The 70,502-nt window shown below is 48.4% G+C and overlaps 2 protein-coding genes across 3 annotated transcripts in view; one reads left to right on the top strand and one right to left on the bottom strand.

Annotated features, from left to right (window-relative positions):
* The first annotated feature begins 19,234 nt into the window (after positions 1-19,234).
* On the top strand, positions 19,235-47,713 carry DHCR24 (24-dehydrocholesterol reductase). Of its 2 annotated transcripts, XR_002322467.2 has the most exons (10): positions 19,235-19,590; positions 28,320-28,475; positions 29,222-29,327; positions 32,577-32,695; positions 33,376-33,639; positions 41,176-41,319; positions 42,451-42,648; positions 44,274-44,452; positions 45,036-46,003; positions 46,202-47,713. XR_002322467.2 is itself a non-coding variant. In XM_020976900.2 (9 exons), exons 1-9 carry the CDS (start codon positions 19,360-19,362, stop codon positions 45,187-45,189), a joined length of 1,551 nt encoding a protein of 516 aa, XP_020832559.1. In that variant the 5' UTR covers positions 19,235-19,359; the 3' UTR covers positions 45,190-47,713. The 2 variants fall into 2 exon arrangements, 1 of the variants encoding a protein (XP_020832559.1); XM_020976900.2 differs by having other exon boundaries at positions 45,036-47,713.
* A 9,541-nt stretch (positions 47,714-57,254) lies between these two features.
* Positions 57,255-70,502, bottom strand: part of CIMAP2 (ciliary microtubule associated protein 2) — a 32,969-nt gene continuing 19,721 nt past the window's right edge. Inside the window, exons 7-10 of the mRNA XM_020976915.1 lie at positions 65,319-65,480; positions 60,882-61,010; positions 59,723-59,856; positions 57,255-57,714 (exon numbers count right to left, since the gene is read on the bottom strand). Of these exons, the coding sequence (XP_020832574.1) occupies positions 57,606-57,714; positions 59,723-59,856; positions 60,882-61,010; positions 65,319-65,480 (534 nt within the window). The 3' untranslated portion in view covers positions 57,255-57,605. The remainder of the gene's footprint in view (positions 57,715-59,722; positions 59,857-60,881; positions 61,011-65,318; positions 65,481-70,502) is intronic.

Below are 70,502 nucleotides of genomic sequence, written 5' to 3'. Positions count from 1 at the left end.
TCAGATAGAAAAGTCCCATGGTGCTTAGGGTGCAGTAGCCAAGCAGATGCTCATGCCTCCTCCTTAACGTCATTTCCACTGATAAAAATCCCATCAGTTTCTGATGTTGAACCTTTTTGGCAGGGCCAAGGACTTTCTGTTCTCGGTCATCAGTTGCTGTGTCTGCAGCCAGGCTGTTGCCTCTCAGGATAATAGCTACAGGTGTTATGTAACAAGGCTAAAGGTTCTTGGGTCTGATCAGGATCCCGGGTTGTCTCCACCAAGATCTAAGGGAAGGTCATGCTCAAGAAGGTGGAGTGTGGTTTGAAATGCCCGTCACACACTCCCTCTTGCCTCTCTCTCAGGGTGCCTTGATGCTTTAGGGAATCTGACTCACCTGCCCTATGCATGACAGTTGGCTGGCAGTTGATAGGGTTGGCTGGCCCCTTCTCCACAGGAGTTACTTCCCCAAATAATGGCTGCGAGGGATGGGCTGGAAGCAGCACCAGTGGTCTGGGGTGGTGCTGCCACATTCACAGCTCACAAGGAGGGTGGATCCCAGTGACCTCTTGGCTATAGGGACTGGGCTGGAAGCCCATTTGGTAGTTTGGAGGCTAGTGCTATTCTCCATGCTCTTGGATTCAGGGTCCCTGCTTGTCTTCCTCAGGGTCTAAGGGAAAATGATAGCCAAGGTGGTAGTGGTGGAGCTTTGATTGGTTTCAGGAGGCCAGCCACAGACTTGGGGAAAGCTGAGTCTAGGCTAGGTTTGGACGCTACCCAGCTCAGACAGGGATCACTGGGACTGCTCCAGTGAGAGTCTAGGTGACATTATACAACATAAAATTGGGAGTAATAGTCTGGGAAAGAGCTGTGAGTGGCGAGATTAGAAGCCCAGTGAGTACAAAGAATGAGTTTAAGAGAACAGATGGAATGATAAAAGATTCTGATCAGATAAAGGCATTTTGGAGTCCAAGAATATTGAAGTGGTAACAGTTAATAGCAAGATGGAGAGGGCTGGCTAACTCTATGTGTAGGTGGGATGGGGGAGCAGATCCTTTGGGAATTGAGTAGATTGAGGAACTAGCAGATTAAAGTATGTGAGGGGGCATCAATATGTATGTTGGAGAAGGCCCAGAGTTGGCAAAACCATGAGCTTGGCATTAGAGTCAGGAAGGAAAGCGACATGATGGTCCACAGATAACATTTTAAGTGGATGATCGCAAATGAATGGGGAACAAGGAATGATCCAACTCACCACCTCAAAGGTTGAGTGGAAGAAGCAGGAGTGAGTGAGAAGACAAACCTGTGCTGGAAAGGGTGGCCGGGCAGGCTGAGCCCTCAGGAGGCAGCCAGGTCTCAGTGAACGCCAGAAGATGGAAGGAGGGGGAAAGGAAGTTTAATAGGAAACCAAGTTTCTTACCTTGGGGCAGGCATTCCCAAAGGGCATGATTGAAGGGGCAGGGAGATCTGGAGTGGTACCTTTAGGAGGGACATGGATGACACCCAGGGGTTTAGAATCATTGGAATGGGGAGAGTAGGGGGAGTGAGTGCATGCTAAGCATCAAGGAATGAGTCAGGCAGAATAGCATTGGCTGGAGAGAGGTCCATTGAAGGAGGGAGCTAATTAGACTGGTCAGGGCCATTCCTTGAGATTCAGCCTCACAGTGGGTGGTAATGTTGAGTCCTAAAAGGCCCAGGAAGCTGGCCACTACAGGCAGGAGCAGGCAAAAGTATAGCCTCAGGGAGTCTGGACAGAAGGCAAGATCAGGGGCAATCAGGATGTCCCTGGAGAAGGCCCTGGGGCAAAGACCCAGGTGACCCGAGTCTGGGGCTGAAATGAGGCACCCTGGGAAGCTTGTGGAGCAAAAGGGCCACATGCAGGAGGCTCATGGCTATCTTGGGCGGTACCAAGAGACATGGTTTCTAGGATGAAGGCAGTGATAATGCCTCTGTCCTCTGCCCTGTCAGATGCCAGTATTGCAAGACACATTTGAGGAAGCACCTTAATAAACTGGAGGGCAGCGAGAGGAGGGCAGTTTGAATGGTGAAGGGAATATATCATACTGGAAGAGGATCAGCTGAAGAAACTGGTAGCCTTTACCCTCGAGAGGAGACTCTGGGGGCCCATTGTCAGGGATGTTCTTGAAGGGGGTCTTGGGCAGGTATCGACTGGGCTGGATGCCTCAGAAGTCCTTGCGCTGAGATTCGGTGACCCAGAGAGTGTGCACTCTGCCCTATAAGCAGGAGGCTGTCACTGATGACTCTGGGGTAATCCAATGATGGTGAAAGTCATCTTTTAAGGTTAATTGAGAGCAAGTGTCCCAAAACTTTTGGCAATCAGCCTGGTGAAGCCCATGGACCCCTTGTCAGAATATTAATTTGCTGCCTACATTCACGATTGAAGGAAATGCTACATTTTACCTAGTGATTAATGAAAATAAAGATTTTTTTTCCCCATACAAATTCGTGGACTCCTTAAAAGCCATCCATGGAAGCAGTTTCACACATAGCCTAGAGAGGAGCTGGAGGTGGGAGAGGAGCAGTGGAGAGCCAACAATAGCTTTAGGGATGTGGTAATCCCTCTCTCCCTCCTTCCCTCTAAGCCTTCATCTGTCTCTGTCTCTGCCTTTCTCTCTCCCTGGTTTTTGAGTGAAAAAGAAAAAGAATTCCTTTCTCTCACCTGGGCTGCCATGTGGCCATGATCACATGTCACTGCTGTTCTTTCTCTGTTGTTTTTATGCTTCCCCAGTCTTAGGTGAATGAGGATCAGAGGCTAAATGGACCAGATTATGATCCTGTGTGCTGTGAAACATCAAAGAGCCCGCAGAAGTCCAGCACCTGGAGCCTAAAGCCACCATGCCTCAGGTACTGCCTGGCTGTACTGCAGTGAGCCCCTCATCCCATTGGTGGGTTCTTCCTTGAACCTTTAATTTGGGAAAGAGCCCAGGTCAGCCATCCCTATTCTCTGAACTCTACTGTTCTGCACCCACATTTTTCATCTTCCCTTTTATGTGTTGTCTTTCCCCATTAGACTATAAGCTTCTTGAGGACAAGGAAGCTTTCTTTTTTCTGTTTTTTGGCTAGGCAATGGGGTTAAGTGACTTGCCCAGGGTCACACAGCTAGTGAGTGTTTCTTCTGTTGGAGGCCATATTTGAACTCAGGTCCTCCGAGTCCAGGGCCAGTACTCTATCCACTGTACCACCTAGCTGCCCCTGGAAGCTTTCTTTTCACTTATGTTTGCATCCCCACTGCTTTCTAATTCATTCATTCAGTCTTCCAGCAGCTATATCAGTGGAGTTCAAGGAAGTCAGCCCTGAAGATCTATGTAATCTATTCTAACAATGAATTAATCTGGCAGCTAAGACATCATATGTAGCCACCAAATAAGCAGCTCATTTTTATCTATGCCATGCCTAGAAGTGAACTTGCTGGGAAGAATTTGGGGGAGTCACCATTTGACCCCATTCTCCCAAGGGCCAAGTGGGTATATAGAGAGAACAGAGTTCTGGAGGATGTTTTTTGTACTTCTGGTTTTGCTATCCTCTCTGAGTAAATATGCTTTTGTAAAAGGAAATTGATATTAACTGGTTAATTGATATTGAGGAGATAGCAAGTGGTCAGATTGTTATTGGGGAGATATTAACTGGTGATTGACATTGGGTAATTGCTAACTGGGTGCATAGTATTAGAGGAACACATCACATAGGGGCTCAAGAACTATGGTACTAGAGAAAGTTCCCAAGCTTTCAAGGTTACTCCTAGAACGCTGGAAAGAGATGTAGCCAATGAGGTCATGGGGACCCAATGTACAAGTTCAGGTAGCCTATTTGCTATAGTTCCCAAAAACAACTGGTCTGGAAAATGGGTAATGGAGAAATGATCTAACAATTATCAGATTACCTGAAAACTTGGACCATAAAAAAACCCCTAGGTACCATATTCCAAAAAATCATGATTGAAACTGTTCAGACCTAATAGAATCAGAGGGCGAAGTCAAAATAGAAAGAATCCGCCAGTCACCTCCTGAAAGAAACCACAAAGTGAAAACTCCCATGAATGTTCCAGCATACAGGTCAAAGAAAAAAATCATTCAAGTAGTTAGAGAAAAAGTTCAAATATCAAGACTCAGGGCAGGCTTAACAAGCCATGGCACTCACTATTACTGAAAAAGCCAGCTAGCACAGTCCCTGGCACTCAATAACTGCTTAATAAATATCTGTTGGCTGACTGACCCATGGCACAGAGACACCAAGAGCCTCTGGTATTACATAGATCTGGTATCAATCCTGTGGATGAACCCCAGAGGGTCAGTTTCTTTCTTTGGTTCAGAAATCTCTAAAAGAAAAAATCTTAAGTCTAGATTTTCCCCCAAATTGGGTAACAGACTCTCCATTCCCACATGGGCACTCAATGCATGGTATAGTTATTGCATATATAAGACAAACGTTATTGCAACCACCTTAGAAAAGGCATGAGACACAAATGACTCATAGGCTCCCATGAATAGATGCAGAAACACAAAACACTCAGGCCATTGGAGTCTTTCGACATTCCCCACTCTGCCAAACCAAAGATCCTCTGGGCAGGGAGTGGGGACCGCTGAACAAATAGTCCCCTTCACCTCAGACGTGAACTGCTGCAGTCTCATGGAGCATTGTCAAGATCCAGACCAAAAGCAGATCATCCAAAAACCCTTTGAGGATGAAATGGAAAAGAGGACAGCAAAGAGACCAAAAATAGAAAAGAATCTGAGAAGATTTCAGTAACAACCTATGTTCTCTGTCATTACAGTACTTACATAATATTTATTTAAAAGTGTAGCAAGAACAAAGACATAAACGTTCTCCCCCAACACCTGCAGTGCATAAATCTTCCCCCAGTCCTCCCTACACACACACACACAGACACACACAGACACACACAGACACACAGACACACACACAGACACACACAGACACAGACACACACAGACACACACACAGACACAGACACACACACAGACACACACAGACACACACAGACACACAGACACACACACAGACATACACACACACACACACACACACACACACAGCTGACAGCTCCGGCTGGCTTGGAATCCTGCCTCCGAAGTTGCCTGGCTCAAACTCCCTGGTCGGGGACCCCACTATCTTACAAACGAGAGATCCAAACCCCAAAGCCTGAAAAGCAAACCTGACTTTTAGGTGCTGAAATGGACCTGGGGTTCTACGGCCCCTAAAGCCAGGACAACATGATAAACAAGGACTTGAGCCAATGGCAGAGAGGAGATTCTGGTACCACAGAACCCTGAGGGAGGGGGAAAGGTAGGGGCGGGGCCCGGGTAGTCACCTACATTTGTATGTTTGGTTGTATGCATTGATGAGTCTAAATTTTCTTAGTGTGCCATCAGCCTTCAACATCAGACTGCAAGGCTCTTTCTATTTACAGGGCTTCTTAATCTTTCTGTCCTTTTATTAAGGGGGTTTGTTCTATGAAGTTTGGATTCAAAGGGCCCCACTTGAGGACTTAGAGGGCCACATGTGGCCTGGAGGCCTCAGGTTCCCCACCCCTGATCTAAATCCATAATGGAGTCCACGCAGCAGAGGGGCTGGAGGGTATGACTAGCAAGCTATGGCCATAAAAGGACGTGTTAGGTTGAGACTTTGCCTCAGCCAAGGTGCCATTTGCCCATACCTTCGGCTGTTACCTGACTCTGAACTGATCGTCTTCCTTCTCCCCTGAGATTGTCTCCTCCTTACCCCAACTTGGAAGTGCTCTAGCCACTAGGACTTGTTGACACTAGCGACTGTGAAAGCATTTCTTTTTCTTTTTTGCCTTTTTTAAAAATTAATTCATTTATTTTTAGTTTTCAGCATTAACATTAACATTAACACAAGCTTTTGAGCTTTAAATTTTCTCCCCCTCCTTCCCTCTCCCCTCCCCAAGACAGTGTGCAATCTATATAGGCTCTACATATAAATTCATATTAAACATATTTTCACATTATTGTTGTAAAGAAGAATTAGAACTAATAGGGGGAGCCATGGGAAAGAAGAAAGAAAAACAACAGCAAAAAAGAGAGCCAATAGCATGCTTCCATCTGCATTCAGACTCTGGAGTTCTTTCTCTGCATGTGGATGGCATTTTCCATCCTGAGTCTTTTGGAGTTGTCTTAGATTGTTGCATTGTTGAGAAGAGCCAAGTCTATGAAAGTTAGTCATTGAGGGCAGTGAGGTGGTGCAGTGGATAGAGCTGCAGCCTTGGAGTCAGGAGGACCTGAGTTCAAATCTGGCCTCAGACATTTGACACTTACTACCTGTGTGACCTTGGGCAGGTCATTTAACTGCGATTGCCACAGACACACACACAAAAAAGAAAGTTAGTCATTGAACCAGGTGTCTGTGTACAATGTTCTCCTGGTTCTGCTCACTTCATTCAGCATCAGTCCATACAAGTCTTTCCAGGTTTTTCTGAAGTCTGCCTGCTCATCATTTCTTATAGCACAATAGTATTCCATTACATTCATATACCACAACTTGTTCAGCCATTCTCCAGTTGATGGGCATCCCCCTCAATTTCCAATTCTTGGCCACCACGAAAAAAGCTACTACAAATATTTGTGGGTCATTTTCCTATTTTTATGATCTCTTTGGGATGCAGACCAAGAAGTGGTGTTGCTGGGTCAAATTTTTTTTGCCCTTTGGGCGTAGTTCCAAATTACTCTCCAGAATGGTTGGATCAGTTCACAACTCCACCAACAATGCATTAATGTTCCAATTTTCCCACATCTTCTCCAACATGTATCATGTTCCTGTTTTGTCATGTTGGCCAATCTGATAGGTGTGATGTGGTACCTCAGAGTTGTTTTGATTTGCATTTCTCTAATCAATAGTGATTTAGAGTATTTTTTTTTCATATGGCTATAGATGGCTTTATTTCTTCATTTGAAAACTGCCTGTTCATATCCTTTGACCATTTATCATTTGGGGAGTGACAAAAGCATTTCTTAAAAATCTTCCTTTTCAGTTTCTCTGTGAGTATCAAGCAATAATATTTTTCTAAAGTGCTTTCCAGACTCTTGGGGAAAGCTTCTTGGAAGGTTGAATGATGTGTTGAGTACAAAAAGGCTTTTCATTAATTACCTTTCTTTATTCCCTGAAGGATTGGACTGGGATTCACCCTTTGGGAGGTGCCCTCTTCCACTCAGAGGAAACACTCTCATCACCTCCTGTTTAACTTAAATGCTTTGATATAGATCTCTGGGGAAAATTCTATTCATTCCTCAGGGGGAGTGGTCCACGAGGAATGGTGTATAGAGAGAGACTTGGTTACTTGATTCTGGAATGTTAACACAGGTCTTGTTTGAGGATATCTATTCGGGGCTGCTAAGGAGCACACTGGCTAGAGCACCGGCCCTGGAATCAGAAGGACTCAAGTTCAAATCCAGCCTCAGACACTTACTAGCTAGCTGTGTGACACTGGGCAGGTCACTTAGCCCCCATTGGCTCCAAAATTTAAAGAAAAAATCTATTCCTTTTTCAAAGTTTCCATAAATGTTACCTGACATTTTCATGAGGCAGAAAATCATGTTGGAAGGCATGGGAGACCACACCAGTTTGGATAGCTCTCTCTTTCCAAAATAGAATGACTTGTTGAACTAATGGTAAATAAATACACCATTATCTGGCAGACTGGTGCCTGAATGTGGAGCAGCCGTGGTTCAGTCATCTCAGTCATGTCCGACTCTTGTGACCTCATTTGGGATTTTCTTGGCAAAGATACTGGAGTGGTTTGCCATTTCCTTCTCCATAAATGCAAAGCGCGGGATGAGTATTAATTTTCTTTCTTTGATATGACCTTGACCACAGCATGTCATTCTGGCTACCCTTGCTGATCATGTCTCCCAGCCTGCCTTGACCTACCTTCAGGCATATTCTCTCTCCCTGGGACAATTAATTGCCTTTATTGCCATCAGGTCTCAAGCTGGCCCCATCTGTGTATTGGAGAAAAAGGAGGAGGGGAGCCCCACCCATTTCATGGAGGGATGCTCAGGTCTATTTGCACCTTGGGTTCCTGTGTCCAGACTCCTCCAGGGCTGTGATACTGCCTCGCTCCCGGAAGCATTTCTTTAGGATGAATGAGGGACAGCCAATGACAGACGTTCTTATAATGTTGTCGTTCAGTCATTTCAGCCGTGTCTGACTCTCCGTGACCCCATCTGGGGTTTTCTTGGTAGAGATACTGCAGTGATTTACCATTTCCTTCTCCAGCTCATTTTTATAGATAAGGAAACCGAGGCAAATAGGGTTAAGAGACTTGCCCAGGGTCACACAGCCAGGAAGTGTCTGAGGCAGGATTTGGACCAAGTGTAATACAAGTGCATGTGTAAAATGTGCTCATTAGGGCTGTTGGCACACTCATAAGCAGTCGATCTAGCTTTAATGACTACTACCCAGTATAAATGTAGCAGTGACTACCCAGGCCCCCCTGCCTGAAGGCAGGTCTGTTACATTTCCTCCTTTCCTCAGAGCTCTCCCATATCCTGAAGGGAGTTGGGGCATCTAGTCTCTGCCATTGGCTCAAGTCTTTGCTGATGGCATTGCCCCAATTTTAGGGGTTCCAGAGCCCCGTTTCCATTTAAGCACTTAAAACTCAGATTTGCTTTTACAAAGGAATATTTATTTCAAAAGTATAGCAAGAAGTACACGCAATACCTGGAGAGCATAAATTGTCTCCCTCCTTCCTCCTGGCCCTCAGGCTTCCCAGAGCTTCCATGCTGGGCTGGCGGCTAAGTCTGGCTTGGAATCCTGGCTCCAGCTCTGCCGGCTTGAACTCCCGGGTCAGGGGACCCTGCTGCCTACAACTAGTACTGAAAAGGACAGACAAATCAAACCGAAACGCCAAGCCTGCTGTTTGGAGCTACAGCTCTTATAAAGGCAGGGGAGGGAGGTAGCCCTTCCCCCATTCGGCTTAGTACATGGTGCCCATGCTGTGGATGAACATGACCTTCACCCCTGGATGAAAAGCAGCCACAAAGAAAGAGTGACACTGTCCCAGTCTGGCAGTTATAAAGATGAGGGCTCTGCTGCTATACAGCCAATGGAAAGAGACTGCTCCCACCTCTGTGCTAGCGAGCTCAGAATGTCTTTTCCCAGAAGCACGTCTTTGCTGTCTCCCACATGGGTGCCTCCTTCCTGGGTGATCCTGGGTGATCTGCAAAGCGCTGTTACATGAACACCAACCCCTCCAGGGTCCCTTCTTGGAACAAGATGCTGACCTGACTCCTCTAAGTCCTGAGCTGGCTCAGACTGGTGCTCGTGACCAAGACCCTCTCTGCCCAGCAGGAGTTTGGCATGTCCCCCAGCTTGGCAAGTCGAGACATATCTGTGTAAGTATGTGTGGACAACACACTTTAAGTTTAATCTGAATTATTAACATTTTCTCTATCACTTTCTTGAGTCTGGACAGCCCTCACTCGATCCTTCTTCCATCCCTGACAACTACTGCCCTTTATTTCTTCTACTCTTTGTGGCTAAACTCCTCAAAATACTGTCTACAATAGGTCCTTCCACTTTCTTTCCTCTCTCTTCTTAAACCCTTACAATCTGGCTTCTGACTTCCTCATTCCACTAGGGCTGCTCTCTCCAAAGTTACTGATGACCTCTTAGCTGCCAAACCTCAGGCCTTTTCTCAGTCCTCATTGCCCTTCATCTCTCTGCAGCCTTTGACTGCTCATCACCCTCTTCTTGATTCTCCCTTCTCTCCAGGCTTAAGGACAGCTCTCTGTCTCTCTTTCTGTCTCTCTCTGTCTCTGTTTCTCTCTGTGTGTGGCCCGTGCTCTCTTGGTTCTCCTCTTACCTCTCTGACCACTCCTTCTCTGTCTCTTTTGTCAGATCATCCCCCCAGGTCATACCTCTGACTGTAGGTGCCCTCAGAGTCCTGTCCTATGTCCTGTTTTTTCTCCCTCTCTACTGCTTCACTTGGTGATGTCATTAGCTCCCATAGATTTAATGACCATTGCAGATGCTGATAATTATCAAGTCTACCTATCTTCCCCAAACTTTCTGCTGACCTCTAGTCTCATATCTCCAGTTGCCTTTGAGATATCTCAAAATGGATGTCCAGTAGACATCAACATGTCCAAAACCAAACTCATTATCTTTCCCCACTATGCTGTCCCCACCCCACCCCCTCTACCTTCCCCATTACCATCCTCCCAGTTCCTGAGGTTCATAACCTAGGGGTCATCCTCACCTCCTCACTATCTCTAACCCCCCCATCTGTTGCCAAGGGCTGTCAATTTCAGCTCTGCAGCATCTCTCCTCTGATGCTGCCATCCCCCTCCTCAACTCTTGACTGCACTGTTACCATATCTCCCTACTCCAATCCATCCTCCATTCATCCGTGTCCCCTCCCACTCCACAAACTCCAGTGGCACCCTATCACATTCAGGACCAAACAGAATATCCTCTGTCTGGTATTCAAAGCCCTTTATAACCTACCTCTCCAGTCTTCTTACACTTTACTCCCAGACATGTCCTCTTGGATCCAGTGATACTGGTCTCCTCCTGGCTATTGCTTGAACAAGACAATCCATTTCATAGCTTCAGGCATTCTCCCTGGCCATCCTCCAGGCTGGGAAGGCTCTGTCTTCTACCTGAAAGCCTCCTGACTTCCTTCAAGTCTCAACTAAAATCCCAAAGGAAGACTTTCCCAACCTTTCTTAATTCTAACGGCTCCCCTTATTTGCATCTTGTCTCCTGAACTGAGATCCTTCAGGGCAGGAACTGTTCTTTTTCCTCCTCTCACATCCCCAGTGCTTAACACATTGTAAGGCATAAAGTAGACATTTAATAAATGCTTATTGACTGACTATTGACATACAAGACTTTTCCCAAGAAATTAAGAAGTGAAGGGGAGGAAGAAGATGGCCCAGTATTTGGATGGAGCCCCCAAATTAGTGGAAGCTTTCTTTGTACTGGGGAGACCTGGCAGGCCTGTAAAGAGGAAGCCTGTAAATGACAACTCTCAGTACCATCCATCTGCACCCCGTGGTAGACCACCAAGGTGCACAGACTCTGAACACTGTGTCACCTGCCCCGCACTCAGAAACTCTTCTCTGATAATCCGTGATGAGGACAAATCGAGTCTATGCTTGAAGACCTCCAAGAATGGAGAAAAAGTGAGTGGCCCTAAAATTTGTCTCTGATGGTGACCTGTGGGCCTCCAGGATTAGAAGTGCCCAGAGCAGTGGGAGGCTCTGCCTTCTTTCCCAGGGAACTATGGCTTTACAATTTAAGACCGGGCTGAGTCTTCTTAAGTGCCAGTCCAGTGAGTAAGATTATCAAATGTTAAAATACAGAACATCAGAGCTAGAAGAGACCTTGGAACATAAAATGCTAGAACAGGGAAGGTCAGAGCTGGGAGGGGCCTTAGAACAGGGTATATCAGAGCTGGAAGGGGCCTTAGAACAGGGAAGGTCAGAGCTGGGAGGGGCCTTAGAACAGGGAATGTCAGGGCTGGGAGGAGCCTTGAACAGGGGATGTCAGAGCTGGGAGGGGCCTGAGAACAGGGAAGGTCAGAGCTGGGAGGGGCCTTAGAACAGGGAATGTCAGGGCTGGGAGGGGCCTGAGAACAGGGAAGGTCAGAGCTGGGAGGGGCCTCAGAACAGGGAATGTCAGGGCGGGGAGGAGGCTTGAACAGGGAATGTCAGGGCTGGGAGGAGCCTTGAACAGGGGATGTCAGAGCTGGGAGGGGCCTTAGAACCGGGAAGGTCAGAGCTGGGAGGGGCCTGAGAACAGGGAAGGTCAGAGCTGGGAGGGGCCTGAGAACAGGGAAGGTCAGAGCTGGGAGGGGCCTGAGAACATGTTCTTTGAGAACACAAAATGTCAAAGTTGAAAGACTGACTGCCTCCTTAGATTGTCTTTTACTAGAAGACAATTGTCCTTCAGTGGAAAGAATGCTCTACTTACATTCAGAAGTCCTGGGTTCAAATCCTAGTCCAGCCTTTTATGACCTGTGTGACCTTGGGTAGGGCACTTCACCCCCTGGGCCTCAGTTTCTTCCTCTGAAAAATTATGGAAGTGGACTAAATGACTGAGTGGACAGGGTACTGGAATCAGGAAGACTTGGGTTCAAATCCCACCTCAGGCTGGTGCTATGACTCCAGCCAAAGTATCTCACTTCCCTGTGCCTCGGTTTCCTCATCTGTAAAAGGGATGAGTTGGACTTGACAAGCTCTTAAGTCCCTTTTAGTTCTAAAGCCATGATCCTTGGAGCCTATCGCACCTCTGGGATTTGGGTTCCTCCCAAACTCTCCCTCTTAAACCTCTCCTTTGAGATAAGGAAACAGGGCTCTCAAGAGCTTTGCTCCCTACCACTTCCACCTGACAAGGCATCCCTTCACATCTTGATAGAACTGGAGGACAGGGCATTTCCCAGGGAGGCCGGCCTCCCTGCCACCTGGCTTCTGTTTTCAAAACTTTCTTTTATTATCTTTGAATGGACAATGCTATTTAAGTTATTTAAGGCCCAAACTATTGGCCAATATCAGCATGCATTTATTAAGCACCTACTATGTGCCAGGTACTGTGCAAAGTCCTGGAGATACCAAGAAAGGCAAAAGACATTTCCCCTTTTTGCCAGGACTTCGCAATCTAATTGGGGGGGAGGGGAGTGTAGAACATGTCAATGACTATCTCTCTATCTATAAGAGCATGTGCACACACAGCCACATACATTTGCAGAATAGATAGAGGGAAGACCTTAGCCCCTTGAGGGCTGGGGAGGGCCTTCTGGAGTGAGCCCTATCTGAGCCGAGTCTCAAGGAAGCTAGGGAAGCAGGAGCAGAGGTGAGGGGGAAGGCTATTTCAGGAATTTGGGACAGTTGGAGGACACAGATGAAAGACGGAATGTTCTGGCCAAGGGAAGCATGGGAAATTAGGGAGTAGCCAGGTTATGAAGAAATCTCCATTTGATCCTGGAGGTTTTTAGAGTTCATCAAGCAGAGCTATGATAGGGTCAGGCCTGTACTTTCAGAAGATCATTTTGGCATCTAGTGGAGGATTGACTGGATTGGGGAAAGACGTGAGACAGAGGGACTGATTAGGAGATTTTGTTGTTCAGGCAAGCGGTGTTGAAGGCCTGAACTAGGGTTTCAGTTGCATTAGTGGAAAGAAGGGGACATACATGAGACTTAATGCAAAGAGAAAAATGACATCTGGCAGTGGAATGAAGACATGGGATGAGTGTGACTGAGGAGGTAGGGATGGCACTGAGATTTGTGAGCCTACCTGACCAGGAGGCTGGTGGTACTCCCAGCAGTGATGGAGAAGTTTAGGAAGTGGCGAGGGTTGGGGGGGATAATGAGTTCCATTTTGGACACAATGAGTTTAAGATGTTTATAGGACATCCAGTTTGAAGTATCCAAATGGCAATTTGGTGATATGGGACTGGAGCTCAGGAGAGAGACTAGGTCTGGGTATGTAGCTCTGGCAATCATGTACTGAGACTGAACCCGTGGGAAATGATGAGATCATCAAGTGAGACAGTACAGAGGAAAAAGACAAGAGGGCCCAAGGCAGACCCTTGGGGGATTCCCAGGGTTAGGAGGTGTGGCACAGATAAAGAACCAGCAAAGGGGACAGAGAAGATGTAGTCAGACAGGTAGGAGGAAAAACCTGTAGAAAACCATGAGTGAGGGGAGAGTAGGAGAATGACAGAAGGAGAATGGGATCAACACTGTCAGATAACACAGGGAAGTCAAGAAGGATGGGGAGTGAGAAAAGGCCAACAGATGTGGCAAGATCACGAGGGAACTTCTAGCCAAGGAGGTTGCTTGGACAGTGGCAAGCTGCCTAGTTCATTCACACACACTTCAGCAAAAACCTGAAGTCCCACCAAGCCAAAAAATGCTCAAGAAATCCAGTGAGAAATTGCAGTGATTTCTTTCATTCCAAAACTACACCAAGAGTCACCCAGGAAGCTACAGGAAAAGGAGCCCCCAGTACCAGGTGGGGGGGGGGCACAATTGTACAACCAGAGAAGGGCTGATATAGACTGTAGGGCTGTATATCTGCAGGCAGGAGGAGAGCGCTCCCTGAGAAAGCCCAGGATGGTTGTTATAAGATCTGGAATTCCCCCAACTTGGGAATCCTGCATCACCGCCATAATGGCGTGTTCTTCACCAAAGGAAGAGGCCAAAGAGCACCAGGTTGAACGTAGGGTGTAATTTAATCATTTGTGTACTTACATTTGGGGCAGTATGATGGCTCCCTGACAAGATATTAATCATCCTCTGGGGCAGCAGCCAGACCTAACAGTAAATCCCTGAAAAGAACCCCAGAAATCCCTGTGGTAATTAACAGAAAATACACAAAAGCAGGAGAAGCTAGAGATTGCATCACTACTGATCGGTGGATATTTTTGGTGTTTTGCTTAGTAATGAGCTTTGGAGTTAAGCCTATGTTGTGCCCAAACATAAGTTTGTATATTTATCATGTTGCAGTCACGTGTACATCACAATATTCTTGTTTTGGCTTTCATAGGTCGAAATATCTTTCATAGGTCAAGTATCTTAAGTTATGACTCAGTGTCTAAGTTTTAACCATTAACAGGTCACCATATTTGGGCTTCCACCTTTCACAGAGTTTAAGTTTTTATGGCTTTTCATTTATTACCAGATTTTTTGGCTTTTCCCCAATAGGAGCCGTACAGTTGTAAACCCATGAAGAGGCTCTGGGGAACAGCAGTGACCCATGTATTCATGACAGGGATCATCTGGTATATCCTAACCACAAAGTTCCTCAAACTACTCATTTTCTATGACCTGCTCCTCCACTCCACATTAGCCACACACAAAGATGGCTATGATAAAATAAGTCTGATACTATATCACAAGATTTCATAAATGAAAATAGCATAGATCTGTTAGAACTAAGAGTAAAGTGATAAAAGAAAGATGTCACTGATCACCTCCTGAAACTCCAAAGGAAACATCCCAGGAATGTCACAGCCAAAAATCCAGAGCTCCTGTATACTACAAACTTCTGGAAAGCAGCATGCTGTTCAAAGACCAAAGAATTAGTCAAGACCACACAAAATCTGAAAGCTTCTACTAAAAACGAGAAAAGATCTTGGAATATAGTCTTCCAAAAAGCAAATGATACAGGCTTATTCTGGGTGGAAAAATTTTCATGGAGAAGGGTGGGTAGGACTTTTTTTAAGTCTGAGAAGAAAGGAAGGGAATTCTAGGAGAATGATGTGACCAAAGATAGGGAGTGAGAAAAGCACAAAGTAGGAGGACCATGTTCTTACGGCCAGGTCACCTTAGGCTTCCCACTTCCTTGCAGCCCCCCAGAGTCCCAGACAGCCTCAAGGACATAGGCAATACTTCTTGTGGTCATCAATATTTCTTTATTTTTTTTTAAGTTTTAAAAAATGTATTTTAAACTTAAATACAAAATAAGAAAAGGAAAACAAAATTGCCCTGCACACAGCAGAACATGACAGGATTCAATTTAAAGCCATAAATTTCCATTTCAAGAAAACCTATATAATAAATACTACACATTATTTTCAAACCTGCCCAGCTTTTCTTTGCTTCCTCGTTGGTTTTCTTTTGTTCTCTGCTGTGCACTTTTTACTTTATTTTTTCCCCTCCTTCCTTCCCTCCCCCCCCGAAGAATACAATTAAGTGTATACATACATACATATATAGATATCTATACACATACACATATACACTCATAAACATATATGTGAGACCATACTACATTTATTTCCACTTGTCATTCGTTTCTCTGAAGGTAGATAACATCTTCCTTTATATGTCCAAGTCTTTCCATGTTTTTCTAAATCAACAAACTCATCATTTCCTATACCACAACACTATTCCAACCCAGTTACATTCTATCTGAGAGATTGTCCATGAAAGTTTCCCCCCCTAATTTTCTGCATTCCTTCTATTCTTGGCTTCATAGGTTTTATTTATACAAGAAATTTTTAATTTAAAATAATCAAAATTATCCATTTTATGTTTCAACAATGCTTTCACCTTATAATATGGTTTAAGGTCTGATACTACTGAATCTGGTTCCTTCATGTGTTTTCCTCCTGGTTTCCTTGAAGTTCCTGACCCTCTGCTCTTCCAAATGAACCTTGTTACTATTTTTTTCTAACTCAGTAAGACAATTTTTTAGTAATTTAATTGGGATGGCATTACATAAATAGGTTAGGTGAAATTGTCATTTTTAAAATTATATTGGCTTTACATACCCATGAGTAATAATTACTTCAGTTATTTAGGTGTAACTTTATTTGTGTAAAGGGTATTTTGTATTTGTATTCCTATAGTTACTGTATCTTTTTTGGCAGGTATACTCTCAGGTTTTTTATACTGTCTAATTGTTTCAAATTAAATAGACTGCTAAAACAATACTGAATAATATGGCTGACTGCAGTTTTCCTATTTTTCTTCTGGCTAAATATATATTTTAGCTTTAACTTTGTCTGAGATCATGATTACTACTCCTGCTGACTTTTATTTTATATCTGTAGCTCTCATTTTCATAGCACTTCTGAAAGCAACATATTGTTGAATTCAAAGTTTTAATCTATCAGTTTCCATTTTATGGGTAAATTCATCCCATTCACATTCTAAGCTGTAATTACTTGCTGTATATTTTCTTTCCTATTGTTCCTTACTATCCTTCTCAACCTATTCCTATCCCTCCTCCCATTTACTTCTACCCACTAGCTTTCCTTCCTATTCCTTAACCTACATCCCCCTCCAAGAATCCCTCCCTTATCCCCTCCCCACCCACCCTATTCCCTTGCCCTTTTTAAAAATTTAGAACACTTTTATAGCCCCCCTCTGTTGTTCCCTCTTTAACCCATTCTCCTTAATGTACATACCCTTCTATCCCCCCCCCCATCCTGTTCCCTCACCCTCTTATTTCTTTAGAAATTTAGAGGAGTTATATACCCTTCTAAATGTATACGTTGTTCTCTCTTTAACCCAGATTTGATGTGAGTAGGGTTCCAGCACCTACCCGTGCTCCTCCCCTATCTGATTTCCCTGTATCAGTTCTTCCTCTCATGCCTCACAAAATTTATTTCCAGGTCTCTGTCGAAACCTAGCGCTTCTTGGGGGAATGAGTTAATTGTATTAACTGCATAACCAGATATCCCACGGTACTGAAGTACCCTAACCATGAATATAGTCCGAGACTGAATCATTGCAAAACCGAGGGTATTCCAAGCTACTTGATTTTTCAGGTACTAGAACTATGAAGCTCGGAGCCAGAAGATCTCCCAATTCAATACTCCCTTTCTCCCCAGTTTCAGAAAGGGGAAACTGAGGTCCTGAGAGAGGAAAGACTCATCCGAGGTGAAACAATAGAACTGAATCTACACCTCCTTTTATTTGCTAGTGTGGGAGGTAATTCATTGGGTTAATTATATTTACAACTGTTAGGGCCCTGAGAGAAACCGCCTTTCTTTTGCAAATAAGGAAACCGGACTCGAAGGGCCCTACTTGCTCCTGGAATGCCCCGATTTCCAGATCCAAGCACCCGCAGAGACCATCACCTCTTCTGGGGGGACCTCAGTTTCCTCGTGTTTGGGAGCAGAATCACAGATCTAAATTGGAAGGGGGTGCCTAATCCAGCCTGGCTCCGGCATTACTTCAGGTAATTTTCTCTTCACTACATGCCTGGCAAGGGCCCATCAGGTTTCTGCGTGAAGATCCCCAAGGCAGGGACTCTTAACTCTCCATTCTGCTTTGGGACGGCTCTAAGGGGTTTGTCCAGAAATTCAGCCCAAATGTGTCCACCCCCACATTGTTTCTACTTCTGCCGTCTGGGGTGATCCCTCCACCTTCTGATTGAAGCCCGGGTTGTCTTTATAGACAGTAATGTACATGTCTAGCATACTTTAAGGCCTTTTTAAAATTGTGAACTTGACAAACAACATCTTAGCGTCAAACATGACACGGTCGACTTTCACAAGGTTGGTTGTTGTTTTTTTAATGTGTATCAAAATTAACTAGTCAGTAACCAATCTGTCGCTATTCTGTATCCCTTTCTGAACTTCCTTTTTCGCTCTCTTCTGGGTATTTTCCCTCGTTACGTTCTTTTAGCCATTTGCTTCTGACCTCATCTCCCCATCCTATGAATTACAGATCTCCATCTCTTCTGGGCCTCAGTTTCCCCATCAGCATAAGGTGTGGATACTCCCCACGATCCCTTTTATCTCTGAAGTCTGAGAACTTTGAAGCTCCTTCCTTATTCTGAGGCTCAGTTTCCCCATAGTATAAGACACTGGTGTCTTAGGTTACTTTTCTCTCTAAATTCCTTTTCCCTCCTGGACCTCTGTTTCCCATCTGCACCAGTCGGGGTGAAACTAAATGATGGGAAGGAATTAAGCATTTATTAAGCCCCTGCTATGTGCCAAGCATTGAGTTCTAAGGTGCCTAGATATGCTCCGCTTCTCCGGCCTCAGTTTCCTCTCCAGAACAAGGAGCGGCAGGCCTGGGTGATTTCTGTGGTCTTTTTTAACGCTAAATCTCTTTTCCCCCCTCGCCCTCAGTTTCCCCACTAGCACAGGAGAGGCAGGGACCGTAGGGAGGTCCTTGCTCCCGCAGGGCAGCGTGGGCCGAGCAACAGAGCTAAGGTCGTTGAACAGCCACAACCGTCGACCCCTCCCCCGCCTCCTCCCCGGAGCACGCGGGTCTGGCCGGTTCCAGGGGAAGCCGGGTGGGAGGGGAGAGGGCGGGGGGGGGGCTCCAGGAGAGTTCAGCCAATCCAGGTGCCCCGCTCCTGGTCCGATCCTCTCCGCGCCTCGCCATTGGGCAGCGCCGGGGTCTCGGCCCACCGAACCCTGGGGAGGCCGAGCCAATCAGGAGGCGGATCGGAGCCCGTAGCGGCTCAGGGCTGTGTGTCTGCGGGCCTGGGCGGAGCGAGAAGAGGGCGCGAGCGGCGCATTTAGGGTTCGCTCCTCCCCCATCTGCTCGCCGCGCCGCCTCTGCCTCCGCCTCCGGGGATACTCCTGCAACCTTCGCTCAGCACATCCCCAGGAGCCTGCTGCCGGTTCGGGACGGGACGGGGGGAGAGCGTCCCCAGGGGCCCGCAGCGCGCGCCGAGGGAACGTCCCGCGGAGTCCGCAGCCTACGTCCACTCCCGCGGACGCGGAGAAAACGCCCCCGGGTGGCCGCAGTGCGCGCGGAGAGAACGTTCCCGGAGTCCCGCAGCGCTCAGGGGAAGGACGCCCCCGGATCCCTGCAGCCTGCGTGCGTCCCCTGCGCGCGCGGAGAGAACGACTCCGGGGTCTGTAGCGCGCGCTCCTGCGCGGGACGGGACCCCGGCGAGCCGCGTGCAGCGATGGAGCCAGCCGTGTCCCTGGCGGTGTGCGCACTGCTCTTCTTGCTCTGGATCCGGGTGAAGGGGCTGGAGTTCGTCATCATCCATCAGCGCTGGGTGTTCGTGTGCCTCTTCCTCCTGCCGCTGTCCTTCATCTTCGACATCTACTACTACCTGCGCGCCTGGGTGGTGTTCAGGCTGAACAGCGCGCCGCGGCAGCACCAGCAGCGGGTTCGGGACATTCAGAAGCAGGTGGGGGACGCTCCCGGCACAGGTGGGCGCGGGGCTGGGGGAGTGCGTGCCCCCTCCTCGTGTGCCTGTCCCCTCCTCCCTCCCTTTACCCCCCCACCTTATGTGTCCACACCCTCCCTCTGCTCGCGCTCCCGTTCGCACTCCCTTCGCTCTCCCATGTCGTACATCTTGCTTTGCCTGTATTCAACGCCGCCTCCTCTTTTTTATTTGTACACCCCGCCTGGTATAAGCCCTTCTCCTCTCCCTGTCCGTTTCCCCAAATGCAGGAATCCCCCCCTTCTTTCAGATGTGTGTTTGCACTTCCTAGTTCTCCCTCCTCCGCCTTAGGGTTAGGTGCTGAGGGTACTTCCACCATTCCCCCCCCCCCTTCCCTTTACTTTGGGAGATGGTGCAGAGGAACCAGATGTAGTGGGCCGTGCACCCCCTACCTGTTACACATTTGAGGCGGGAGAGTCCAGATGTCCGACGGGACTTGTGGCAGGCACCTCTCTCCTTGGCCTCTGGGGATCCTACTACAAGTTGCTTCAGGGCCAGGGGGCTCCCTAGTTCAGTTCCAAGTGATGTTGGGATGGGGGATGCCCTTTCTGAACCATATCAGGGGCTGGAAGCAGGGAGGCAGAAAGGTAACAAGGCTGACCTGTGGCTCAGCCGCTCGTTCACCATGTGACACCAGGTCAGTCACTGCCCTCTCCAGCCTCTCTCTCCACTCTTCTGAACAAGGTGGGGTTTGGGCATGCCGATCTTGCAGCTGTTTGGGATTCTAGGTCCTTGACCACAGAGAGCTTTGGCAGAGGGTGTTGTGGCTGGGGAGGAGGGAGAGATTGCTCTGAGATTTCTTTTCAAGGATGAAAGGGATGTTGACATATTTCTCCCTCCCTTGTGTATCCGGGCTTTCTCTAGGCTAGTGGAGGGGAGGCCAAGGAAGGACAGTGCCAGAGGGAAATGAGCCCCAGAGGGAAGGCTGCAGCAGGCCCCCAAGGACAGCTAAAGAAGCTCCGTTATCTGGCATCTCTAGTATATTTCTGGCCAGCATGGCTCACAGCTTCTGAGGAGAGAGCCCCACCGCCTGGGGTGTCCTTGGAGCCTGGACTCGGTGAAGGCCTTGGCCTTCTCCCTACAGGGTTGCCTGGTGCCATTCTCAGGGACTACAGAGTACTTCTCCCTCTCTGACCCTGCCTGCCCCATTCATTGGGCTGTAAAGGTTTGGGGAAGTTGTGATGGCATTTTACAAGTAAGGAAACTGAGGCCCAGGATGATGAAGTGACTCTCCTGACCAGGGCTGACCCTACTTGAGCACTGGGCTCCTGGCTCGTAACACACACCTTAGGCAGCTAAGACTCAGTTACAGAGAAGGGGCTAACTGGCGGTGGTGCAGGAGGTTCCCAATAGCAGTGACATCCCATTGACCCTTCTAATCGCTCTTTTTGTACAGGAAAGGCAGCAGAGCTTAGAGTCTGGAGAGCTGGTCTCAGAGCTAGGAAGAGAAGCAGCTGGTGCTGCCAAAGGCCATAGAGCCCTGGAGTCTGAAAGGTGAAATGTGGCCTCAGGCACTTCCTATCTGTGTGACCCTGGGCAGGTCACTTAATCTGTTTGCCTCCGTTTTCTCTACTGTAACATGGGGATGATAATAATAGCACTTACCTCCCAGGACTGGGTTGTTGTGAGGATGAAATGAGGTGCTGTTTGTCAAGCAAATTAACACAGTGCCTGGCACACCATAGACACTTAAAATGTTGGTTAAGAAATGCTTGTTGGCTGATCGATTGAGTGAATGTAGTATTTGGGCAGAGAAGGGACTTTGACCATCTCCCCAAATCCTGTCACTTAACTAACAAGTGGACTGGGAAGGAAGGGTTTAGCCAAGGACACCTGCTGAGTGTGCCCAGCGCTTCTTGTGCATGTGTGTCTGGCACCATTTTCTTATTCCACCCCACTCCCCCCCCCGCCCCTGCCATAGGCTTGGCGCCGTCGATGGGGCTGGGCTATGAAGAGCTCCCGGGCACCGGGCCCTGGAGCACAGGTTTTTGCCAAGCCATGCAGATGACCCAGCCATCAAGGGAGGTACCACCTGTCCACCTACTGAGGTTACCCTGCCTTGGGCCGCAGTGGCATCGACCACTCTACAGAGCATGGGGCTCTGTGTGTGTGGCTCTGCTGCCCTTTGGATGGTAAGGGTCACGTGCAGTTACAATGGACGAGGCACCAGCCTGTGCAGGAGGCTTGGATTCGTGTTCTGTTTCTGCCTTTGGTACAGTGCCTGGTGGGTGGTAGGCATTTGGTAAATGCTTGTGGGTGGATTGGCTGACTCTGGGCCCGGGCTGTGTGGCCTTACTTGCCTTCTCTGGGCCTAGTTTCCTTATTTGTAAATGAGCTTCCCTTCCCCAAACTTCATGAGGCTCCATTGAGATCCAGATGAGAGGGCTTTGGTGATGCAGCAGAATTCACCAGGCCTCCTGTGTGCCAGGCACCCCAACTGGGCACCAGGATGCAGAGACACCATCGAGGAGTCCCTGCCCCTGGGGCAGCTAGGTGTCACAGTGGCTAGAGGTCCGGCCTTGACATCAGGAGGACATGGGTTCAAATCCGGCCTCAGATACTTGATACTAGCTGTGTGACCCTGGGCAAGTCACTTAATCCTGATTGCCTCACCAAAAAGCAAAAAAAAAAAAAAGGCCCTGCCCCTCACAGGGAGCGTACATTCTCCTGAGCCCTCTGACGGCTTATGATGATGGTCACTGAAAGTCACGTCTGGAAGGGGCCTTCTGGTCCAACATCCTCCAGCAGGAGAGGAAACTGAGGTCCAGAGGTCATGCAGACAGTGAGTGGTGCAGGGTCAGGATTTGAACTCCAGTCCAGTGCCTGTTTCTAAGTTCAGGCCTCGTTCCATGTTTTTAATTTGGGGAAATGGGGAAAGAATAAAGCATTTACATAGGACATACTATGTGCCAAGCATTGTGCTAAGGACTCATTTGATCATCCCAACAGCCCTACTATTGGTGTTGATATTACCCCCATTTTACAGTTGAGAAAACTGAGGCAAACAGAGGTTAAGTGACTTGCCCAGGGTCACACAGCTAAGACGTTTCTGAGGCCACATTTGAACTCAGGTCCTCCTGACTCCAGGCCTGGCATTCTACCCACTGTGCCACCGGAGGCCTCTAAATTTGTATTAATTTGTATTTATTTATTTTTTTAACCCGACTTGTGACTGCATGTTTTCTGACGAGCAGATCATCTGCTCTGCACCTTAGGTGGCTGCCTAGGGCACTGAGAGGTGCTTTGCCCAGGTTATCACAGCCAGTGGGTGTCAGTGGTGGGATCTGAGCTCAGCTCTCATAGTTGGTGCTGTGACCACTGAACTCTATGTGCGTCATGGTGTGTGTGGGGGGGAGCTTGGCCGTTGCCTCTGGCCAGGCCTCCCTAGAGCCCCAAGGCCTCCTGCCCAGGAGGCTCTGGCCATATTTCCAGCCACAGCCGTTCATGGAAGCCCCTGCTTGGGGGGAGGGGGCAACTAGGATCTCCCTCCCTCAGTCAGAGGGGGTGCCCTCAGCAGCGACTGTCTGAAAGGAGCCATGGCTTTACTTTTACCTTGTATCTGACGGGTCGAACTCCTTCCTGTTTGCATCACTTGCTGCACTGGGGAGCCCAGCACCCCTGGGCTCAAGGGTGGGAGAGAGGTGTTAGGAGGAAAGAGAAACAGGGCCCAGGAGTTGGAGCCAGGTGTACAGGAGAAGAGGCGGATCCCTTTCCTGCTCCGTCCCTGTCCGTGGTGGGCTGTCCCAGGAGAAGTGAGCTCCCGGCTTAGTCAACCATAGCCCTCACGTCACTGACATGGAGACAGGGCACTCGCTTAGGGTCCCCCAGCTGCCATGGCAGGATTTGAACTCTGGACCTGTGACTCCAGCACTTCGGTTGCTTCTTTTCTCAGTACTATGGCAGCGAAGGAAGGGTGCCGGGGGGCCAAGGCCCACGGCCACCTGGCAAGTGATCAGCACCTGCAGGGGAAGAGCCACCTCCACCCCTACCCCCGGAGGCAGGTCAGGACCTGCCTGTGAACGAAGCTGGAAAGTGTAGGAGTGGAGATGGACTTTGGGAACCCCAAGACCTTGGCAGGAGCTGAGGAGGAGCCGAGCAGACGTGAATCAGGATCTACCAGAGATGGTAGCGATATCAGGATACAGTCAGACCCGAGGAGCTGGAGGTCACACAGCTTAGCGTCAGTGCTAGAGCATTTCAGGTCCGGCCGCGTACTTACTAAGCTCCTCCCTGTACCGTGCCCTGAGCTGGCTGCTGCGGGTATGGACATGCTGTTTTAAATTAACTCAGTCTTCGGGGCTGGGGTTTATTCTCTGTCTTTCTGCCTTGTCTCCTCTTCCACCAGGTCAGGGATTGTTGCATTCTTTGTGCTTGCGCACCAGGTCCTGGCACACAGTAGGCTCTTAATAATGGCTCCATCCATTGCCATGCTCTGGGCTAAGCACCGGGAATGCAGATAGACCCACGAAGCCAGGCCTGGCCTCAGGAAGGGCGATGATAATCTAGAGGGGGGGCGAGCTTGTGGTCTGCAGAGCCCCAGAGATGGGGAGGGTAGATTGACAGTCCCTTTCTAGCAGCAGTGGCAGTGCTGGTTTAATTGTGATTGCGGAAAGGGGCCCAGGGAATGCGGCGGAGCATCCTTGGAGCCAGCCTGAGCACCAGGTACCATAGAGTACCCGGCTGCCTCAGCCCTGCCCTCATCCAGGCTGGGGGGCCTGAACACTTCTCGGGCTGTCGGTAATAATACCCTAATGCTCTGTGACCTGATATGGGACGGAGGAGCATTGTGGTAGAGCCTAGAGAAGCTGCCAGGGAGAGGAGAGGCAAGAGACAGAGTGATTCCTATTTCTCTGTGTTTGGAGGCTTGATACTTTGATTATTACCATCACCCCTGGATTTTACCCCTATTCCTTCTTATCTGGGGAACTAGGAAAAGGCCACATCCCATCTCTGGGCCTCAGTTTCCTCCTTTGTAAAAAGAGGGGGTGAAAAACTAGATGATCTCTAAGATCTACTCCTTTCATGTTACAGATAAGGAAACTGAGGCTCAGAAAATTCAAGTGACTTGCTAAGAGCCAGGATTCAAACCCAGGTGTTTAGGTTTTTTTCTCTCTTAAATTCTGGGTTTCCTGGAGACTTTTAGACTTGATCTGAACCTGTAACAATGGGTGTGAACTGGGCTGGCAATCAAATAAAAGGAGAAGGCGAAGCTATAGTTCTGTTTCTGTCAGGCTGCTGCTGGGTAAGGAGGGTGGAAGAAGGCCGACCAGACTGGGGTGGAGGCGGAGTATTTCCATAGTGCTGGAGAACAATTGGCTAGACGAGGCAGCCCCACCCCCCTGGACCTTGGACTGCTTCCACTCTCAGCAGAGTGCCTGGGCCCACTCTGGAAACCTGGAAGCCCCTCAGACTCCAGGCCCTAAGCCCCTGCCCTTGCTTCTGCCCTCCCAGCTTTGTGCCACTCCCTGGATTCTGACATCTGCAGCCACTGAGGCCGCTCTTATAACTTCTCGTGCTATTGTTGAGCGCTCAAGTGTGACCTTCCCTCAAAATGAACCAGGGGGAGCTTTTCCCCTAACTTGCAGTCAGAAGATCCGGGTTCAAATCCTGTCTCTGGTGCTTATGGCTTGTGTGACCTTGGGTACCCCAGTTAAACTGGACCTGTTTTCCCCTCGGTCCCTTCCAACTTTGCCCTGCCCTCCACTCGCTTTCATAAGCTGTTCCTCCGCCTGGAGCACCCTCCTGCCTCATCTCAGTGCTCAGATGCCTTCCTGGTGCAGCCCAGGCACTGCCTGCCACTGAGGATGTCCTTGAGGGCAGCAGAGCTCTCTCCCTGTTGTAGGTGTAGATGTTGTATCTCCTCTGATTAGGATGTAATCTTGAGGTCCTTGCTCTTGGGGAGCTTACACCTTCGAGGGAAGGTGCTGGCAGCTGAGCTGACCAGGAAAGGCAGGAGAAGGAGCCTCTTCAAGAGTAAACTGAGGCCCAGAGAGGGAAGGGGACCTGTTCATCGGTCATAGCTGGGGAGAGAGGTGGAATTCAAGCCCAGGTCTCGTGGCCACCAGTCTGGGCTGCCTCTCTGCCCCCTGGGAGGTCCCCACACTGCTTTGTCAGGAAGCCTCCTGAGAGCATTGTTGGTTTCCAGAATGTTTTGTGAGTATCATATCATGTGTTCCTTAGAACAGCCTGAGACTTAGGGGCTTTTATTATTCCCATTTTGCAGATGAGCACACTCAGCCTTATTGAGTTCAAGTGAATTATCTAGGGTCACAAGCTAGTGTGCAAGGCAAGATCTTAACTCAGGTCTCTCTGACTCCCAGTTCAGTGCTCTGTCTACCAGCCACCTAGTTGCTGAATAGACAGTAATCAGTAAACATTTATTAATGGCCTGCTGGGCTCCAGGCACTGTAGTGTATCCCCAGGGTGGGGATACAAATAAGAAAAAGAAAGAGCCACTGCCCTCATGGGAGTTTACAGTAATGGGGAAGACGTCGTACAAAAGGAAGCTGAAGGAGAGGGTACCACCAGAAGGTGCTGGCTGGGGGCATGATGTTGGTAGAATCAAAACCAAGCAGCGTAGCTGGTGGGAAATGGAATGTTGAAGATCAAGGCCTGTTGTCTTGCCAGCGCTGAAGACTCCAGAATCTTAGCTCTTCCATTTACTAGCGGTGTGACTTTGAACTAGTCACTTCCTCTCATTTCAGTCTTAGTTTACTCTTGGGTAGAATGAGGGTGTCAGACTTGAGGGTGTCTAAGATCTCTCCCACCATCATGGCAGCCTCTGTTTTCCTCTCTGAGCCATGGTGGACACTTAATGTGAAACTGACATCTGAGATTGTTCCTTGTGTGAAACTGACATCGGAGAGTGTTCCTTGTGTGACACTGACATAGGAGAGTGTTCCTTCTGGGAAACTGACAGTGTAGGGCCTCCCCAAGCCTTGCCCTGCCTGCCTTGGGGGCTGAGGGGAGAGCCAGCCCGCACAACTGGAGCCACCTGAGAGCCACGTGAGTGGTTTGGCTTCTCTAAGCTCCAGGGAGCTACCCTGCAGATGAGTGACAAAAAAGGGCTGAGGTGACCAAAGGGGGAAAGTGGGGGGGGGGAAGGGCGTCCCTCTGGGACTCAATCAGTCCTGATTAAGTCCATTCCTAAGTGAGGTGTCCAGCTTATGAAGGGGCTGGAATGCCAGTTCTAGATTGTTTTGCCCATCAGGAATTGGAAAGGGCAGGTGATTTTGGGTTGAAACCTTGCTTCAGATCCTAGCTTTGCTTTGGGCAAGTCACTCCCCTCTCTGGACCCCATTTTTCCCATTTGTAAAATGAGTGGGTTGTATGATGATGACTGAGATCACTTCCAGCTCTAAACCAAACAGCCTGACCACAGGGTGGGACCTAGAGTGCACGGTGCCAGGAAGTGGCCTCCCTGTCCCATTAGCTAGCTGGAGAAGGTTCAGGGCCTCACATTTTGAGTGTGCCTGCCTTGTCCGATCTGTCAGAAATTCTGTGATAAGCACCTCTTACGGGACCAGTGCTAGAGGGAGGTTTAAAAAGTCTGAGACATGTGCAGCCCTTATGCAGCTTGGGAAATCCCAGGGAGTCCAGTTTCTGCAGAGGTCAGGAAAACAAAAGCCTTGAACAGTGAGAGCCGCATGAAAGTAGAATTGGCCGGCTTGGGCTGGCCTGTCACAGAGGAGATTGCTGTCCAGCTCCAGGATCCTGGGTCTTCAGGCAGAAAGTCCTATACTCAGAATTTAAACAATCAACTTCACTAGTGTGGAGAGGGCTGGGCAAAAGCTGGCTAGGCAGGGGGCCTACCTGCAGGTTCCAGGGGGCTGGAAGTTGTGCAGCACATAGAATGCCTGCTCTCCTCCAGGCCACCAGGTGTCCTGGACTGGGCAGTGATAGTCCTACAGCAGGTAGAGGAAGCACTGATTGTGATCCAGTCTGAGCCTCACTTCATTAGGATGAAGACTGGGCTTCTAGGCCTGACTTAGCCAGGTAGATGACCTTAGGGCAGGCCTCTTGGGCTTTTTTGGAGGGGGAGGGAGGAACCAGCTTTCAATTTCTTCCTTTCTTCCTTCCCTCAATGTGGGGAAGTCCCAATGGGAACACTCCCTCTACCAAGAGATTGGAAACTCCCCCTCTGGAGAGTTTCCAGTCTCCCAAGCTACTTGGTAAACAACCGAGGCTTCTTCTCTCTGGAGTCCAGTACAGACTGCAGCCTTACCACCCCCCCCCCCACAGCTGTTCCTCCAAACTGGCCTCTTTGCTCTTCCCAGGCCACATTGCATTTCCGCTTCCTTGCTTTTGTCTGGCACCAGCCACCCCCCCCCATTTTCTTTGCAGCACTGCCCGTCACCACCTTCCCTACGAGGCTTACCCCTAATGCCTCCCCGCCTCCAAATGCTCTGGTATTTATTCTCTGGGTGCTGTGTTCTTGGGTGTGGGCTCCCCAAGGAAGGTAAGCTCCTGGAGGTCAGGGCTGGTTTTTGTGTTCTGCCTGGATATCATCTCTACTGCTTAGGCCAGGGCCTGACCATTAGGGATGAAATAAAAGCTTTTGGACTGATTGCTTAGAAAGGTCATAAGGTTGTGACTTTAGAGCCTTGACCTAGGGGGAGCCCAGATTGGAATGACGTCCTGGATGTCCTGAAGAAGCCGGAACACTCAAGGCTTTGGCCCCTTGTGCTTTGCAGGTGCGGGAATGGAAGGAAGAAGGAAGCAAGACCTTCATGTGCACGGGCCGGCCAGGGTGGCTCACGGTGTCGCTGCGAGTGGGGAAGTACAAGAAAACTCACAAGAACATCATGATCAACCTGATGGACATCCTGGAAGTGGACACCAAGCGGCAGGTAAGTGAGCAGTGCCCTCGGCTGCTGGCTGGTGTTCCCGAGGAGGGCGGGGCGGCCCAGGAAAATGCTTCAGGGGTATGCTATTCTCTGGCCTCATCCTGGATTTAATACAGAATTAATGATCCCCCAGATCCTTTGTGCTGCAATTTACACCTGCCTCCACCTGCATTGTTTCTGGGCCCTGTCGAAGCTCTGGGAGCTGGGCGGGACTGTAATTATGAGCCTGGAGAAAGTAAGCGCCCGTCTCAGAGCATTAAGGCCTAGGGGAGACGTGAGCGGCCACAGTCCAGCCCTCCTGACAGGGGAGTAAACGGAGGCCTGGCAGGGGAGGCGCTCACTCACCCACAGTCAGATCCTTGCAGGCTTTCTGGAGACCCTTTGGGCAGATGGGCAGGTCTCCCCTGAGGCTGGGAGCTGGCTTGTTTGTAGGCAGATGGTAAAGGCATGTGTCGGGGAGGCAGCTGGGTCAAAAGCAGAGGATCCAGGGCTGGGCCTGGAGTTGGGAAGACCCGAGTTTAAATCTAGCCTCAGATAAGCACTACCTGTGTGACCCTAGACAAGTCACTTAACCTCTTTGCCTCAATTTCCTCAACTGTTAAATGGGGATGATAACAGTACCTCTCTCCATGTTTGTCGTGAGGATCAGATGAGGTGGTGCTTGTAGAGCGTGTAGCGCGGTGCAGTGTAAGTGCTCATTTCCTCTCCTTCGTCCCATCCGCAGTGTTTCTCTTTTTTCTTTTATCAAGATTGTCTTGGTGGAACCTTTGGTCACCATGGGGCAGGTGACGGCTCTGCTGAATTCTGTTGGCTGGACTCTGCCGGTTCTCCCTGAGCTGGATGACCTCACAGTAGGTGAGATGGTGCTGTCTGGGGTGGGGGGTGGGGGCCCTCGGGCCAGACCTGGACAAAGTGGCCCTGGGCCACGGGGCTGTCACCTGGGCAGGGGCCTTGTCCGGGAGCTCCTGAGATGGTGACTGAAGGAGGGTAGAGTCTGGATCTTCTGGCATCCCAGCCTGCCGCCAGGCAGGACCACAGCCGACCCTTCCCAGGTGAGCCAGAAGGGGTTGCAGAAGTTACCTGTCAGTATTGAAAGTGAGCTTGCTTCTGAGCTCCCTCCAGAGAGAGGCAAGCAGAGAGGAGCAGGCGCAGGCAGCGGCCCCTCAGGAAGCAGGGCAGGATGCTGGAGAGCGGGCTGCCCGCCTCTTCTGCTAACAGCCGGGGTGACCTCAGCCCCGGCACTTCGCTTCCCATGCCCGTTTCCCCCTCGGTGAAATAAGGGGGCTGGACTTTTGGACTTAGGGGGTGTAGCTCTCGAGCTGGAAGGGCTTGCCAAATTCAGCCTCCTTATTTTATATATGAGAAGACGGAGGCCCATTGGGAGGAGGTGATCTCTCCTGGGGTCTGGACCCAGGTCCTGGGGGCACCCCTCACGGTGCCCCCCTGCCTTCTCTAAGGAACATGGTGCCTAGGGGAGGGGCCCTCAGGCCTTGCTCGCCTCCCTAGCCCGAGGGGTTGAGATGAGGTGATCTCTAAAGTCCCTTCTGGCTCTGGGCCTTTGATCTGATGAGGGCACAGGGGAGGCATCAGTGATGAATATGTGGACCTGAGAGATGGGGGCCTAGCCTGTTGAGGATAGGTGGCTCCATGGCAGCTCAGAAGTGGGGAGGACAGACAGACTGAGGGACAGTCAGACGTGTGGTAGGAGACCCAGGAATGAGCCACCTGCCAGCAGATGAGTGAATGGAAGAGAGGAGGGGATGTTGCACGTGGCCCCAGACGCCCTACAAAAAGAGGCTGCAAAGCCAGACCCCTCTGCTGGGCAGTGGCAGCTGGGAGGGTGAGTGGGATCAGAAAGCCGCCGTCCGCACCGCTGGTGGAAGCGCTGTCGCAGACACGGTTGTGACGCAGAGCCAGAAGGCCCCGGGCTCTATTTAGCCTCTTAGCTTGCCTCTCTAAACCAGAGCTTCGAGTGCCGCCCACACAGTGGGGAAAGGGGGCTGGACCTGACGGCAGGGGAGCCAGTGACTCAGGCCCCTCACTCACCTCTTGCAGTTTCCTCATCTGTGAAAGGACAAGGCTGGCCTGGCTGCTTGAGGCCTTCCAGGCCCAGAGCCCTGCTTGCCGTGACACTGGGCTGTGTCTCTGGCTGTCACAGAGGCAGGGGAAGGGAAGGTTCCTGGAGGACTATCGGGGGAAGCCCATGATGGGCAGTGCTGGTCCACGTTCTCTCCATGGCAGTGGCATGGGGCCGTAGCAGCCGGGCACTGTGCCAGGGGCAGCCAGGTGTCTCGTTGGCTGAGGGCCTGGCGTTGATCGTAATCTAAACAGCGAGCTGAGACAGATGAACCAGAAGGGAGGGGAAGTGACTTCTGTGCCCCTGGAAGGCCCAGGGAGCTTGAGGCAGAAACTGGGAGGCTGAGACAGCAGGTCCCGAGCCCAGATGGCATCAGAGAGGGTGGGGGCAACCTAGGATCCTAGCGGCTCTGCATGTGCATGTGTGTGCAAGTACATGTGTGTTTGTGTGTGTGTCTGTGTGCAGAAAATCTCTATTTCAGAAAGAAGGTGCCCATCTGTGCATTAGCTCTGGGACCAAGGTACAAGCTCACAGCCTGCATCCTAGACTGAGCAGGGAGTGATGGGGGCGATGTGAAGCCAGAGCCTCCCTCTCCTTCCAGGGCTTTTCTCTCGGCTCAGATATAGGCAGATGGAGACAAAGTGAGGGGTGGCGGCGTCAGCAAATGCCGACGTTCTGCTCTTCCTGGGGCCCCTCTTCTGTTGTTTCACGAGTGGGCGTATGTCTAGGAGGCACAGTGGATAGACCTGGGTTCAAATGCTGCCTCAGACCATTTGGTGGTTGTAAGACTAGCCAAATTACTCTATTTCTGTAAGCCTCAGTTTCCTTATTTAGAGAATGGGGATGACGATAGCACCTTATTCTGGTTGTAAGGATTATGTAATGAGAGGAATATTCGTACAAAGAATGCTTGAACAAGCTAGGCGCTTATATGACACACGTGCCTACACACATATTTGTGTGTTAAGGAGGATGTTAGGATGTCAGCTCCTGGAGGGCTGGGACTGTATTTGCTTTTTCTTTGTGTCTCCAGTGTTTAACACATTGTTTAACATATCCCTGGCCTGTAGTAAGCTCTGAATAAATGCTTGTGGCTTTTTTCTTTTAATCATTATCCTTGTTATTATTTTAATTGCTCGTGGCAGTTTTCCACTTGAAACATGCTTCCCTTTCGACAACCCTGAGATAAGCCCATGTTGAAGATAAGGAAGCTGAGCCTGAGAGGGTGATGTGGTGGTTCCTGGCGTTTGCAGGTTTAGTTGGCTTAGACACTCCCCTGAGCCAGGTACTTAAGGGGTTCTTAGGCCTGTTTGACAAATGAAGAGACTGAGGGCATAGTGGAGGTGCCGATTACAAGTCTCGAATCTTTCCCTTTATACCCCAGACCAGGTGGCTTTTTACCATTTTTTGTGTGTCCTGGACCACTTCTCAGAATCATGTCTTAAAAGGCATGAAATAACATAAACTGGATTAGAAAGAAAACCAATTATAGGGAATTAGTTATGATCATGTTAAGAACCTCCACTCTGGAGGGATTAGACATGAGAGGATGATCCAGAGGTCTTAGGTGCCCTGGTTGTAGAGAAGAGGACTTGGAAGGGTTAGATATTGCAGCTGGGGCTTTGGGGCCAGGACTGCCAATTGTTTGATCTTTGGCAAGACTCCTAGTGTCCCTGGGCCTCAGTTTCTGCATGTGTAAAATGGGAGGAATGGACGAGATGACCTGTAAGATTTCGAGCTGAGAACTCAGTGGGATGGGCCTGCTGCCATCCCCCTCACCCCATAGCATCTGTAGTATTTGAGTTCGAAGGGATCTCAGAGGTCAGACCATCAGTGTAATCCACTCGTTAAGTAATCTGCCTGGTGAGATGTGGGTAGTAAGGGGTAGAACCAGGATCTGGGCACAAGTGCTCTGGCTTTAAAACATAAGCTCCCTGTGACCCCCTTTGGCAAAACCTCAGAGTGCCAGGCACGGCGTTCCCTGGGAGAGAAGGGCATGGGCCTGAGATGTGTCTCTCTCCATTTAGGAGGCCTGATCATGGGCACCGGCATTGAGTCCTCGTCCCACAGGTTTGGGCTGTTCCAGCACATCTGCACAGCCTACGAGCTGATCCTGTCTGACGGGAGCTTCGTGCGGTGTTCACCGGTAAGGGAAAGGAGAGGAAGGGATGGGAAGGGATGGGACTGGGGAGTAGAGAAGGGGGAGCGGACGGTGGAGTTCTTCCTGGGAGTAAGCGGCTCTGATGACCTTCATGCCAATTGCACACGTTTCGTGGTTGTTAATTCATTCCACAAACTCTGCTTGGCAGTGGAGAGGTGAAGACAGAAGACAGCGGGTCCTGCTCTCTAGGCATCTGAAACTTAACAGGGGAACGGTTTTCTCACAATCTCTGACAGTGCAGCTGTCCATTGCAAAGCAAACAGTATTTAATGAGAACCTGTTGTGAGCAAGGCATGCTGGAATACAAAGACAGTGAAAACCGCCTCTCCCCTCAGACCTGAGAGCGTAGAACCATTGAACCAGGGGGACCGAGGCGGCCTGGGATGTGAGCTAGCTCAGTCTCTTCATTGTCCAGCGGAGGAATCAGACCCAGAGGCAGGGGAGGGGGGACAGCCAAGGTCTTTCCTCCTTTTCCTCCTTCCCGCGCTGTTGACTCGCGCCACCAGCCGCCACTCAGTCAGTTCTGAATATGCACCTGCTGTGTGCCAGGCACTGTGGATACAGAAAGAGGTGGGAGACAGTCCCTGTCCATGAGGAGCTTATGGTCTAATGGGGGAGACAAGCTACGGGGGCAGGGTTGGCATTCTCAGTGTGTGTGTTTGCAGACGGAGAACTCGGACCTGTTCTATGCTGTGCCCTGGTCCTGTGGCACGCTCGGCTTCCTGGTGGCTGCGGAGATCCGGATCATCCCTGCCAAGAAGTACGTGAAGCTGCGGCTGGAGCCCGTGCGTGGCCTGAAGGAGATCTGCGCCAAGTTTGCTGAGGAGTCCCAGCGCAAGGAGAACCATTTTGTGGAAGGTCTGCTGTACTCCCTGGAGGAGGCAGTCATCATGACGGGAGTCATGACGGATGATGTAGAACCGAGCAAGGTAGAGGTAGGGGGGAGGGGGTCCGGCTCCTATTGGTGATAGGACAGGGCTGTAACGTGGTGGAATGAGCTGAATTGGAATCAGTGCCCCCGGGTTCCAATCAGGCCGCTGACACGTGCACCATGCATCTGACCTGTAATGGGTGACTTTGGGCAAGTCATTTCCATTCCTGAGCCTCAGTTTTCCCATATGTAAACAAGGGCATCACGCTAGGTGATTTTTAACGTGCCTTGCAGTTCTGATGTCCTAAGAGGGTTGCCTTTCCTGAGAACTACAGTTTCCCTCCTGCTCATGAAGCACTTTGCCAGCAGTAACGTTGAGGAGCTGCTAGTCCTGTTCTCGGCGAGGTCCCTGGGGCTCAGAGAGGGCTAGGCCCGAGGCCACCCAGCTAGCTAAGAGGTCTCACTGTGGGGCTTGAACCCCAGTGTCTCCCCCACAAGCCAAGTGCCTTTTCCCACTATGGCTAGAATCAGAGACTGAGAGCCAGAAAATTCCTTAAAGGTCCTTGAGCACAGCCCCTTCATTTTACAGATGAGGAAACTGAGGCCCGGAGAGGTCACTCAGGGTGGTTAGTGACAAAGGCAAGACTTGAACCTTTAGCCCCAAATGCATCGACCTTTCCCCTAAGCCCCATAGATGGTGCTGTCCTCCTTGGTGGGAGGCCGGTGCTGGGCACTCTGGCCCTAGAGGTGTGGGACTCACCGATCTCCTTTGCGGTTCCTTCCAGCTCTGAGTAACATGCTCTCTGTCTTTGTGAGGCCGGGGTCTGAGCAAGACCATAGGGCCTGTATATGCTGAGAGAGGAGCTCATGGATGTGTCGGTGGGAGGGCTCTCCTGGGCAGTGTGTGCTCATGATTCCCATTTTACAAATGAGGGAACTGAGGCCTGCCCAAGGTCACAAGGGGGTGAATCCAGGGTACTCTGCACTGCACCGGAGAACCAGGCCGGCTTTGGGGAAGTGATAGCAAAGAAACGCCAGGAAACAAACCTCATCATCCAGCAAAAGCCTGAGTTCTGGAGATAAGTGCCAGCTGTCAAACGGGGAGGTAACAGGGAAGGACTCAGGGTCCACGTTGAAGGAGAACTCTCAAGGCCGGGGTGACAGGGAAGGCTTCCAAGATGAGGAATGAGGGAGGGGTGAATTCCCGGCTGGCAAGCCCATGTTGGCCCAGGCACAGGTTTGGAGGCATCGTGTGCAAGGGGTGTTGGGGAGGAGACCAGTTTGGCTGCATTCTGGTCTAGCAGGATGAGCTGATGAAAGAGCTTGGTGAGCGAGGCAAACAGGAGAGAGGCTGTGAGGGTGGGGACCTGGGCCCTCCCCCCGCAGGGCACTGGCCAGTCATGGATCTTCTCTGGGTCTCACCATGAGCTGGAGTCATTGCTGCCTCTGCCATTCCCTGTTCCAAGGCCCCTCCTAGCTCTGCCATCCCTTGTTTGAAGGGTCTTCCTAGCTCTGACATCCCCTGTTCTAAGGCCCCTCCCAGCTCTGACCTTCCCTGTTCTTTGGCCCCTCCCACCCCTCACCTTCCCTGCTCTGATGCCCCTCCCAGCCCTAACATTCTCTGCTCTGAGATTTGTCCTGACTCTGCCAGCCCAGGCCCTGTGAGTCCTGCCCTCTGATTGCAGGTGGTTTCCCAGGGCAGGTGAGACATCTGTGTGGATGACTGTAAGGCATGAAAAATGTGTCAAGGCCATACAGACAGAAGGTTCTGGGAATCTGGGAAGGAGGGGGTTTTTGTGACGAGTTTCAGTTTGATTCTGGCTTTAAAGGCTGGGGGTGGGAGAGGGAGATGATAAGAGGGAGTGTTCCCGGGACAGGAGGCCAAAGGGTGCATGGGAGGGGCACAGCATTATTCACTTTCCATTCCATTTAAGCCCAGAGCGCACAGAGCAGAATGAATGGGGAAGGTGAATGAGCTGACGCTAGACTTTGAAGGGCCTTGAATGCCAGACAGAGAGTTGGAACTTGAGAAGCAGCCTGGCTGAGTGGAGGGCATGCTGGCCTGGCATCTGCTGAGCCCTGGGTGCGAATCCTGCTGTCTTTGCTAGTTCACAGGCCCATAGAGCTACTGCTGTAAGGCACTTTCAGGACCACCTAGGCCATCCCCATCTTTAAAGAGGAGCTGCATGACTGTGACAGGTTCATGACCTCAGTTTCCTCATCTGTCATATGGGAATAATAATGCCCCTAGCATTGATCTCAGTGCTGCTGTGAGGTTGCGTGCAGAGCACGTTGGGGGATCATGTCGTTGGCCGCTGTTGCTAGTGGGCAGCAGGGTTCTGGGCCGAGAAGTGGAGGGTGGAGAGGAGGTTAGAGGCTGCAGCAGTGATTCTGAACGGCCAACAAGAGGGCTTGTGCTGAGGTGGTGGCTACAGATATGCAGTATTTGTGAAGTACCTACTGTGTGCCAGGCACTTTATTGCATTTGAGAAGTGCTACGAGGGGCAGCTAGGTGGCGCAGTGGATAGAGCACCGGCCCTGAAGTCAGGAGGACCTGAGTTGAAATCCGGCCTCAGACCAAACACTTGACACTTACTAGCTGTGTGACCCTGGGCAAGACACTTAACCCCAACTGCCTAAAAAGAGAGAGAGAGAGAAGTGCTAGAAGAGATGTTGCCCTAATGGAATGGCAGGACCCAGTGGCCTGATGGAGGAGGGCAGTCTGAGGAAGGAGTCCAAGGACACTTGGGAAGCTGAGTGAATGGTGGTGACCACAGGCAGAGTAATGCCGGGAGGAGGGGCAGCAGGCTCAGGAGACGGGGCAGGGCTGGAGGTAGAGGCTGGGAAGTAGGAAGCATGCAGGCAGTGCTCAGAAGCCCAGGAGGGCAGAAGAGGGGAGAACTGAGGACAGAGCTGGAGCTTGGAGATGTTCCCCTGGCTTGTCCTCTCCCTTCCCCAGTCCTCCACTGCAGGAGAAAGTGGAAGGTGAAGGGCATTGCCTTGACCCAGTGCTGGTGCAGGGACAGAGTGTGTGTGGGGGGGAGGTGCTGATCTCCAGAAAGCCTTATAGACTCATGCTGGGTGAGAGCACGCAGGGCCCGGTAGAGCTTGCTAGCCCACATTTCTCTGATTTAGTGACAGGGTGAGGCCTTGGACCAAGGCCTGACTCGCAGCAGTCTCCAGGGCTGCCAGCGTGGCTCCCTCTCTTCCTCCACTGCCCCTAGCCATCCCTTCCTGGGGACAGAGGCGCAGCCTTCCCAGCCCTCTCTGACCTTGCTCCAGCAGCCCCAGCTCCAGCCAGTAACACAGACAAGCCCAGCATTCTCTGCCGCTGACTTGGCATCTGGTAGTGATTGCCGGGGACATGTTAACAAACAGCTCAGCACAGGGTGTTTGAATGCTAGTGAAGGCGGGGAGGGACGATACCCCAGGCTCAGGCCGGGCTTGCAGCTACGAGGAATCATCTGTGTTTTGTTTTACTTCTCTGTATTCAGGAAAGGGGGCAGGCTCGGCACCCCCCACTCCCTGGATGGAGCCTTAGAAGCTAGAACGTAAGGGCTGGGAGGGACTTAGAACAGGGAATGTCAGGGCCAAGAGGGACCTCAGCACAGGGAATATCAAGGCTGGGAGGGCCTTTAGAACAGGGAATGTCAGGGCTGGGAGGGCTTTAGATCAGAGGATGATTCAACATAAAAAGCTAGACTGTTGGATTTGGAAGGAACCTCAGAGGCCTCTCTTTAGCTCAAAACTCCTATTTTTACTAAGAGGAAACGGATCCAGAGGGTAAGACACTTGTCCAAGAGCCACAAGGCAAACAGCCTTGGCCTCCCCAGAGGCCCCTTCTTTTTCCGAGAGCCCCAGGCCCTTCCTAAGAGAGTCTCGGTGCATCTGAATAAATGAACATCCGGACAAGCTTGTTGCTTCAAAGAGGTGGCTCACTGCCAGCCCCAGTGGGCGCTGCCCAGCCGAGGGAGAGGGTGTCAGCACAATGCTGACCGGGCCAGGGAAGGGAAGGGGGGACCTGGCCAGCCTCGAGGGTCCGCCCCGAGGGACACCTCCCACCTACCCAGGCACGCTCCATAGCGATGATAGTGAGAGTTTGGGTCCAATAGGCAGTTTGTCATTTGGAAGGCAGGGGGTGTGAATTAGCAGGCTGTCCCGCAATCTAGTGGGAAAACGCACTTGGACACAGAATGCCCGAGTTGGGGCCTCAGTGTCTCCATCTTCCAGTTGAGGAGGTTGAACTGGATCAGTCTGTTCATGAGCATTTTTTTTTTACCATGAGCCATGCACTGTGCTAAGCTCTAGGGTCCCAGGGAAAGGTAAAAGCAGGCCCTGTCCTCAAGGAGCTTCCAGTCTAATGGAAAGACAACCTGCAAACAGCTGTGGACAGACAGGGAGGAAGGAGTAAGACAGGGTGGTCTTAGAGGAGAAGGGGAGCAGTGGAGGCAGATGGGGGAGAAAAAGCCTCCCCGCCCCAGAGAAGGCGGGGCTCAGAGAAGGGGCTGGGAAGCCTGTGAGTGGGGTGCGAGCTCTGCTGCAGCCTAGCTCTTCTGTCTGCCACTCTGAGTTATCTTCACTCTACGGGAACGCAGCAGCAGATCTCATAACAAGCAGGGAATGGTATTTATAGAAACCTTTCCTTTGTAACGGCGGCTAGGTGGCGCCATAGAGCACCAGGCTGGACACCAGGAAGACTGTCTGGCCTCAACGCTTCCTAGCTGTGTGGCCCTGGGCAGACCATGTTTGCCTCAGTTCTCTCGTCTGTGAAAGAAGCTGGAAAAGGAAATGGTAAAGCACCCCAGCATCGGGGCCGAGAGAAGCCCAAGTAGGGGCATGAAGAGTCACGCGTGACTGAAACGTCTGAACGGCAGAATTCCTGTGTGACAATGATAATAGTCATAATTTGTAATGACAGTCCTGTTAGCCGACGTGCAGCATTTTGAGGTCCGCACAGTTACTTGCGTGTGTGCTTTCAGAGCCTCGTTCCAATGTAAAGATGACTCCCAGCTTGTTGGGGTTCTCGGCTGGCTCTGCCTCGGGGTCCCTGCAACGAGGTCCGGCTCCGCTCAGGGCTGTGCCGCTTCCGCAGCTCACTTGTTGTGTTGCCTGGTGACTGAGCCCTCAGATTTCGGGGGTCCTGTGCTAGGTGTCGTGGGAGGCACAGAGAAAAGCCAGGTATAAAGTGCAGAGGGTCCTGGGAAGCCCCGGCCAGGCCCCAGGCTCTCCATGGACAGCACTTCACTGTTGGATGGAATCTTCCAGACTTTGCCCATCTTCCCCTTCCCAGTTCACATGGGCGGACGCACGCACGCACAGAGCTCTCGGTTTCCCATGGCCTGAGTGATCCCTGACACTGCTTCCTGGGACGCTTACTTTACTCCGCCTAGAATTACAGCCGAGGTTGTACCTGTCCCCCCTTCTCCCCCTCCTCATCCACACAATGTCCCAGATTCTTGACAGATACACACCCAGCGTTACTGGGAGGGGCAGTGCATAGTGTTGGTTTTGGGGGGGGGGTCAAGAAGCCCTGAGTTTGAATCCTGTCCCATACTGTTACTAGCTGTATGACCCTGGGAAAGTCCCTTAACCCCTTTGAGCCCGGTGCTTGTGATCGCAATGACCTCTCTCTGTTGTTGGGGGGAGCAAGGCCTTAAAGTTGGCCCAACACTTCATAAATGCACACAATTATCCCCAGGATTGGGAGGAAGGAAAGCCTCCTTCTGGCTGGGGGAATGCAGCCTGGCTGCCTGGAGTGGGCGGCTTCACAGAGTGCCTTCCATTTCTTCTAAGCTGGGTGATCCCTCCGTGAGCCTCCTCTCTCTCAGTTCAGAAACGGGGACCGCCCTCTTCTGCTTCCTGCTTCACGGGGCTCTGCTGAGGAGAGGCCGGAGTGTAGACAGGCGAGCCAAGCAGAGCCAGGAAAGTGTCGGGATCTGCCCTCCCTTGGTGTTCGTGTGGCCAGGCCCCTAGAACAGACAGCAGTCCGAGCCAAGGCCCTACTAAGTGCTCTGCCCCCTTGTGCGTGCTGTGTTTATTGGGCACGTCCAGCCATCCCCCCCTTCCCCTCGTTGCCCACAGGCTCCCTTTCTCCTCTGGCTCCGGGCACAAGAAGGAAGAGCCCCGACTTCCCCTCGGCCATCGTTTATGTTAGATTGATTTTGTATTTGCCATATAGGACGTTGGCTGCTTGAGGATCCAGCATGTGGCCAAGGTTCCTGGTGTGCATTTGGCCCGTAATGCTGGCCTCACTATTAAATTAAGTCGACGTGTTTGGGAAACGGACAAAGGACTGAGTCAGCCTGACATTTCTCCCTTTGAACCCCCTGGCAGTCCTGGCAAGTAGAACAGGGCCTGTGTAATTCAGCGCTGGGCTGCATTTCTCACTTATGTAATTACATTACTTACATAATTCAGGCCCGAGCATCCACCGAGTGCAGTCCTCTTGTGGAGGCCCTGGGAGATCATCCAGCCCAGCAGCCAGGGTCACCAGGCCCTTGCCATCTGGTCTGTTAGGAAGGACCCGGGGGATAGAAATGCTCTGACTCCTAATAGCAGGCAGGAGACAAGGAGTGCGGGAGATACATGGATCCTGCTGTTCTTCTGCTAGTCACAAATGATCAAAGAAATTAAGAGAGGTGAAAGAGAAGCCCAGGACACAGAATGTCAGAGCTAGGAGGGGCCTGAGAACAGGGAAGGTCAGAGCTGGGATGAGCCTTAGAAGACGGGATGTCAGAGCTGGGAGGGGCCTTAGAACAGGGGTATCAGGGTGGGGGGGTAGCTTAGAACAAGGAATGGCAGAGCTGGGAGGGGCCTTAGGAGAGGGGATGTTAGAGCTGGGAGGGGCCTTAGGACAGGGGATATCAGGGCTGGGGAGGGGGGCCTTAGGACAGGGATGTCAGAGCTGGGAGGGGCCTGAGAACAGGGAAGGTCAGAGCTGGGGAGGGGGGGGCCTTAGGAACAAGGAATGGCAGAGCTGGGATGAGCCTTAGAAGAGGGGATGTTAGAGCTGGGAGGGGCCTTAGGACAGGGGATATCAGGGCTGGGGAGGGGGGCCTTAGGACAGGGATGTCAGAGCTAGGAGAGGCCTGAGAACAGGGAAGGTCAGAGCTGGGGAGGGGGGGCCTTAGGAACAAGGAATGGCAGAGCTGGGATGAGCCTTAGAAGAGGGGATGTTAGAGCTGGGAGGGGCCTTAGGACAGGGGATATCAGGGCTGGGGAGGGGGGCCTTAGGACAGGGATGTCAGACCTAGGAGGGGCCTGAGAACAGGGAAGGTCAGAGCTGGGGAGGGGGGCCTTAGGAACAAGGAATGGCAGAGCTGGCCGGGATCCTGGAACACCTTGATAGAACACAGAATTCAAAGCTGATCTAATCTACCTTTTCCCTCATTTCATAGTTAGATCTGCAGACCCAGAGGCACTGAGTGACTTGGCCTAGGTCACACAGTATGGTGGAAAGGCCAGAGCCAGACCCCGCCTCCTGTCCTAGGCTCTCTCCGCTTTGAAAAGATACAAGGTCTGTTGGTCCCATTTTCAACCCGTCCTCTGAACTCCGTGGGTAACCTGGCCTCCTTCTGTCTGCCCCTCCCCACAGCTGAACAGGATTGGTAACTACTACAAGCCCTGGTTCTTCAAGCACGTGGAGGAGTACCTGAAGAAGGACCAGAAGGGGTTGGAGTACATCCCCTTGCGACACTATTACCACCGTCACACTCGCAGCATCTTCTGGGAGCTCCAGGTGAGGCTGCGACTGCGGGGCAGGTTTTGTCCCAACCTCACCTCCCCACCTTCATTAAAGAATGATTTTTTCCCTGCTTGTCAAGAGGTGGGATTCTAGAATTCATCCTTGTCTTGGGATTCTCTTCTTAGGCAGAGAGGGCCTTCCTCCTGAGCAGGTTAATTCAGTGAAAGCACTTTCCTTGGGAGCTTTATCTTTAGGGTATCCTAAAACTTTTAATTTTTAATAGCCTAAAGCTGCCCTAAGATTTTTGGGACACTCTGTATCTTTGCGGAAATGTAACCTTGTTCCCTGTGAGAGGTACCTTAACAGACTGGAATGGTGGAGTGAATTTATCAGGATCAGATTTAGTGAGGGTAAGAAAATGTAGTAAAGTCTAGCACCAAAGTTCAAAGAATCAGTTGCATAAAAGGTGCGGGATGGGGAGACAGGGAGAAGGGAAAAAAAACAGGGTTTTAGTGGACCGCTGACTCATGAATGTGACTGAGCAGCCCTCAAAACATGGTAGTCTAACTATTAGGATAGGCATTGTGTCCAGAGGGAGGCAGTAATCCTGGTGGTTTTTGCCCTAGCCAGATTGTATGTGGCACATTGCATCCACTAGAAGGCACCACGTTTTAGGAGAGATGTTGACGAGGGAAGGGACTATACCAAATATATCCAATCAGTTGGAGGAACTCTTTCAGTCATCCTCCGTTTTTGTAAAGGCCTACTGTGTGCCAGAAACTGTACAAGGCACTAGAAGAACACTTAGAAACTAGAGAGGTTTGGCCTGGTAGAGAGAAGGCTTATTGGGGTGTGGCCACACCTTCAGTTAGCCAAAGGGCTATCACATGGGAAATGGAGTGGGATTTTGTCAGTGCACCCCCTAGCAGAGAGCCAGAACCTGGGGCGTGAGTCAGAGAGCTTGATTCCCCATAGTATGATGAAGACGTTTTCGCAGTTGGGAAGTGGAATTTGGAGCTGATGGGAGGCAGCCCATTCCCTGTCCCTAGATGTCTTCGAGTAGCCTGAATCTCCTCTGCTGTGGGATGGCATCTCAGGAATGTCTTCACCCCGTGGGAGGGCAGGCTGGCTGATCCCTGCCAGCACTAAAGGTACCCCTGACCCCATCCATCTTCCTTGTTTCAGGACATCATCCCCTTCGGCAATAATCCCATCTTTCGCTACCTCTTTGGCTGGCTGGTGCCTCCCAAGATCTCCCTGCTGAAGCTGACTCAAGGGGAGACCCTGCGAAAACTGTATGAACAGCACCACGTGGTGCAGGACATGCTGGTCCCCATGAAGGTGATGGAGAGGGCCATCCAGACCTTCCACAATGACCTCCACGTAAGCCACCCTCCTTTCAACCCCATGGTAGGCCTGGTGCAAGGCATTTCCCCTGGGCTCCTGTGAGGGCACAGACCAGACAACCATCCACAACCGTTCCAAGCGCATTTCCCATTACGCTAGTGCACATAATTCCCACAGCATCCCAGTGAGGAGACAGGCCAGGGCAGGGACCTTACCTATCAGGAAACTGAGCTAGAGAGAGGACCAGGCAGTGGCTAGTGACCGAACCAGATGCTTATCCCTGGGTCTTCTGATGCCACATCGTGGACTCTGCTCACTGACACACTACTTAAATGATTCCTGCTTCTCTTCCGGCTCCAACATTCTGGGAATCCAGTGTCCCTGGAGCTATAACCGGAAAGGGCCTCCGAGGCCATCTTGGCCAAACTCCTTATTTACAATTGAGAAAACTGAGACCCAGAAAGGTTAACTTGCTTGCCGAAGATCGTAGGTCAGTCACAGCAACATGACTGAGCTCCTCCTGTGTGCCAGGCTCTGGATTTGTCACTGTGCAAAGGCAGACAGTGCCTGCTCTCAAGGGGCTCCTGTTCTAACGGGGAGACAACGTAGAAGCAACTCTGTAGGAACGAGGTAGATGCAGAATAAACTGGAGATGGATTCAAACGGAAGGGGGTCAAGGCAGGGGCCTTATAAATGGTGAGGTTTTAGCTCTGACTTGAAGAAAGCCAGGGAGCAGAGATGAGCAGGGAGGGCGTGGGGGACAGATGGAGAAGGCGCCCAGGGTCAGAGACAAACAGCAGGGAGGCCAGTGGGATGTAGGAAGGGGTCGGCTATGCAGGGCTTGGGAAACCAAGCCGAGGGTTTGATGCTTAATCCTGGAGGGCGGAGGAAGCCACCAGAGTTCTCTGAGGCAGGAAGGAGACCACAGGAATAGTCTGACAGCCTGGACGGAGGCAGCGAGACCAGCCATCGGCTGCTGCCAAAGTCTAGGTGTGACACTGGAACTGTATGAGGTAGAGGCGAGGAGGGCCTGCCTCACGGCGATGGTAGTGTAGGCGGAGAAGGGGCCGATGTGAGACCCGGCGGGCCTTGGCGGCTGATGGGATGTGAGGGGTAGAGAAAGGGAGGGGTCGAGGACCAGACCTAGGTTGGGAGTCTGGGGGTCTGGGAGGATGGTGTGTCTACAGGGACCCGGAAGGGTAGAGGGAGGAAGAGGAAGAGTTCACTTTTGGATATACTGAGTTCAGAATTCCAGTGGGTCCAAGAGGCAGTTGAAGATGCAAGATTGGAGCCCAGCAGAGGCTAATTGAGAATCTTCATTGTTGAATCCATGGTTATGTATGAGGTCACCAAATGAGATAGTATAGAGGGGGAAGAGAGACCAAGACAGCCTTGGGGGGCACCCACAGTTAGTGATCGTGATCTGGCTGAAGATCCCGCCAAGGAGACGGAGAAGGAGCCGATCTGAGAGGTGGACAAAGAGCCCTACCAGGGCAGTGTCTCAAAAACGTAGAGGAGAGTTTCAGGCTAAATAGACATCAGACGTGGCAGGGCCTGGGCTCCCTCTTCTTTCCCAATCCCCAGCCCTCAACTTCTTGGCTGGATGTGAGCGGGCAGCACCTGGCCTTGCCTACCATGACACCTTCCCTTCTTCTGTGTAGGTCTATCCCATCTGGCTGTGCCCATTCATCTTGCCCAGCCAACCAGGCATGGTTCACCCCAAGGGCGATGAGACAGAGCTCTACGTGGACATTGGGGCCTATGGAGAGCCACAGGTGAAGCACTTTGAAGCCAGGTCTTGTATGAGGCAGATGGAGAAGTTTGTCCGGAGTGTGCATGGGTGAGTCAGCTGGTGTCCTGTTTGGGGCGTGGCATGGGGATTCGGCCGGCAGAGCTGGGTGTGGGGGAGCCGGGAGACGGGGACAGAGAAGTCCAGTGGGGGTGGTTGGAAGATGGCAATGTGTGCCTCTGCTGCCTGCGGTCCTCTGCCTAGCTCGCCGGAGTGCTCGGCAAATGAGTACTCATGGGCTGCTGTCCTTTAGTGAAGGAGCCATACCCTGGGGTGGGGGAGGGCAGCACTAGCCCCTGAACAGATCACTCCTCTCTGGCTGAGGCTCTAGAGTCCCACCAGGTGGAAATGGAGGGCCAACTCTGAATTTCCTGGGTGGTGCAGTGGGTAGAGCATCAGACCTAGAGTCAGGAAGACCTGAGTGCAAATTCAGCTTCGAGTTGTGGGACCCTGGGCAAGTCACTTAACCCTGTTTGTCTCAGTCTCCTCGACTGTGGTATGGTTATGATAACAACTCCCTCCTCCCAGGGTTATAGGGAGGATCAAATGAGATAACATTTGTGAAGTACTTCACAGTGTCTGGCTCATAGTAGGGGCCGTATAAATGCTTGTACTTGTCCCCGCCCCCGTCTAGGTTCCAGATGCTGTATGCAGACTGCTACATGAACCGGGAGGAGTTCTGGGAGATGTTTGATGGCTCTTTGTACCACAAGCTCCGGAAGGAGCTGAACTGCCAGGACGCCTTCCCCGAAGTGTTTGACAAGATCTGTAAGGCCGCCCGGCACTGAGCCTCCCCCTCCCCAGCCCCAGCCTCAGCCACTCCGCCTTCTTTGAAATAGCCTTTCTCTTATAATGAAAAGGCTCCGCCTTTTCCTCTCAGTCCCCTGCCCTCAGACATGGAAAGTCCCCAAAGCCAGAGTTCCCTGGAAGCAGTTTGGATTGCTCCCTCAGGAGCCACCCCTGCCTGTGCCGGTGGCATTTCCAGGGCGAGGGAGGAGCTCCTTCGCTGTGCAGTCGGGGCTCCGCCGAAGTCAGTATTCCTCAGCTAGCTTCCTCCCGCCAGCTTTCCAAGCCCTCTCTCACCCAGGCAGCATCGAATGAATGACCCGCTAGTCTCCAGTCCAAACAGATCCCTCCACAGCCGCTGCAGCTGTGCCCGGCCCTGTTAGGGTGGAGCCAGCCATCAGTGCCTTGCACGCAGTGGGCACTTCTGAATCTCCCCGGGCTCTGGCTCTGGCTCAAGGGACTCGGGAGCCGTTTCCCTCAGGGCATGGGAGGCTCCAAAGGCAGCCTGGTGGCGAGTACTCCTCCCCAAAGCCTCCAGGGCCCCAGCCTCGCTTGTGGAGTCAAGAAGACAGCCTGGGGGCCTGAGCGACCACAACACCCCGCATTGGGCTTGGGTGAGATGCAGTGGTGCAACCCAGCATGAGATCGACTGACAGTATTATCTCCACCCTTAAGTTGTCCCTCCCTTTGTCCACCTCTCAAAAACGGCCGACCACGACGACGGTTCATTTCAGTGCCTTACAAAAATCCTGAGCCTGCAAGAGCTTGGAATGGTTCCTGCCTCCCCTTCCCTGAGGAGAGGACCCCTCCCCAAAGGTACCCGCCCCGTTGTTCTGATTGGTCACTTCGTCCTTACTTATGCAAATCTCATTTTGGGGGCTTCCTGGTATGAGTAGACTCCAGACTGGAGAAGGCTATATTGGACTGCGGGATCAGCTGGGGCCGTGCCAGCTGTGCCCAGGCCTCAGAGGACCCCCTTCAGTTGTCAGTTTCTCAGAATTTCCTCTTCCCTAGGGTTGCGAAGGCTGCAAGAATCACCTCATTGTGTTTTTGGGAGACCGGCTTGTCAGGATCCACTCACTTTTCCTTAGCTAAGTCATCACCGAAGGGGCTTGTGGTCAAGAAGCCCAGGAATGTTGGCCCCCTCTAGTGGTCGCAGCCAAAGGCTGTTGGCGCCCCGTCTGACTCGGCCAGCTCCGGCTGGTTTCGATGCATTCTGCCATGTGTCTTAACCATACGTGCTATGCATTGCTTAGGGCATTGTTGGCGCTCCGGTGGGACCTCTGAGGACCTCCGCCTCGCAGGCTGCTCGCTCCCTGCATGAACCCATGGTTCTACTTGGTGTAGAGGAGAGGTTCACTGCGGGAACTGAGCCCATCCTGGTGAGCCAGGCCTCGGCCCATGACCATCTGCAGCCTGCAGCAGTCCGGGAAGAGGCCTGCGGCCTGCCAGGTGCCACTGGGAATGGAGAGTCCATCTCAGGCGCGTTTGCCATCTTGGAACTCTGCCCAGGTGACCGGAAGCCTCCGAGAGCCCTCAGATTTTGAGAGTCCATGTGGCATCTAGAATTGGAAAGCTTTTTGTTTCAGAGTTTACCTCAGGATCCCTCTTTGATTCAGTGAGACTCCTCGGATGTCCTTGGACGAGTCACTTAGAGCATCTTCTGTAGCATGAGCAAGTCAGGCTTCTCCAGCACCAGTGTTCTACAATGGAGTTTTCTCCCAGCTCTGACATTCCTTGTTCTAAGGCCCCTCCCACCCCTGACATTCCCTGTTCTCAGGCCCCTCCCACCTCCCAGCTCTGACATTGCCTGTTTCAAGGCCCCTTCTGGTATTGACACATTCTATGCTGTGAGGCAGAGATATCAGAGCTTGAGGCCAATTATTGCAGAACTCCTGAGTGGAGCCCAAACCAGATTAAAATGTAATTGGAAAATATTTAACAAAAGTAATAAAAATACAACAAAGATAATGTTAATTTGTGGTTCTCTAAGTCAGTAGTGCAGCAAGAGGAATTTGACACTGCCCTAAGGGCCCTCCCAGCTCTGACATTTGGTGTTTGTTCAGTCTCTGGTATTTCATGCTCTGAATGCCCTTTGAGCTCACTCTCTGGTCTGACGTTTTGTGTTTCTAAGCTTCCTTTCAACAGTGACACATTCTATTCTGTGATACGTTATCCGGGAAGAAAACACACTGCAGCATATTCAGTCCACCATGAGCCATCCATGTTTGGGGAAGTTGCCTCCTGTGACTCTAGGTGGAGTCCAGATCTGGGGCAGGAAGTTTGCATGTCAAGAGTGAAGCCATGGCAGCCACAAGAACAGTCTGGGCACTCCACTGCCTCTTGTGACTTGTGGCAAAAAAGGAGGAGCTGAATTGGGGGGGTGCGGGGAATGGGTACTGCTTGGACTGTGGAGGAGGCAGGGGAGCTTGGGGGAGATGCCCGGAGCCTAGAAGCCTTGACTGTTCTTCCCATCCCCCAATGTGTTTGTGTGGCCGTTGTCAAAATAAAGTAACCCAGGAACCATCTGGTGTCGCCTCCCACCTTTTCTGTCCTGGGGAGCAGGTCAGACGATGGGTGGAAGGGAGGGTTTTCACGTCTCTTCAGGTCCCATCCCTGGTGCTGCTCTGGAAGTCCGACTTGTCTCCTGACCAAGGCAGGTCAGCTCCCGGGGTCTCCTCTCCCGGTACTAATGGGACATTGAGTCCTCTTCCTAGGGGACACAGACATGAAAAACGTGGCTTCTTGGAGCAGAGGTCACATTCCTTTAAGGGAGCCATGCAGACTTATAGCCCATGGGGGGGAAAATGTCTCAGTGTGATGCCTGAGGGGCTCTGGATTTGCTGATCTTTCTGCAAGCATCTTGCCCATGGAACGCTTCTCGAGTTCAGTAGGTACATACCCTGCTGAAGCTGGGCAGCCCCTGGCTCAGATCCCCACTGCTGGGGCACACTCTTTGTCTCAAATTAGGGAAGGATGGCTCCTGGCATCACCTGTCCCAGCTGCTTCCCTTTCCTAATTCTGTCTGGGCCTTACCTCTCCATCTCCAGGCTTTGACAGTCAACTCGGTGGGCTTCTTCAGACAAAGAGCACTTGATGAAAACTGTGCTGGCTGGTTAAACAGCTGTCAAAGGTCTTCACAAATACTTGGGGATGCAGTCACTGAAAATGGGCCAGTGAGCCCAACCTCACAGCATGAGGCAAGACGAAGCAGCGTTCCAGACCTAGACCTGGCTCTGTGACAGAACAGCATTCCAGATCCAGACCCGGCGCTGTGACTGACAGAGTGGTGTTCTAGACCCAGACCTGGCTGTGACAGAGCAGCATTCCAGACCCAGACCCGGCGCCGTGACTGACAGAACAGCGTTCCAGACCCAGACCGGGTGCTGTGACTGACAGCAGTGTTCCAGACCCAGACCCGGTGCTGTGACTGACAGCAGTGTTCCAGACCCAGACCCGGTGCTGTGACTGACAGCAGCGTTCCAGACCATCTTCCTGCCAGACTTCTGAAGTCTACCTTTCCCCACCTTTGTCCAGGTCCTCTGGCTTCTGCCTTGGGGCTGTGCTCAGTCTGCCCTCTTTCCCTCCCTCTCTGCTCTGGGAACAGCCGTGGAGCCACCACTGCCTTGTTTTGGGAAAGAGTGAGTCAGGCAATCATCCTGCGGGTCCATTCACTGTGCCCATGATTTCCCAGATGGAAACCTGCCACCCTGGCCATCCTCCCTTCTATATAAGCTCCCTGAAGACTACTGGCATTTTTGTGTTTATATTCCCAGGACTTAAGACACTTATGCCTATGTCTTTATCCCAACTAGCACTCCCACAGAAGAATCAGGTCCCACCAAAATGCATCTACATTGCCTTTTGGGGTCCCAGGGATACTTCCTGAAGGGTCAAGCCCCCAACCTGGTGTGTTCTTTCCAGTATCAATTGTTCTCAGTTTTTCAGTTGTGTCCAACTCTTAGTGACCCTGTTTTGGGGTTTTCTTGGCAAAGATACAGGAGTGGTTTGCCATTTTCTTCTCCAGCTCATTTTACAGATAAGGAAACTGAGGCAAGCAGGGTTAAAGTGACTTCACACAGCTAGTAAGTGTCAGAGGTCGGATTTGAACTCATGAGAATGAGTCTTCCAGACTCCAGGCTGAGGTCCACTCTGTGCACTATGGTGCCACCTAGCTGCCCCATGGAACATAAATTTCTGCAATTCTGAAGAACCTATCCTTTTTACCATAATCTTTCCAGGATCACTGACAGTGGTTCAGCGTCACATCTGCTAAGTTAGCCAGAAATTCTAACATCCACATCATCCCCTAAACATTCCTGTTAATTGCAATTTAGTCAAAAACACAGCGCCAGATTTGCAAGAGACCAGGGAACTTGCTTTGTCCAACCCCTTCATTTTGCAGATGAGGAAACTGAGGCCATTGGGGAGTAAAAAAGAGAGCCAACCTGCTGGGCTCAGCTTTACAGGGCAGAGCCAAGATGAATGAGCAGAAGCAGCTATAAGGAAATAGACCTTGGCTCCAAGTAGGGGGAGAGAGGGTCATTGACATCCTGATGACTGAAGAGTTCCTCTTCACCGCATGTCTCTGTGCTAGTCCTTTGCTGGGACCCCAAGGGGACTTTGAAGAAGAATTAGATCAGTCCTGAATACAAAGCTCTAAGCTAAGCATTCTTAGCCTGGGGTCCATGGACCTCTAAGGACTCTGCAGAGAGATTTCAGGGGCATCCAGAACATTGATGGAGAAAAGAGTTACATTTTCACCAACTTTTGATTCCCTTTGTACTCCTATGTATTTTATGTATTTAGAAATCTGGTTCTAAGAAGGGTTTTCTAGGCTTCTCCTAACTGGCAACAGGGTCCAGGACAAAAAAGATGAAGACGCTTGTAGGAAGACAAGAATAAAATCAGAATCCTGGGGTGGGGGGGAGGGAGGCAAGATCCACTGGGTTTGGGATTTGGGCATCATCCAATCTGCTAGGGTCTTTTCTGCTAAATGAATGACTTTGTATTCATTTTTGCACGTATCTTTTATATATTAATGTAGGCAGTAAGCTCACTGAGGACTGGGGTTGTTTCACTTTTAGTATTGTATAGCTAGGGTTTGTTGATTGACTGATGGGTACATTTCTTGATTATGGCATATTTTTGGCTTTTTCAATGGTATCTTCAGGGATCTTCAAAGCACACCAGAGGATGAGGAGTCAAGATTTTAGAGTCTGCAAATCAGTCAGCATTCTCTAAGTATTTTAGAATTTCAGAGGACTTTGCATTTTCAAAATCTTTTAATTTTTCAAAATACTTTGGAGTTTCCAGAGCACTTTGAATTTTTGAATTTTAGACTTCATAAAACATTTATATTTTCAAAAGACTGTGGAATTTCTAGAGCACTTTGGATTTTTCTTTTTTCTTTTTAGGCAGTTGGGGTTAAGTGACTTGCCCAAGGGTCACCCAGCTAATAAGTGTGTCAAGTGTTATGGTCTGAGGCTGGATTTGAACTCAGGACCTCCTGACTTCAAGGCCAGTGCTCTATCCACTGTGCCACCTAGCTGCCCCTGGCACTTTGGATTTTTCAAAGTTCTTTATTTGTTTAATGTATTTTAAGAGTAATTTAGAGCTTATAGAGCCTTTTACATCTTCAAAGTAATTCAGAGTTTATAGAGAACTGGATTTTCCAAATATTTGAGAATTTACAGAGTACTTTACATTTTCCGATCACTAAACTTTACAGAGAACTTGGTAAGTTCAACACAATTTACTTTTTTCCAAGCTCTTAAGAGTTTACCAAACACTTTGTATGTCCAAACTGTTTTGTGTTTAGGAGAACTTGGGTTCCTCAAAGCACTGGAGTGTTTACATAACCCTTTGCATTTTCAGTGTACTTTTGAGTTTAGAAGACATTTTTCAAAGTACTTTGGAGTTTACATAACATTAAGCAGTTGAATGGAAGCAAAGTGCAGATAGTACTGGGACTAGAGTCAGGAGAACCTGAGTTCAAATCCATCCTCAGACACTTACTAGCTGTGTGATGCTGAGTGACATCACTTTAACCATGTTTGCCTCAGTTTTCTTATGTGTAAAATGAGCCAGAGAAGGAAATGGCAAACCACTCCAGTATCTCTGCCAAGAAAACCCCAAATGGGATCATGGACAGTCAGACACGACTGAAATGATTCAATAGTGGCAACCACAAAGCATCCTCAAAGTACCCTAAAGATTATACAGTGCTATTTATTGAGCTTTGAAGCACTGCAGTGGGTACAACATCAGCATCTTAAATTTCCAGAGCACTTTTCTTTATGCAAAGTTCTGGCTGTATCCCATAATGGCAAATTGGGAGCCTCTCATTTTACAAATGAGAAAACTCACTTGAAGAGGAGGTGTGAAGTCCCAGGGCACACAGGTAGTAAATGGAAGAGCAGAGATTCTAGCTCCAAGCTGGGCCCCGCGAATTTTCCTAAGGTCCCAGAGCTAGCTAAGTGGTCAAGCACAGCTTGGGACCCTAGCCTCTTAACTGCCTCCCGAGCGTGTGGGCATCACCTAGAACTCAAGATCACTAGATTCGGAATTAGAAGACCTGAGTTCAAATCCAGGCTCTTCTACTTACACCTTCTCTGTTACTTTAAGTCTCTCCCCTTCCCTGAGCCCCAGCTCCTTCGCCTACAAAATGCAGTAGTTGGATTAGGCTAGCTCCAAATTCCCATCCAACCCTCAATCTGGAATCTAACACCTGAGATTGGTTTGGAAGGACACTTAGTATTGTTCAGCCTATTACATATGTGTGATCCCTATAACATCCTCAAGCCTGGGGGGAGGTAGGGGGAGAGACAGACAGAGAAATATATATAGAGAGAATGTATGTATATGCACACAGAGAGAGAACATATGTGTATGTATATATAGAGAGAACATTTATATGTATATATATATAGAAAGAGAGAATGTATATGTATGTATATAGAGAACATTATATATATATATGTGTATATATATATATATATATATACACACACACACACACATACATACACTACACTGGAGACAGGAAGAGCTGAGTTCAAATCTAGCTTCAGACACTTAGTAGCTGTGTGACCCTGGGAAAGTCATTTAACTTCTAGCTAGGTGTATTTAGCATGAAGCAGAGGCAGCCCTGGGGGGAAAACAACTATCTTCCAGTACTTGACAGACCGTGACACAGGTCTGTCGTGACACAGAAAAGGGATGGGACTTGTGTTTGGGGACAATAATGCTCAATAAAAGCATCCTGGTAGAGCCAAGATGGCAGATCAGAGGCAGTAACCCAGTCAAACTCTCCCAACATTCCCCTCCAAACAACTTTAAAATAATGTCTAAAATCAAATTTTGGAGTGGCAGAGTCAACAAAAGGTTGGAGTGAGACGTTTTTCCAGCCTAAGACAGCTGGGAGGATCAACAAGACAGATCTGTGGCCCTTGGATGGGGGCTGGCTCGGAGTAGATGGCGGCTGCTGTGACAGCAGGAGCTCTTAGCACAGAAATGTTAAAGGGGAGGGCTGTCAGAAACTGGGGACCTTTGGGATATGGCTGGTACTGATTGTCAACTCTGTTGACCATACATGGTTCTGGATCACAGGTCCAGGCCAGAGAGGAGTGCATGTGGTCTGTTACAAGGGAGCAGAGGTCTCAGTCACAGTTCCATCACAGAAAGGAACTCGTGGCCGCAGGAGAAAAGGGTCTCTTCCTGGGTAAAGAGCAGAACTAGACCAGGGGGATGCAGCTGGGTGGCGCAGTGGATAGGGCACCGGCCCTGAAGTCAGGAGGACCTGAGTTCAAATCCGGCCTCAGACCAAACACTTGACACTTGCTAGCTGTGTGACCCTGGGCAAGTCATTTAACCCCAATTGCCTTAAAAAAAAAAAGAACTAGACCAGGGGAGCAGTGACCACACCTCTCTCTGAATCACACCACCTTGGAAGCACTGAAAACTTGCAGACTCCCCCAGAAGTGGCTCTGAAAACAGTACAAAAAAGCCTGAAGCTTGGGACAATGCCTCCCCACCCCAAGGTGACCAGAACCCAACTTTAATATAAAATTCAAAGTCAAGAAATAGGCTGGAAAAATGAGCAAACAACCACCACCACCACCACTGCAACAAAAGAACTTGATCATAAAAGGCTACTATGGTGGCAGGGAAGATCAAGACACAAATAACAATAATATGAAAACCCTATAGCCAAAGGCTCAAAGAAAAATGCTAGTTGGGCCTAAATCCAACATGAATTCCTAGAAGAGTGAAGAAAGAGATAAGAATACTAGGGGGAAAATTGGGGAAAGAAATGAGAGTGATGCTTGGAAATTATGAAAAGAGAGTTAAAAGCCTGGTAAAAGAGGCACAAAAAATACTGAAGAATACAACACCTTTAAAAACAGAATTAGCCTAATATAAAAAGAGGCACAAAAATTCACAGAAGAAAAGAACTTAAAAAGAATAGACCAAATGGAAAAGGAGGTACATATATTCACTGAACAAAATAATTCCTTAAAAAGTGGAAGCTAATGAATCTATGAGACATCAAGAAACAATAAAACAAAACCAAAAGAATGGAAAAATAGAAGAAAATGTGACATTGGAAAAACAACTGACCTGGAAAATAGATCAATGAGAGATAATTTAACAGGCATGATTAAAAAAAAAGAGTCTAGACATCATACTTCAAGAAACTATATAAAGAAAAAATGTCCCAACATCTTAGATCCAGATAGTAAAATAGAAAGAATCTACTGATCATCTCCTGAATGAGATCCCAAAATGAAAACTCCCAAGAATACTGTAGCCAAATTCCAGAGCTTCCAGATCAAGAAAATATTGCAAGCAGCCAAAAAGAAACAATTCAAATATCATGGAACCACAGTCAGGACCACATAAGCTTTAATAGCTTCCACATTAAAGGAATGGAGGTCTTAGAAGACAAAGGAGCTAGAACTGATTATAACTAAGAATCATCTACCCAGCAAAACTGAATTTAATCCTTACCCAGTTGATAAATTGACAAGAGACATGAACAGTCAGGGTTCAGAAGAAATCAAAGCTATCTATAGTCTATATGAATATATACCTATATGAAAAAAAAGGCTCTAAATCACAATTGATGAGAGAAATGCAAATTAAAACAACTCTGAGGTACCATCTCATGCTTATTAGAAATGACAAATTCTATATTAGATTGTGTGCCATCTTGGTGAGGGAGGGGGGAGGGAGGGGGAGAAGAATTTTAAACTCAAAAGCTTATGGAAGCGATTGTTGATAAATCAAAATAAACTAATTTTAAAAAATGACAAATGCTGGAGAAGATGAGGGTAAAATAGGGACACTAACAAACTACTATTTGAGTAGTGATCTCATTCAGCCATTCTGGAGAACAATTTGGAACTCTGTCCAAAGAGCTCTAAAACTGTGCATAATACCCTTTGACCCCAGCAATACCTCTACTAGGTCTGTACTCCAAAGAGATCAAAGGAAAAGGAAAAGGACCTATATGTACAAAAATATTTATAGCAGCTCTTTTTTGTGGAGCAAATAATTTTTTTTTTTGGTGAGGCATTTGGGGTTAAGTGACTTGCCCAGGGTCACACAGTGTCAAGTGTCTGAGGCCAGATTTGAACTCAGGTCCTCCTGACTCCAAGGCTGGAGCTCTATGCACTGCACCACCTAGCTGCCCTAGCAAATAATTTTAAATTGAAAGAATGCTCATCAATTGGGAAATGGTTGAACAAGTTATGGCATATCATTCTGATGGAGTACTATTATGCTGTGGGAAATGAAGAGGAGGGTAGTTTCAGAAAACCATGGCAAAAATTATATGAACTGATGCAAAGTGAAATGAGAACTCAGAGATTATTGTTCACAGTAACGGCAATATTTTAATGATGATCAACTTTGAAAGACTGAGCTACTCTGATCAATACAATGATCCAAGACAATTCCAAAGGACTCATGATGAAAAAATGCTATCCACATCCAGAGAGAGAACTGATTGTTTTTCTTACTTTTATTTTTTGTGATTTGGCTAATATGGAAATATATTTTACATGATTTCACATGTATAATTAATATATTGCTTGCCTTCTCACTGGGTGAGAGAGGGGCAAGATAAAAAAAAAAGCATCCTGTTCTATTTTTGGACAGTTATTAACCCCTGGAAGTTTTTCCTGCCATCAAATTGAAATTGGATTCTCTGTGGTTTCCCCGTTGCTCCTGGTTTTGTCCTCAAACAAAATAAGTCCCATGCTTCTTCTAGGTCATGGTCCTTCAAGTACTTGAAAACAGTTGTATCCCCCCAGAGCCTTCTCTGCTCCAAGCTAAATATGCCCAGTTAGACAGAGGTTAAGTGACTTGTTCAGGGTCACAAAGCTCATGTCTGAGGTGAGATTTGAACCAAGGGTAGCTCTCTGTCCACTTACCACCTACCTGTCTGCTTGATAGTCCATAAAACATCCCTCTTGCTCCCTGTCTCTCTATGTCTTATCTCTCTGTCTCTGTTTCTCTTGCAGCCCAGGTAGGCTGAACTCCAATAAATGAAACTAATCAGTTTTTATATTTTTTAATCTAGGACAAAAGAAAGATCCCTAAGTGAAATGAACTGGTTCTTAGTAGATGTGGGGAGTTGCAGCTTTGGTAACAATTTCCAGAAGAAGGATATAGATAGTGAGAAAATCAAATTGATATTGTATCCATTTTTTAAAATTGAGTTCATTCTGTATCACTGTCAACATTTTGTATACTTCTCAAGTCAGGTTTCTTTGTCTCTGAGTTAAGTTCAGAAGCTCAGCTTTCATCTCTGAGTTAATTAAGTTTAGGAGTTCAATTTTTCCCACTAATCATTACTCTATTCCTCTGTCAAGGGAATCTGTTATCCTTGAAGGATGCTGGTGGATGCCAGGGAGTCTGCTTTGTTCATCTCTGCAACACTGATTGTGCTTCAAGAAAGTCTGGTCTGTTATCACTGTGACACTAACTAGCGCATAGGTGGACACCACCAATGAGCTTTCCATAGTGACGAGATAGAAGGAAGTACTGTTGCTAGCCCTACATTTCCAATTTCCAGCCAATAATATTGCTTTCCCATCTATGATGCTACAGGCTTTGTAACCAGTCATATTGGTTTTCCCCATCTATGATGCTGCCTTTTGACTTTTGGATGCTTCTCCTATTGTCTATAAAAATGATCTTTCTAGGGGCATCTAGGTGATGCAGTGGATAGAGCACTGGCCCTGAAGTCAGGAGGACCTGAGTTCAAATCTGGCCTCAGACCAAACATTTGACACTGAGGGGCTAAAGACCCCTTTTGTTGGTAATTGCTGGCCTTATGAATAAATTGCACATGCTTGGAACTTTGTGCCTCAGTTTGCCTTAATTTCAATCGTGACAGTAGTCAGAAAATTGGTAGAGAGAATAGGAGAATATCATTTAAGAGGTAGTATTAAGTCTCCACCCCCTCCTCCAGGCTGTAATAAGAGACAGCTTGGCATTGTGGAAAGAGCTACTACTGACTTGGAGCTGAGAATGCACGAGAGGCACAGATCCCAGCTTGAAAACCAAGCAGCTGAATCAGCTTGGACAGCTCTCTTCTTCAGGCTGTTTTCCTGATCTCCAGTTACTCATTTCCAGATAGCATTCTAAGGCTTACAAAACATTTTGCTCACAGGAGGTAGAGAGCACTAATTCCCCATTTTTTGGGTGCAAATGCTGAAACTCAGAGACAAGATGTGACTTAGAGTTAGGACTCAAACCCAGGGCTCTGACTCCTAATTCAGCACAAGTTGCCTCCTGACACCTACCTGTGAAACTCCCTACCTCCTGTCTACCCCACCCCCATCTTCCTTCCTTACTGTCCCATCCCCCCAGCCCCATTTTAGTCACAAGGCCCTAGTTAGGGGGTAGCATCTCAGGTTGAAAACATCTCCAGACTGCACTCATGAATTGCACACACACACACACACACACACACACACACAGAGCTTTGCCTGATGCTCTACTCACTTCCTGATGCAACTGGCTCAGTCCTGACACAAGCTCTATGCATTCCCCTCAATCTATATTTTAATGCACCAAAATCCAGAAAATCTCTTTCGAAAAAGGATGGATAGCAGGCCTCTTCCCAGATGCCACCCACCTGCAATTTGCTTGGGTTGGTTGACTTTCTTTGCCCAGTTAAACCAAGGGTTCTCTTTGGATTCTCAAATTAACTGATCTCTTGAAGCAAAAGTATGTCCCAGATGTGTCCCAGCCAATTTCTAGGGCTAGTGCTAGGCTCATGTGTTGAGCTAAAATCCCAGCTTTGTGGTGTCTTCCTTCTTTTCCAAATTTTCCCTCCCTGTGTCCCCCACGTCCCTTGCTTCCCTCCTACTTTGAATTACTAGGCTTCTCTGGAGGGCATGGCTCACGCCCTGGTCTCAAGATATCTTAGTGAGGGACCCAAGGGAGAAGGGTCAGAGCTGTGATCAAAAGGCCGATAATTCTTCCCTTTGTTAAAGGGGATGAGCCGCTGCCTAAAAGAAACAAAAACAAAAGAAAGAGAGAAACAGCAGCCAACAGCTGGTTATCCTGTAAATGATCATTATACTATCATACAACACATTATTATAATATCATGATGATATCAATTGCATCATAGCTTTAGAGCTGGACAGGACCTTAGAGAAGTCACTTTTTCACAGGTGTTGAAACTGAGGCCAGAGACAGATTAGCAATGGTTCCCAAGTTGAACACTGTAGTAAAAGGCTGAGCCAGGATTTGAACTCAGGACCTTTGACTCCAATGCCAGGACTTGGTCCACTGTACCAATGTGCCTTTTGGCTCTGTCCATCCATAATGCTCTATAGAAAAATATTGGGGATAACTTTCCTTTTTGGACAAAGGAAGAAAACAGAGGCAACAAAGTCTGAATAGAACGCTAGACTCAGAGAGTGATAAAACCTGGTTGAGTCTTGGCTTCAATGCTATGCGGTCAAGTTATTTTCCTTCTTGGACCCTGCTTCTTCTGTCAAATTTAATTCAACAAATACTTATTAAGTGTCCATGAAGAGCAGCTAGGTGCCATAGTGCACAGAGCACTGGGTCTGAAGTCAGGAAGACTCATTTTCATGAGTTCAAATCCGGTCTCAGACATTTACTATCTGTGTGACCCTGGGCAAGTCACTTAACCCTGTTTGTCTTGGTTTCTTTATCTGTAAAGTGAGCTGGAGAAGGAAATGGCAAACCACTCTAGAATCTTTGCTGAGAAAATCACATGGTCAAAGTCCATGGGGTTTTGTAGAATCAGACATGACTGAACTTCAACAACAATTACATTTTAACTTGGTTCAGTTGAACCGTGGCAGCAGGAAGGCAGCAGCTGCTACCAGTAATTCTAATGAGGGCACCAGCCTCTCTCCTATTCTCTGGTTTCTTGTAGGCAGCAAATGAGAGGAGGAAGAACTTGTGGCTTGGGGCAAGTATTTAACTAGCACTTTTGGACCAACTGTGTTGCCAAGGAAGAAAGATGAAACTTCTCTGTGGCAGAGCATGAGGCTCTGGGGAGCCTCTTGTCTATGTCTGTATCTATGTCTATGATCCTTTTGTTCTGTGGGTGTTCCTGGGGAAGCCTTCTGAACTGAGCTGCACTGTAATCGGAAGTGTTATGTAGAAGGGCCCTCAAAGCTGAACACTTGACAACATCTTCTGAGCCCTTCCTTACTCTCACTTGTAGGAACCTTGCAGTCAGAGGTCAGGGGACCCTGACACTGTGAGTGCTGTAGATCCTCACCTTTAAAACCAAGAACCACTTTAGGAGAGAATTCAAAAGAAAGCAAAGCTAAGATGTGAACTAGAAAAACATAGAGGCACCTAAGCCACCCAGTTAGATGCCACAAAACTGACTCATAGACTTTCATTTAGACCTACTGACTTTTACTTTATATACAGTTTTAACAACATCCATGTTCTGTTTTCTCAGTCTGCAGGGAAAAGAAATAAGACCCTTTCCAGTGCCCACAAAAATGCCCAGCTCTCTCACTCACTACTTAGAAGTATGCCATAATGAACAGAGCAATGGCCTTGGAGTCAGGAGGCCTGAGTCCTAGACTCACTTTGCTTCAGTTTTTCAACCTGTCTGGGCCTCAGTAACTCAGATATAAAAGAAGGAGGGTAGGAGCAATGAGGTGGCTCAGGAGATCGAGCCCAGCCTTGAGGTCAAGAGTTCAAATCCAGCCTCAGACACTTGACACTTACTAGCTGTGTGACCCTGAGCAGGTCACTTAACCCTGATTGCCTTACCAAAAAGCAAAAAAAATAATAAATATAATTAAAAAAATAAAATAAAATAAGGAGGTTAGACTAGATGACCTTTGACTTACAGCTCCGATGGTCTATGTCCTTGAAAAGTCTCTTGCTGGTCTAACATTCTGTGACTTAAATTGTCCTTACTGAAAGCTGGTCTTGGGAACCTAGACCTCCCAGTCTACCCATCCATCCTCAGTATACCTGCCCTAATTCCCAGGGGCTCTGGTCTTCACTTACTGTAGGACTGATTCCTTCATGTAGTTTTCACACGGATAGCGGTTGGGTTTGGACAGATAGAGTGAGCGGTACCGTTGCTGTACATCTCTTGCCTCATGTTTTGTGTTGTTGTAGCGTCCAACACCCACTGGGTTCTGAAGGGAGCAAGACAAAAACAGGCATCTGCAAAGGTGGGTGTCTACCCTCGCCGGTAGAGAGCTCCCCAGATTCTGAGTTTTGAGAGGACTCAGAGGTGAGAACATCTCCTCTGGCCACTGTTTGGCCCCAGAGGCAGAACTGGGAGCAATGGATGGTCCGGTGGGACTGGGGGATGGGATTGCACAGAGTTAGGTGTGTGGATGGACTTCCTAACACAGTCCTCTCACGGTAGCTGTTTCATTTAGGGGCAGCTCTAATATGACAGGTATTTTCCTTACATCAAGCTGAAGTCTAACTCTCTAAAAGCCCGCCTTCTACAGGAAGCCCTCCCAACACCTCTTAATTCTAGTGCCTTCACTCTAATTACTTCTTATTTATCCTGTTTATAGCTTGCTTTGTCTATAGCACAGTACTGGGAATACAGCAGGTGCTTAATAAATGCTTATTAATGGACTTACTCTCTGCAATTTTTGAGCATTGCTTCTAGTTCTGCCCTCTGAGGCCAAGCAGGACAAGGCTAAACCCTCTTCTATATAACAGGCAATCAGTCAATCAATGAACATTTAGTGGACCACAAATCCTAACTCAACAACCATTCCACTTCTTTATTTTTCCAACATCCCACATCCTTACTTCCTGACCACTGTGGATCTGTGAATTGTGGGATCCCTTGGAAAAAGGTTTCAGAAAGACTCCCCTACTCAACTACTTTTCTCTCTGTTATTAACATAAGAAGATGAGGTGGTTGGTTTTGGTTTCCCTCATAGAAATAAGGAAATATTGTGTGGTTTCCCTTGTAGAAATAAGAGAGTGGGATGGTTGAGGTTTTTATTACCCTTAAAAGGGCATGGGATGGCTTGACCACAGGTCCAGATTTGAGATAGTGGGATGGTTTCAAATGTTCCTGGAAAGAAGTGGGATGGCATCCTGCTGCCTCATCCCTTCTTATTTTGAGTACTTGTCATAGCAACTTTTCTTTCTCTTTGTTCACCCCACCCTCCCCAAAGTGATTCCTACTTACTGTGTTTCCAACAAAATTCTGGTAGGATTTCAGGTCCACCCTCTTAGAAGAAGATCCAAATGGATGCTGGTTGCTTAACTCATACCCTGGCATAGGCTTAGGGTTGTAGGAGCCTGGACCCAGGTTACACTAGGAAGGAGAAATGATTAGGGAAGCCCAGCAGAATGTCCCAGGAGGACTCTTCCCCTCCCTCTTCCCTCTGGGTAAGTTTCCTCGCCCTCTCCATTGGAGGGCAACAGAAAAGTCTACTTCAGGAACCTAATGAGAGAAGATTGAGTATGAGCCAGACATACATGAGGTAACCTGATGATGGTGAGAATAATGCCTGCTTATGGACCATCCTAGGTACATAATATGCCATTCTATAGAGAGGTTTGTTCACAACAGCTCTGTGAGATGGACAGTACAAGTATGACGATGACCATTTTATGGATGAGGAAACAGGCTCAGAGACAGTTATCTCTACTTTATAGACGAGAAACTAGGGGCTCTGCTTTCTGGGGCCCATGTGATGTGGGCTCACCCTCAAACATCCTCTAAGCTCTTTCTTGTGGTGCATTCTTCCCAGTGCATGGACTACCAGGGGCTCAGAACTACGACCATCAGTGGTTGCCAAGGCTTGGCCTTCACAGCCAAGAAAGTGCCCACCTCTCTCACTGAGAAGGCCAGGGGACCCAGCATGCCTCTTCTCTAGTCTCAAAGCACTAATCTTTTTTTTTTCTTTTTGGTGAGGCAATCAGGGTTAAGTGACTTGCCCAGGGTCACACAGCTAGTAAGTGTCAAGTGACTGAGGCCAGATTTGAACTCAGGTCCTCCTGACTCCAAGGCTGGAGCTGTATCCACTGCACCACCTAGCTGCCCTCAAAGCACTAATCTCGAAGGAAATTAGCCTAGAGACAGGCTTGTGATTTCACTTGTAATTGGGAAATGCCCAAATTTAGGAACTCCTTCTACCCTCATGGGGTTGGCACATTCTCTGTAATATATACTCTCAGACAGCTGCCTGGAGCAGCTGGAGCTGAAGTGACTTCCAGGGTCATAGCCCAACTATATCACAGAACCCAGGTCTTCCTGACTCCAAAGACAGCCTCCTATCCAGTGCACCCAAACATGGGACCATGGCCCTCAACATTCCTGAGGGTAGCCCAAACCTGATTAAAAGGTAATTGGGAAATATTTAACAAAACAAATATAAATACAATAAAACACCAACAACATTACATTTTTAAAACAAAGCTGATGTGTGGCTACAGGGATCCTTCAGCACAGATCAGTGACCCCCATTTTAATTTGGATTAGGCACTAACAACAGGCATCTCCCCAGATCATAGATTTAAAGTCAGAAGTGACCCAAGGGGTTATCTTGTCCAACCCCCTTATTTTATGAAGGAGGAAACTGAGGCAATACCTATTCTTTCCTCTCTCCCACAGTCCCACAAGCTCCCGAACTTGATGGTGTCCTAAACTGCCAGCTTCCGCACAAGCTGTGCCCTCACTCTAAACAGAATCAGCTCTGAGGAGCTTTTCCTGCTAACTGGTCCTCATCCCTCACCTCCCTCTTCCCAGCTTATTATGCCCCCAGCCCCCCAAAAAACTGCCCCACCCTTAGTTGCAAAATCCCCAGGGGCCGGCGGTGGCTACTGCCAGGCCAGCTATGAATATGAGTGTCAGGCCTGACGCCCTCTTATGTGCTGGGGGAGCCGGAGGAGGAAGAGATGAGAACTAGGCAGAGCTGCCTGGTCAAAATGAGGCTCTTTCTAGAGAGAAGGGGGCTGGACCCTCTGAGAAAGAAGGACATGTTTGTATTCCATGGAATGAAGGGGGGATCATGAGTCAATCGAGAAGCGTTTAGTAAGCACCTGTGTGTCAAGTAATAACGACAAGAGCAAACATTGACTGAGCCTGGAAGCTTTGCAGAACACTTGATGCATGTCACCTCATTGGATCGAGCACGTCCGGCTAAGAGAAATACACAGCAGCAGACCCCTGCTGAGGGGTCCACCAAGTATAACAGCAGAGAGCTCTGCCATCTTGGCCCTTATGCAGGAGGTCATGGAGAGCCACCCAAGCAAGACTGGCTACTACCCATTTCTGGGGGGATTTACCTGGGCACAAATGTTACCGTCAGAAGAAGCCTAGGCAGCATGGCTAGGGATTCAGATGGGGGAAGGATAGAGGGGGAAATCCAGGTGCTGTGAAAACAGACTGTATCAATAAAAACCCCTTTTTCTAAGCAAAAGAAATGATCATAAAGATTACTTCCAGGAAAGAGGAGAAGGCTTTGACTTGGAGTTTGGCCTTGTTATTTTGCTGGTATTGTTTTTGGCTTCATCTTGTCAGGTGAGCCACTGGGCTCTGCAAAGAATTACCTGGCAGGACCTGAAACTGGGAGGTTATGCCACAGTGTGGTGTAGTGAACGTGGATTCAGAAAGACCTGGCTTCAAATCCTACCCCTCATATTTTCTAGCTGTGTGATCATGGGTAAGAAAGTTAACTTTTCTGACAGCATCTTCATCTAAAAAGTTGTGAGTAGTAATAATGCAACTAGTATTCACCCCACGAAGCTGCTGTGAGGATTAAATGATGCAATATGTAAAGCAGTTTGCAAATTTTTTAAGTGATAGATACACAGAGAGAGAAGGAGAGGAGAGAGAGGGAAGAAAAAGAAGAGAGAGACAGAGAAGAGAAGGGAGAGAGGGAGAATAAAAGATAAGAGAAAAGAAAAAGGAGAGAAGACAGTGAGAGGAGGGCGAAAAGATGGGGAGGGAAAAGAAAGATGAGAGAGAAGAAAGAGGGGAGAGAGAGAGAGAGACAGAGACAGAGACAGAGAGACAGAGAGTGAGTGAGAGAGAGACAGAGAGACCGACCCAAGTAGAGAAGTGGTCACTAATAGCAGTTCCAGCAGGGTAAAGACTATGGAGTTTAGCATTTAGAATCAAGGTTAATTAAGTAAAAGAGGACACTACCAGTTGGTAGACTGGGAGGAGCTCCTCCTAGCTGGGGGGCTGCCATGTCCCCTCCTCACTTTTCTCCTGCTCTGTGGATCATCTTCTCAGGACAAAGCTCTGCCTGTCTTGCCAATTAGCAGTGAGCTCTTCTGCTAAGCCCAGTCTACTAATAGGAAAAGGCCATAGAGGACCCTTGGGGCCCTCCTTCCAGTCCCTAGGCCAATGTGAATTTTAATCAGTGCAAACAATGATAATTCTTTGGCTGATGTAACATCTAATAGGGGTGGAGGAAGGGATCACAAGAGCAGTGCTGGAGGTCTGGATCTCTGATTTCTCCAGCTTGGGGTACATCTGGTGTGGAAAATGGCTCCCGTGATAGAGAACACCAACTCCTCTGTAATTTACAAGCTTAGCGGGCAGCCTGGGGCGCTGGGAAAATAAAAGGACTTGCCCATAGTCATTCAGTCAGAAGGTATTGGAGGCTAGCCTTGAACCCAGGTCTGCCTGAATCCACAGCCAGCCTTCCCTCCATTAGGCCATGCTATCTCTCACCATGTGACAGCATATTTAATATCTTAATAATTTAATATATCTCATATATTATAATATATGAATACAAAAATATACAATAATTTAAATATCTCAGTAGTACATTTGCTTGTATGAATTAGAGAACAAAAATGTACAAACCAACATAAATGAGATTGCTAGGCAGCTAGGTGGTGCAGTCAGGAAAATTTGGATGCAAATTCAGCCTCAGGCACTCACTAACTGTGTGACCCTGGTCAAGTCATTTAATCTCTGCCTGCCTCAGTTTCCTGTACTGTAAAATGAGGACAATAACAACAGCCCCCCTCAGGGTTGTTGTGAGGGGATCAAATGAGATAATATTCATAAAATGCTTAGCACAGCGCCTGGCACACAGTACGTATTATATAAATATTACCTGTTATTATTATCGCTATCAAATCTTTTGAAAGCAATTGAAAATGTCTCTGTGTACATAAAAATATATTATGTGTATGGCTCTTCAGAAAGTTATAGTGTACAAACATTTCAGAAAATGAGTCTTAGTAAAAAGACATGAGAAATTTAGAACCAGAAGGGGGTTTGCAGGCCATCCGTGGTTTACAAATGAGGAAACTTGGAAATAGGTCACACGGGGGTAAGTAGCAGAGCCAGAATTTGAACACAGGTCCTTTGACTCCCGGTTCACTGTTCCTTCTATCACACTGCTTCCCTTGAAAAGCTGCTGACCCTTGATGCAGTCCAACCCCTTCATTTCAGAGGAAGAAACTGAAGATCAGAGATGAGGTGCTCTGTCCCAGGTCACACAGCAAGTTTGTGGCAGATTGGGGACCAAAGTCCATATTTTTCTCCCTGTTCTCACTATCCCTCCAAAGTCACTGGAGGGACTGTGAAGCATGGATATAAGTGATGAGGGAGAGTCTGGGAAGGGAGGGGAAAAGGGCAGCGGAGACCACTGACCTGTTTGTTGGGCCACTGGCTAAGAGTAGAGCAGTAGATCCTCTCGGTGGGCACTGCTGGGCTCCGAGACAACTTTCCAAAGACTCCATGTTTCTTCCTCCAACGTGAGTTCAGCTCATCCACAAAGCTCTTGAATGAGAACAGCTCAAATTGCTTTTTTTTCTAGGGTCCAAGAACAATGCCAAGAAATAATAATCAAGAAATAAAGCACATCCTTCCCTACAGTGGGAATGTGATGGGAACCACAAATGGAGAAGACGCAAAACATAGAACCGGACAGAATTCAAGGTGCATGATATTTGGGCTCCTTTCTCTCCTCTTTCTACATTTTCTTTCTTGGAGGCTTCATCAGCTTCCACAGGTTCAACTATTATCCCTAGGAATACGACCCCACACCACAGTGCTCTTCCCGAAGGTCTGACCATGACCTGCTCAGTCAACTCCAGTGACTTCCTGTCCCCTCCAAGATAAAATATAAAATCCCATCTGGCATTTAAAGTCCTTAGTCACCTGGGCCCCTCCTGCCTTTCCAGTCTTCTTACACCTCTACATGATGTCCTTTACATAATCTGCAATCCAGAAGTTGCCTCCTGGCACATGACACTCAGTCTCCCATTTCCTAGCACTTTATTATTTATTTATTTATTTGCTTTTTGTTACATTTCAATTTTGAGTTGTCTCCCTCTCTCCCTCCCAATCCTGCATTAGATAAGGCCAACATTTGACACAGATATATATTGAAACCATGTACTATATATACTTCCACATATCCACTCTTTCTCTGGAGGTGGATAGCATCTTCTTTCACAGGTCCTTTGCAGTGGATTTTACACTCTTCAAAACAATATTGCTGTTACTGCATATGATATTCTCTTGGTTCTGCTCATTTCACTCTGCATCAGTTCATACAAGTCTTTCCATGATTTTCTAAAATCAACCTGCTCACCGTTTCTTACAACACAGTAGTATTCCATCACAATCATATATCACAGCTTGTTTAGCCATTCCCCAATTGATGGGCACCCCAGCAATTTCCAGTCCTTTGCCACCACAAATAGAGCTGCTATAAATATTTTAAAACATAAAGGTTCTTTTCCTTTTTTCCTAATCGCCTTGGGAAGTAGACCTAGTAGTGATATTGCTGGCTCAAAAAGTATATACAGTTTTATGACAATTCAGGCATAATTCCAGATTACTCTCCAAAATGTTGGATCAATTCACAGTTCCACCAACAGTGCAATAATATCCCAATTTTTCCACATCCCCTCCAACATTTGTCATTTCCCCCTTCTATCATTTTAGCCAGTTTGATAGGTGTGGGATGACATCTCAAAATATTGTTTTAATTTGTATTTCTCTAATCAGTAATGATTTAGAGCATTTTTTCACATGATTACATGTGAGTTCTTTGAGTTCTTTGAAAAATTGCCTATTCATATTCTTTGACCATTTATCAATTGGGGAATGACTCATATTCTTATAAATTGGACTCAGTTCTCTATACATTTGAGATATGAGACCTTCATCTGAGAAACTGTCTATAAAAAAAATTTCCCCCAATTTTGTGCTTTCCTTCTAATCTTGTCTACATTGGTTTTATTTGTACAAAACCTTTTCAATTCAATGTAATGAAAATTACTCATTTTACATCCCACAATACTCTCTATCTCTTGTTTATTCATAAATTCTCTTCATCCATAAATCTGATAGTTAATATGTTCCATGTTCTTCTAAATTTTCTTATATCTCCCTTTATATCTAGGTCATGTAACCATTTTGACCTTATTTTGGTAAATGGTGTAAGATTGATCTACACCTAGTTTCTGTCAGACTGCTTTCCAGTTTTTCCAGCAATTTTTACCAAATAGTGAGCTCTTTTCCCAAAAGCTTAGATCCTTACATTTATCAAACACAAGGTTATTATAATCATTTACCACTGTGTACTGTCTATCTCCTGATATTCACTGATCCACCATTCTGTTTCTTAGCCAGTACCAGAAAGTTTTCATAATTACTACGATATAATACAGTTTAAGATCTGGTACTGCTAGACCTCCTTCCTTTATATTTTTTTTTATTAATTCCTTTGATATCCTAGATCTTTTGTTCTCCCAAATGAATTTTGTTACTATTTTTCCTATCTCAATTTTTTGTTAGTTTAATTGGGATGGCACTGAACAAATAGAATAGTCTAGAGTGAATTGTCATTTTTATTATATTGGCTCAGCCCTCCCATGAACAATTAATATTTCTCCAATTACTTAAATCTGACTTTATTTGTATAATTATGTTCATATAGTTCCTGGGTTTGTCTTGGCAGATAGGTCCCACCTTATTCCACCACCTTCCCACAATTCCCCTTCCTCCTAGCATTTTCAAGGACTGTTTTCCATGCCTAGGATACTCTTCCTCCTCATCTCCACCTCCTGGCTTCCCTGGCCTACAGCAGTAGCTGCTTTGTAGCAGGAGGCAGAGATGAGGAGGCAGAGCATTCCAGGCTTGAGGGAAAGCCAGAGAAAATGAAGAGTTGGGGGCCTAAGGGCTGAGTCTGTGGAACAGCCAGGAGAACAGTGTCACTGGATCATAGATTATACAGAGGGTAATTAAAGTGTAAGAAGACTGGAAAGATAGGAAGGGCTTTCAAAGCCAAACAGAGGATTTTCTATTTGATCCTGGAGGTAATAGGAGATGCTGAAGTTTATTGACAAGATGCATTAAAAAGGCTTTGACAAAGGACAACCTTCACTTATGACCAAAACCTTACAAACACGGGTATGGAAGGGCTTTTTTGATTAAAAAAAATGTATCTCCAGTTTGGTAATACACCATTCCAATAAAAATAAAGGTAAAGCAATGAGGTCCCCTTTCCCCACTGCTATTGATCATATATTTTGAAATGTTAGCAATAGCCATAAGAAAAGAAAGAAATTAAAGGCATAAAGATAGGAAAAGAAAAGATGGCACTATCCCTAGTTGCTGATAACATAATGGCTTACTTACAATATCCTAGAGAGTCAGCAAATAGACCAGTTGAAACAATTAATAGCTTTACTAAAATGGCAGGATACAAAATAAACCCACAAAACCCAGCAGCATTTCTGTATTGCAATAACAACTCCAGGAGGGAAGAAAAGAAAGGGAAGCCCCATTCAAAATAATTACAAGATTTCTTAAATATCTAGCAGTCAACCTATCAAGGGCAGCTACGTGGTGCCATAGTGGATAGAATGCTGGACCTGGAGTCAGGAAGACTCATCTCTCTGAGTTCAAATTGCCATAGCCTCAGACACTTACTAGCTCTGTGACCTTGGGCAAGTCACTTCACCCTGTTTGCCTCAGTTTCCTCATTTGTAAAATGAGCTAGAGAAGGAAATGGCAAACTACTCCAGTATCCTTGCCAAGAAAACCCCAAATGAGGTCATGAAGAGTTGGACATGACTGAACAATGACAAGAAGTCAACCTACCAAGGCATACCCCAAACCTGGATAGATACAATCATAAAAGACTTCCCAGAGAAATGGAAGCTTGAACAATCAAAGGGATATTCCGTGCTCATACTTGAGCTGTACCAACAGAATAAAAATCATAATGTTATCTAAATTAATTTGCAGATTTAGTGCTATAGCAATCAAATGATCAAGGAGAGAAATAATAACATTCATCTGAAGAATCAAAAAACATTGTTGCAAGGAAAACAAAGACAAAAAAAGCAGGAATGAAGAGCAAACAGCATTCTGGACCTCAGGTTATATTATCAAACAGTAATCATCCAGCTGATTTGATATTGTTTAAAATTTGAAAAGTAGATTAATGGAAGAAATATTAGACAAGAAATAACTAAACTCTATAACCCAAGTGCAATAAATCCCAAACCAAAAATTACCTAGGGAAGAACTCTCAACTGATAAGAAGTTTTGGGTGGGAAAACTAGAAAGCAGTCTGGCAGAAATTATTTTTAGACCAATAGCTTGCACCATATGCAATTAGGTGGCATAATGGATAGAGTGCTAGATTTGGAGTCAGGAAGACCTGGATTCAAATACTGACTCTCACACTTACTAGCTGTGTGACTCTGGGCAAATCATCTCACCTTTCTCAGCCTCAGTTCTTATCTGTAAAATGGGGATAATAATACCACATACTGCACAGGGTCCTTGAGAGGATCCAATGAGATAATTCATGTAAAGGGCTTTGGGATCCTTAAACCTATTGGAAAAGCTGCCCTCTAGCTGTTGCCTCGTGACTTCCAATAAAGTTGTAACCCACTTACTTGTTCAGTTATTCAGTTGTGTCCAACTCTTCATGCCCCCATGGACCACAGCACTCCAAGGCTGTCTATGGGGTTTTCTTGGCTAAGATACTGGAGTGGTTTGCCATTTCCTTCTCCAGTGGATTAAAACAAACAGAGGTTAAGTAACTTGCCCAGGGTCACACACCTAGTAAGTGTTTGAGGCTAAATTTGAACTCAGGTCTTCCTGACTCCAGGTGCAGTGCTCTATACACAATGGTGCCCCCTAGCTGTCTCAACCACGCACTACCTCACCACATAACCCTTTACTAAAAGAATTGGAGATGTTTTCCCTGGAGGAGAGACACGGCAGCTTCCTTTAAGCATTTGAATGGATGTCACATTGAAGAGGAATTAGATTTGTCCCATTTGGCCCCAGAGGGCAAAACCCAGACCAGAGCATGAAAGTTGTCAAGAGACAAACTTAATAATGGTGGTGATGATGATAGCTAACATTCTGATAGCACTTTAAGGTTTGCAAAGCACCTTAGAAATATTATCTCATTTGCTCCTCATAACAACCCTAAGAGGGAGGTGTTATTATTATCCCCATTTTACAGATAAGGAAACTGAGGCAAACAGGGTTAAGTGACTTGTCCAAAGCCACACAGCTTGTAAGTGTCTGAGGTCAGATTTGAACTCAGGTGTTCCTGACTGCAGGCCTGGTGCTCTAGACACTAGAGCATACCCCAAAGGCTTGATTTCAGCTTCCTAATAATGACTGTTCTGCAAAAGTGGAATGTGATGCCTTGGGAGGGCAGGGGAAACAATCTCTGATTCAGTAATAACAACAGTAAGTGATGGGCACTTGAAGGTTTGCAATACACTTTACATAATTTCACCTGATCCTTAGAACCATTTCACTGATGGAGAAATTGAAGCTCAGGGTAACTTG

The sequence above is a fragment of the Phascolarctos cinereus genome, unplaced genomic scaffold (assembly GCF_003287225.1).
Source record: "Phascolarctos cinereus isolate Bilbo 61053 unplaced genomic scaffold, phaCin_HiC Scaffold_5;HRSCAF=322, whole genome shotgun sequence".
Taxonomy (NCBI): Eukaryota; Metazoa; Chordata; class Mammalia; order Diprotodontia; family Phascolarctidae; genus Phascolarctos; species Phascolarctos cinereus.
The sequence above is the reverse complement of the archived record's forward strand: the minus strand, read 5'-3'. Positions and strand labels throughout refer to the sequence as shown.

Bases quoted from the DNA above. Each gene is read 5' to 3' on its own strand.
- DHCR24 (XM_020976900.2), top strand. From the start codon at position 19,360: ATGGAGCCAGCCGTGTCCCTGGCGGTGTGCGCACTGCTCTTCTTGCTC. The intron at 28,476-29,221 runs GTAAGTGAGCAG...TCTTTTATCAAG, and splicing joins AAGTGGACACCAAGCGGCAG to ATTGTCTTGGTGGAACCTTT. The intron at 33,640-41,175 runs GTAGAGGTAGGG...CCCTCCCCACAG, and splicing joins ATGATGTAGAACCGAGCAAG to CTGAACAGGATTGGTAACTA.